The following is a 72,089-nucleotide window of genomic DNA, read 5'->3' on the forward strand; positions in this document are numbered from 1 at the left end:
ATCCTCCCTAACTTTTATGATTTTTAAGTTTTAATAAACCCCTTTTTTGTTACTTCCCCTACTTTCGTCTTCCGTCGCCCATTTATTTCAACTATATATATATATATATATATAGATACTCATTGAACGATGCGACAGCACCAGAGGACACGTGTTTCGCCGTGTTTGCGGCTCGTCGGCCCTGGGTAGCTGCGCATCGTTCGGGATTGGCAAACCAGGGGTCACTCAGCGAGCGATATACACCTGGGAGGGTGACTGAGCACTCATCAATGCCACAGTGCAAGCCAGTGAATTATAAAGAGGAGGAAAAAGCCATTAAAAAAATTAGTAAATGATGCTAGACGTGTTTGAAATTCAAACTTACAGATTAAGATGGCTTCTATGGCTGCACGTAGAGAAACAGATACTCATTGAACGATGCGACAGCACCAGAGGACACGTGTTTCGCCGTGTTTGCGGCTCGTCGGCCCTGGGTAGCTGCGCATCGTTGGGGATTGGCAAACCAGGGGTCACTCAGCGAGCGATATACACCTGGGAGGGTGACTGAGCACTCATCAATGCCACAGTGCAAGCCAGTGAATTATAAAGAGGAGGAAAAAGCCATTAAAAAAATTAGTAAATGATGCTAGACGTGTTTGAAATTCAAACTTACAGATTAAGATGGCTTCTATGGCTGCACGTAGAGAAACAGATACTCATTGAACGATGCGACAGCACCAGAGGACACGTGTTTCGCCGTGTTTGCGGCTCGTCGGCCCTGGGTAGCTGCGCATCGTTCGGGATTGGCAAACCAGGGGTCACTCAGCGAGCGATATACACCTGGGAGGGTGACTGAGCAGTCATCAATGCCACAGTGCAAGCCAGTGAATTATAAAGAGGAGGAAAAAGCCATTAAAAAAATTAGTAAATGATGCTAGACGTGTTTGAAATTCAAACTTACAGATTAAGATGGCTTCTATGGCTGCACGTAGAGAAACAGATACTCATTGAACGATGCGACAGCACCAGAGGACACGTGTTTCGCCGTGTTTGCGGCTCGTCGGCCCTGGGTAGCTGCGCATCGTTCGGGATTGGCAAACCAGGGGTCACTCAGCGAGCGATATACACCTGGGAGGGTGACTGAGCACTCATCAATGCCACAGTGCAAGCCAGTGAATTATAAAGAGGAGGAAAAAGCCATTAAAAAAATTAGTAAATGATGCTAGACGTGTTTGAAATTCAAACTTACAGATTAAGATGGCTTCTATGGCTGCACGTAGAGAAACAGATACTCATTGAACGATGCGACAGCACCAGAGGACACGTGTTTCGCCGTGTTTGCGGCTCGTCGGCCCTGGGTAGCTGCGCATCGTTCGGGATTGGCAAACCAGGGGTCACTCAGCGAGCGATATACACCTGGGAGGGTGACTGAGCACTCATCAATGCCACAGTGCAAGCCAGTGAATTATAAAGAGGAGGAAAAAGCCATTAAAAAAATTAGTAAATGATGCTAGACGTGTTTGAAATTCAAACTTACAGATTAAGATGGCTTCTATGGCTGCACGTAGAGAAACAGATACTCATTGAACGATGCGACAGCACCAGAGGACACGTGTTTCGCCGTGTTTGCGGCTCGTCGGCCCTGGGTAGCTGCGCATCGTTCGGGATTGGCAAACCAGGGGTCACTCAGCGAGCGATATACACCTGGGAGGGTGACTGAGCACTCATCAATGCCACAGTGCAAGCCAGTGAATTATAAAGAGGAGGAAAAAGCCATTAAAAAAATTAGTAAATGATGCTAGACGTGTTTGAAATTCAAACTTACAGATTAAGATGGCTTCTACGGCTGCACGTAGAGAAACAGAAACTCATTGAACGATGCGACAGCACCAGAGGACACGTGTTTCGCCGTGTTTGCGGCTCGTCGGCCCTGGGTAGCTGCGCATCGTTCGGGATTGGCAAACCAGGGGTCACTCAGCGAGCGATATACACCTGGGAGGGTGACTGAGCACTCATCAATGCCACAGTGCAAGCCAGTGAATTATAAAGAGGAGGAAAAAGCCAGCTAGGATGCGCAGCTACCCAGGGCCGACGAGCCGCAAACACGGCGAAACACGTGTCCTCTGGTGCTGTCGCATCGTTCAATGAGTATCTGTTTCTCTACGTGCAGCCATAGAAGCCATCTTAATCTGTAAGTTTGAATTTCAAACACGTCTAGCATCATTTACTAATTTTTTTAATGGCTTTTTCCTCCTCTTTATAATTCACTGGCTTGCACTGTGGCATTGATGAGTGCTCAGTCACCCTCCCAGGTGTATATCGCTCGCTGAGTGACCCCTGGTTTGCCAATCCCGAACGATGCGCAGCTACCCAGGGCCGACGAGCCGCAAACACGGCGAAACACGTGTCCTCTGGTGCTGTCGCATCGTTCAATGAGTATCTGTTTCTCTACGTGCAGCCATAGAAGCCATCTTAATCTGTAAGTTTGAATTTCAAACACGTCTAGCATCATTTACTAATTTTTTTAATGGCTTTTTCCTCCTCTTTATAATTCACTGGCTTGCACTGTGGCATTGATGAGTGCTCAGTCACCCTCCCATTTGTATATCGCTCGCTGAGTGACCCCTGGTTTGCCAATCCCGAACGATGCGCAGCTACCCAGGGCCGACGAGCCGCAAACATGGCGAAACACGCGTCCTCTGGTGCTGTCGCATCGTTCAATGAGTATCTGTTTCTCTACGTGCAGCCATAGAAGCCATCTTAATCTGTAAGTTTGAATTTCAAACACGTCTAGCATCATTTACTAATTTTTTTAATGGCTTTTTCCTCCTCTTTATATATATATATATATTTAAAAAAAACACTCTTTGCTCGTTCTGGAATTTTCCCCATGTAACCACTAACCTCCTTATCTTTCGCTATGCTTGCCAATTCTTGCCTGTTGTCTCGTTTCGTCCACGTGTTCGTGAACGTCCCATTTTTCTGTAACCGGTCCGTAGCCGAGATCCCTACGTACACATAATCCCCTCCACACTCTAACAAAGCAGCCATTCACTCCGGCCGTAGAAGACCGTACGGACCCTTTCTTTCCTCCGGGCTGTTGACCCACAATTCGCATGAACCTTTAAACACGTCACACCTAACCCTTTAAATACCATGCCAATGATGAGGACGGTGCCCAGAAGAAGAACAGTCCCTGTTCGAAATATCGGCGGCTTCTGTCCTGAGGCAACTCCCTTCCTATGCTATATACTGTGGTTCTTTCATTATGGTTCAGGTCCAATCAAAACATTCAAAAGAAAGCGAAAGTAAACAACAACTGGCTAATTAACTAGGTTGGTTACATGAAATATTTTTTTTTTTGCAATTACAATTAACCTTACAGGTGTTACCAGAGCTCTCTCCCCAACAAGCCCAGCAGGATCGGACGCCCCCGCCATGCGACAGTGCAGAGGACGGTTTCCAAGGACATGTGGAGAGCAGCGAGCCACACCGTGGAGGTGTAGTGACCCCAACAGAATGTAGCCCTGATAACATCCCTGTAGCAGCTAGTATGCTTCAACCTCCCGAGGCTGTGCTCCCAGACGAAAGAATTAACTGCCCTGCAACTGGCCAAGAACAGCTTGAGCATCCCTCCTGCCCCAACCGCCAACCTCCAGTGACTATGTGCCCAGACGCAGAAAGCTGCTCCCCTGTAACCACCCAGCCTGAGCAGCCCTTCTGCTCCAATCTCCAGCCTCCTGTGACAGAGAGTAACTCCCCTGCGAATGGCAAAGAACAGCTTCAGCAGCTTGCCAACAATTTCAGTGGTTCAGATGTGAATGAACAGGTGCCACAGCTGCAAAACATCAAGCTCCCTCCAAAGATACGATTTCGGGGGCGTCCAAAGGGTGCAGCGTTAACAGTGATTGGGCTGCCGAAGAAGCGCAAAAGAGTGAACACAAGCTCGCCACCATTTTTGCCATTCACGGACCTCCCTACTTCACATAAGGAAAAGAAAATCCTTAGCTGTTTTGTTGGGGATGACGTCGCCACTGAAGCTCTCGAAAATGAATGTTTAATTGGTATGTGGCCTGTGGCACCTCCGGTACACTTCACTGATGTTCTCAGATATTGCTATCCTTGGCTGATATGAATACTCATGTGCAAAACTTCCTCTTCCTACAGATGAAGACAAGGTTGAAACCATTCCATCAAGGGTCTCCAATTTAATCCTCGATGCTGCAGTCAACATGGCGATGGTCAAGAAATATTTTACGGATGACGGTTGGGCAGCAGTAATTGCAACATTACACATGAAGCAAAAGACAGTGAAATGGAAGTGCGCAGACTGCAAAGACCCGTTGGATGATGGACCTTCTATGGTATGTGAACACTGCCTGCTGTGGTATCACCAGAAATGTTCATCAGTGAGAAAGTCCCAGCTGAAGTCAGTAGAACCATGGTTTTCTATAAAATGCCAGAAGCAATGATTGAAACCCATAAACAATTTTAAAAAATGAAAACTGACAGAAACAATGATTGCCGTATGCTCGCATCACGTAGGCGTCGGCAGGTGCAATTCAACCCTCAGGGGTTACCGTAGGTTGCCGAAATCAGGGGCAGATATAGGGGGGGAGGGCGGTGGATGTCCTGACACTCCAACGGCCCAATCCCGGGATGCGTCTGGCACTTGTCCATATCGGACCCCCCTTTCCAGAAAAGTCCGGATCCGCCCCTGGCCGAAATCACAATAAAACACCAGGTGCTTGCGTCTCATATTTATTGATTTCGCTTTATGTGTTAGTTTGTTGGCATGTAGCATTCCATTCCACCTGTGCAAAGCTCCGGCGTCAGTGTGGTGCAGAGGAGTAGAAAACAGGACCCTACGTGTACCAGTCTCCTGCTTTCTACTCGACCATACCAATCTGCCACCGTAGTCTCGTGCGGCTGGGAGATTACGGCGACTGCGCGGACCAGTAACTGATACAGTCATACTGTGTCCTAAGTTGTACCTGCGGTGGTCGGAAAAAGAACAAAAAAATGAATGAAAAGGAAAAGAAAAATTTTCAGGAGATCGAGCTCAGTTCCTGTTTGTTACGAAACGAGCGCTGTAATCACAACACTAGCGAAGGGAACGTTCCATGGCGTGATTTTGTACGTTTTTGGGGCACTTTTCTTCGTACTAATTTGCTTGATTGTTAACAGAAGCATGTCCGACGTCTCAATCAGTGGTACGTTTTCGCGCGCCGCTGTCTGTCCATCCGACGTACGTAGCATAAATACTGGATTCGTACGCCCGTCCGACGTACGGGACACAGAATCTGGATTCGTACGTCCGTCCGACGTAAACGGCACAGAATCTCGATTCGTCCGTCCGTCTGACGTACGGGGCACAGAATGTGGATCCGTACGTCCATCCGACGTACTGCTAGACACAGCGAAATTAATTACTCTGTCATCAAATTTTTCAAAATTGCAAACTACAATCCTCGTCATTTCTATAGCCAGGATTTCGGCTGAAAACGTGAACTTGGCAGGCATCACAATCGGTTTGGCCCAACTGACATTGACATCAGTCGGCCATCAAAATCAAGCCACGAGGGTCTATCTGGATCTATCCCTCTGTCTGAGCTATTCTGATAAGTTCAGCGAACTTGTTCGCCTTGAATCTCCTAGCCTGTTATTCTCTTTATGGCCAGCTCCGTACACGCAATAACTGTAGCGCGAAACAGCCGTCCACGTGTCCGTCTTTCGGGGCGGAGGCGTTATTTTTGAGTGTTCATGTGGTCGGAGATTGCGGGCCGGCCCATCCTGCAGTTTGCGATACAAACTGTAATGCCTTTGCGTTCTTACCTTGGCGTGTTGGGCGCTTTTGAGGTCACTCTAAGTTCATACCTTCGTCATACTCAGGTACCCTTCGGCCCGACTCTACCACAAGCTTGTGGACGCTCTGCTGTCAAAGTAGGAACACCTGCGGGATCCCTTGGGAACTGGCATGGTATGTCTTAATTATATTGGGTGCTGCGCTTCATGTCCTGAATTCTAACAGGAGAGGTACTCGCCGGAGGGTGATGGCTCTCGGCAATTACCGTCTGGAAACTCTCGGCAACATTTAGGGATGCCTTGGGCATTTTTCAATTGCGACTGATTGTCTATTCATCAGTCGAACTTTTTCCAAAGTACGTAGCCATGGCAAGCGCGAGCTTTGTTTCCGGCCACCAAACGAGTGTGTGTGGTTGGGGGGTGGGGCATGCGAGCAGCAAATTGCCGAATCGTTCGCGGCTATTTCTGTTGCAATACTCTGCATAGACCTTGTTCTGCGTGCGGTAATCAGCGCAAAACTCGCTGTTTCTTGTGTGCTTCGTGCTTTGTTTATGAAATTACCCTAGTAGCTACATAGTACCGAAATTAATTAGGTACAAAAAGAACATTTTGCATCTGCAGTGAATCTTTGTTATTGTGACCCTCGTGTATGACCGGCATCCCTGGGAACCGTTTCTCTTTCATGTAAATTTACTAATCTACTCTGTTAATTACATTTCACTTATCTGACTATGGCTAAGAATTTTTGCCATGAAGTCTGTTCATTTTAACCAAGACCGTTATTTTTGACGTTGGCAATCTTCATAGTGGTCTACATATCTCCCTCTGCCCCAGTGTGCAGCACATAATGTGTGCTACATGCATAAAATGGCATCACATTGTTCCCAGCATCGTCTATAAATCACAAGTAGTGTAATCGTACTACTATTTTTTTCATACATGTTGAGGAAATGTACTGAGCATGCACAGCGATCCAACACTTGTCATAAGTGGCTGCATCCCATTGCAGAACGACTTTAATTTCTTGAATTGTTCTCTGTAAACTGCCAAGTGGACCCTCCTTTTTCTTTGCATAATCAGATAGTACTTCGCAGCTTTGCCCACATTCAGCAAAAGGTATGCTCCACAGGGCGCTCCAAGTAGCTATAATTAATTAGCAAAAATCGACGAAAATCGCACCTTGGCCACTCGCTTTCTCCACCGCAAAAAGTTGGCCAACAGAGCAGTGAGGAAGGGAGGGCGATAAGCTCACGCTATGCTCCTGTCGTCGAATCATCATTTGATAGCCATTTAATGCGTCGCCCTCTCACAACACCGAGCGGACATGTAACCTTGCTGTCCTCCTTTCGAAGGCACTTTGGCGGCTGATATTTTGAACTGAAGAAGGTGGTGGCCAGAGAGCAATCATCAATTCATCGCTTTTTGCTAGTTTCTCCTATTTTGAGTCTGCTGTGGAGCACACTTTTTGTTGGATGTGGACAAACTCGTGAAGCGCCTTCTGCTTGCACAAAGGAAGAGCGATTCACTAGACAATTTATAGAGATCAGATCAAGAAATTAAATTTCCAACAATTGAAAATTCATCCAAGTGGCATCTCAAACGACGGCAAAAGTTGTCCAGACTCAAGCACGTTTGGCCTTGTCACTCACCGACAAACAGTTCCCTTGTCATAATTTTTGATATGCTATGTGAAACACCCTGTATAATGATGCGCAGCAGTGGAAAAGAGAACGGTTTCTTTGAACATGAGAGAACTGATGTTCTGAGGCTGGAACAACATAGAAGGGACAAATACATACAAAGCCTTTCCCTTCTCATCAGTCTTTCTCATCTTTCATCTTTCACGGTTTCTTTATTTCACCTGTCCATGACCATCCGTTAGTGATTCTGCGCATCGTTGTGCGTGTTCGCACCGAGGTTTCCTGCTTTGCTTTGAGATGCTGTGTTGCTCGAAGTTGTATTTGCCACCTTGGTTTCCATTGCAGTGGAGACAAACAGCACCAACAACAGAGTGGATTATTTAATTAAAGTTCAAAAAGGCGGAGCTGCTTGTGGCGCTGGGGGCCGCATGAAACTGTCTCAGGGGGCCATATCCGTCTTGTGCAATCATCTTCAGGAATGGGGTACCCATATTAGCTACGGTTCACTGCACTAACTTTCGAAGGTGTTTAGTCGTATACAACAATTAATTGCAGTTACTTGATCACCCATAGTCAATTAATGCACCATCAGGCTAGGGCCTGCTGTATTCGTATACATGGTTATGAAACTGTTGCACACTTGAGAGATTCTTCCAGGAATCTTGGAAAGAGGCGCTGAGACGAAAATACAAAAACGAGCGACGGAAGATGAATGCACCTCCACCTGCTGTCGTTGGAATTCGACAAAAACATACAGCAAAAGAAAGGCCTGCAGCATCTGCTGTGGACTCGAGCCATGCAAAAGTCATCCGCCTCCATGTATGCTTTTTAAATTTTTTCTTGACAGATGATCGTTCATCTCATTATTTCCATTTCAGGATGCCGGGCATCTCCTACATCAACGATGAAAGTCACTGAAAAGGTTAGCCAGCTGTAGGGATCGAACCCACATCTACTGGATTGCCGGTCCAGGGCTCTACCAATTGAGCTAAGCTAACACGCCTCTCCAGCGACTTTCGGGGTGCGTCATCTGAAGGGACGACAAACCAGCCACTCACTCTCACTCACCCTCCTTTCACTCTTACATTTTTGCTCACTCATACACACATTCATACGACGGAAATCGACGCAAGCGGCACCTGTTGAACAAGAGATAAACTGATGTTCTGAGGCTGGAACAACACAGAAGGGACAGATACAAACAAAGCCTCAAATTGCCTAAGAAATCAACGATGAAAGTCACTGAAAAGGTTAGCCAGCTGTAGGGATCGAACCCACATCTACTGGATTGCCGGTCCAGGGCTCTACCAATTGAGCTAAGCTAACACGCCTCTCCAGCGACTTTCGGGGTGCGTCATCTGAAGGGACGACAAACCAGCCACTCACTCTCACTCACCCTCCTTTCACTCTTACATTTTTGCTCACTCATACACACATTCATACGACGGAAATCGACGCAAGCGGCACCTGTTGAACAAGAGATAAACTGATGTTCTGAGGCTGGAACAACACAGAAGGGACAGATACAAACAAAGCCTCAAATTGCCTAAGAAATCAACGATGAAAGTCACTGAAAAGGTTAGCCAGCTGTAGGGATCGAACCCACATCTACTGGATTGCCGGTCCAGGGCTCTACCAATTGAGCTAAGCTAACACGCCTCTCCAGCGACTTTCGGGGTGCGTCATCTGAAGGGACGACAAACCAGCCACTCACTCTCACTCACCCTCCTTTCACTCTTACATTTTTGCTCACTCATACACACATTCATACGACGGAAATCGACGCAAGCGGCACCTGTTGAACAAGAGATAAACTGATGTTCTGAGGCTGGAACAACACAGAAGGGACAGATACAAACAAAGCCTCAAATTGCCTATCCCATATCAATTGTATCCCATATCAAATTGTATCTGTCCCTTCTGTGTTGTTCCAGCCTCAGAACATCAGTTTATCTCTTGTTCAACAGGTGCCGCTTGCGTCGATTTCCGTCGTATGAATGTGTGTATGAGTGAGCAAAAATGTAAGAGTGAAAGGAGGGTGAGTGAGAGTGAGTGGCTGGTTTGTCGTCCCTTCAGATGACGCACCCCGAAAGTCGCTGGAGAGGCGTGTTAGCTTAGCTCAATTGGTAGAGCCCTGGACCGGCAATCCAGTAGATGTGGGTTCGATCCCTACAGCTGGCTAACCTTTTCAGTGACTTTCATCGTTGATTTCTTAGGCAATTTGAGGCTTTGTTTGTATCTGTCCCTTCTGTGTTGTTCCAGCCTCAGAACATCAGTTTATCTCTTGTTCAACAGGTGCCGCTTGCGTCGATTTCCGTCGTATGAATGTGTGTATGAGTGAGCAAAAATGTAAGAGTGAAAGGAGGGTGAGTGAGAGTGAGTGGCTGGTTTGTCGTCCCTTCAGATGACGCACCCCGAAAGTCGCTGGAGAGGCGTGTTAGCTTAGCTCAATTGGTAGAGCCCTGGACCGGCAATCCAGTAGATGTGGGTTCGATCCCTACAGCTGGCTAACCTTTTCAGTGACTTTCATCGTTGATTTCTTAGGCAATTTGAGGCTTTGTTTGTATCTGTCCCTTCTGTGTTGTTCCAGCCTCAGAACATCAGTTTATCTCTTGTTCAACAGGTGCCGCTTGCGTCGATTTCCGTCGTATGAATGTGTGTATGAGTGAGCAAAAATGTAAGAGTGAAAGGAGGGTGAGTGAGAGTGAGTGGCTGGTTTGTCGTCCCTTCAGATGACGCACCCCGAAAGTCGCTGGAGAGGCGTGTTAGCTTAGCTCAATTGGTAGAGCCCTGGACCGGCAATCCAGTAGATGTGGGTTCGATCCCTACAGCTGGCTAACCTTTTCAGTGACTTTCATCGTTGATTTCTTAGGCAATTTGAGGCTTTGTTTGTATCTGTCCCTTCTGTGTTGTTCCAGCCTCAGAACATCAGTTTATCTCTTGATCTCCTACATGATGGTGAGACGGACGACAGCTTGGCAGAGCACGACTTGTGGCTCCGGGATGTTGTCTGTCCAGCAGACACAACTGTGTACCGTGACAGACTTACTGTGACTGCAAAGGCTCGACATGACCACATAGACTATCAGTGTTGTGGAGTCCCTTAGGATTTATCCTTTTCTGAAGGATGAGACAGCAGTGAGTGATTTCTAGTTCACTGTTAAGTCTGATGAAGGCCGAGGGTATAGAAGACTCAAAGCGTGTCTTGTACTTATTCTTCAATTCCGCAGCTGCTGCTCGAGTTTGAAATTCTGTATCAAAGAGAGGTGGTGTCACACCTTGAAAGAGGCCTGTCCAGGGTACTGGATGTTTTTCGTGAGAAGGGAACGGAAGAGGAGGTTATTGTGGCCACGGAAGTGCTCGGTAAGAATCGTTTCTCCATTATGATTGTTTTAATGTGCATTTACTTGGAAGCAATATGTCGAATTTACTGTTTTCCAGAGGACACATGGCTCTGTGCGTTGCAACTCGTTGCAGCACGATGTGGAGAGAAGCTGGAGAGCTTTGTAATCGATGATGTGGGTAGAAGTGAAACATATGATCAGACCAGACCTTTCAAACATTTCACTGTATTTCTAGGATCAAGGTCTTCCGCTTGGCCCCATCGTTCAAGTACGAGGTGGAGTTCCTCATCTTCTTGTGGACAAAGAGCTGGTCTGCAAGTCCAGCACGACCCTCCACAGCATTGCGTTATTCTTTGCAGCATACTGGATCTTCAACATCAGGTACAGCGGCAAGGCAAAGGGCACACTTACATTCTTGGAGCGAGCCCTTCTGGGCTTCAAAGAAACAAAGCCGAAGGCGAGGTGTTTGGACCTTCTTAACTTCTTCGAGTTTTATTCCAAATAAAAGTCGTGTTTTCAGTGAACTCCTCTGGTTGTCGTGCGCTCTGTTTTTACTCTATACTTACACACAATAGTTCTGCAAAGACCACTCGTATACAATTGCAGGGCTCATTCAATTTGCTATGGCTACACCTTTTGCCAGGTTTAGCAATAATACCTGCTGAGGCACCCTCTTTGGGGACTAATAATCATCCCTTGGGGTTCGATATAATACCTAGGGACTGCAATAATTACACCCTCACTAGGGTCTAACTTTTATCTCGTGAGGGCTAAATATAATACCAGGAGGTTGCACAAATTGCACCCTCTATGAGGTCTACCATTTAGCCCTTGGGGGCTAAATATAATACCTGGAGGTAGCACAAATTGCACCCTCTATGGGGTCTAACATTTACCCCTTGAAGGCTAAATTTGGTACCTAGATAGGGCGGAAATTATACCCCAGCCAAGGCTTAAGATCTATCCATAGAGGGGTAAATATAATGCCTACATAGCAAACGTCGTACCCTGGGCAAGGTCTAACATTTATCCCTTGAGGGCTAAATGTAATACCTACAAAGGGGGATTCTCGCCAGGAAATTTTATCCCTATTTATACCCACGTCGTGGTATAAGTTTTATCCCTTTTAAGGTATGCGCCCTGGGACAAGCCATTTATACCTTATAAGGTATAATTTCTTCTAACAGTGTACCCCATTCCAAAAAGGTTCATATGGAAGGATGACGAGGGAAGGAAATCCCTACAGTTCGTGAAGGAGGCCGGTTGCCCTCAGAAAGGAAAGAAAAGCGTCAAGTGCACGGCACTGATGTCAAGGGTTACTCCATGGGCCGAGAACTTTGCAGATATTGAATGGCCTCTGATCCAGCATTACAAGTTGACATTTAAAGGCCCGTCGCTCGCGTACGTACTGGCTGCAGTCTTCGATAATGTGTCGAATTGTTGCCGGGACACCACAAGTTGTACACAGCGCCGTGTTGCTGTGGCCCAGCCTATACCGGAGTGGGGGGGGGGGGCGAAATCCACCATTAAGAATAAACGTTTAAGAATGAAACATTCACGAATAATACGCTTAAAAAATACACGGTTAAAAATATATCTCCTAAAATAAACCGCTTAATATCCCCGCTTAGAGATCACCGTTTAATAATCCACCATTAAAAATAAACTGTTTCAAGATCCCCTCACCATCTATCACGGAGGTGGACTGATTGCAATTTACGCCGGGTTAGATCATGTTATGTTAGGTTAGTTTAGTTTGGTTTCAGTTAGTTTGGGATAGTTTAGGCTAGTTTGGTCCTGTGATGTTAGTTTAAGCCCCTTGCTTGCAGTTCACCTTGATTTGGGCCATACCACATGACCCTAGCAACTGTAGGGTGGATTTGTAGGATTCTGAAACGATTTATTTTTAACGATATATTCTTAATCGTGGATTCCTTAGCGTTTTTATTTAAAGGGGGATATTTCGGCGATTATTTTTGTGCGTTGATTTTTAAGCGTATATTCTGGGAGATATATTTTTAACAGTGGGTACTTACGCGTTTATTTTTGGAAGATTATTTATAATGGTTTCAAACGGGATACACCCCCGGAGTGCAGGGGTGAATGCGACGCTAAGTCGTAAACGACGCACGAGAGAGGTAAAGAGGCGAGGGAAACCGCCTGGCATTTCAAATAATAGAGTTGGGTCAACAGTAACAGCCATAGCTATTTTGCTATTTCAGCAAAAATGCGGGTATCTGAGCACTTAACACAGAGGGTAGAAATTCCGTTCCACATGAGACGAATCTGCAGTAATTTGTTGCATTTTAGGTAATAGTGTTTAAATTTCATGCGCGCTGTGAAGTTGTGAACAAACAAGGGAAGGGATGTGCCTGCTCATTAAAGCGAACTGCGAATCGGTATCGCAAAACGTTTTTTTTTTGTGTGTGTGCGTGCTAAATTTAGTAATTCTTGCCCTGCTTTATTACATGATAGGACGCGTCATGTAGCAAGCAGAAATGTTATGTGCGAAAAACTGGTTAAGCTACGTTTTTAAAGCAAAATCAGAAAGAGAAAACGGCCTTCAACACGGTGATTGTGGCGAGGGCTGCGTTGAGCTACATTTGTTATACGTAGACTCTCTTCAAGCACTGTGCTTGTTCTTGTGGAATCGCTTCTACGCTTCTACCGCGAATTCAGATAGTAGAAATGAAGGGTTGTGTTTGTTAGTAGTTATTGTTGTCGTTAGCGTGTGCATTTGTTATGCTTGTCATTATGCACTTAGCTATTCGAGAGGGCTTTCGTGCTACTTTAACGGCAGCAAAGCAGAATTTTTTAATTTTTCGATGGCTCGCACAAAGTAATGAGCTCTTGGAAATAACGAAACAAAGAAAAAAAATGCTCTGATATTGCAGTTATTATTTCCTACATATAGCGTTTAACATGGTGAGAGCGAGTGTTTTTACCATTTCTTATTTTTAAAAAATACGTCGTGGAGCAGATGATTATCATTGCGATAAATCTTTATTCCGGTACCTGCAGGATATATTCAGAAAGGTTTCGAGCTTGTTAGGTGAACCCAAGGGGAGCAGAGGGGTCGCAAAGGCCGCTGCGCTGTCTAGTATTGAAACATGCAGTCAATGATGTGGGAATTATATATATATATATATATATATATATATATATATATATTTATTTATTTATTTATTCGTGAGCCACTCACGGATCTAGGGAAAGATGGCATGCTTATTAATGAATACAAGCTGATTTGCTTTAAAAATGGTTTAGAGCTGCAGCGTGTAGCGTATGCTGAAATTCTGTTCCCATTTTCCTGTTACACTGTATATTATTCCTTCAAATTATATTGGGGCAAGCGAATAGAAGTAAAAGGAAAGAATCATAATTCCGTGTAGCCCATCTGTATTATGGTGTTCATGTTGTTGAAAATAGTAATAATAATAGGGAGATGGTATTAGAGTTGCTGCATATGAGCATGATGGCACCGTTTCTTTCTTTTTTTCTGTACGGATAGCCATAGCCAACGCGCATTCCTGGCCTGCTTTCACTCGTTTTGTTTTCTTTCTTTTTTCTCTCTCTCTCGTACGCGTCGGTCGGAACGGTGAATCCTATTACATCCGAACCGAAGCTCTATTGTTTCGTGGCTGCATACATAGTATATATGGGCAGTGTTTTGCGATGAATAATTATTGACTTAGAAAATAATATGGGTTTCTGTGACTGTGAAGACTCGCGACGCTCATTGTGTGTAATGAAAAATGTGAGTCTGTATGTGTGTCTGTGTGCGTGCCTCGCCCCACCACACCACACCACACCGCCCTATCTCATCGTCATCATTTATTGTAGTTGTTGTGTGCGGACGTATTTTATGCGGGGACCCCGCTTGGCACGTAAGTTCTTTGTGTATGGCTCTTCCTGTGAGTCGAGTGAAGAAGTTATGTACGATTGCGCGAAATATTAGTTTAAAAAATAAAGTTTATCGCGCGCGTTTTTTAATAGAGTTTTGTGGAAATGCATTGCTTGTTTTGGGCGCGCTAATTTACCAGGATTCGTACCGGTTTTATGAGCCTTGCAGGCTGTTATCGCAGCGAGGGCCGTATTAAAACTACATTTGTTAGTCTTTCATAAAGCGGTGTGCTTTGTTCTTATCGAATCGCTCATGCCATTAGCGTAGAAATGAATGGGTGTGTTTGTTAGTTAACCGTCAGTTATTGTTGTAGGTACTTGATAGATTGCGAGTTTCTCGTGCTTGTAGCTGTGTTCAAGCTTAGTTTTATCGGTAAAATTCAGAGTATGTCGTATTATGCTGCTTAATAATTTTCTGAGAGGAGAAATGTGTGTGCCTGTTAGTTGTTGTTTGTTAGCGTGTATCTTTCATGCTTCACGATTATTGTGTATGCCCTTTGCTCGATAAAGCATGACATGCATTATAACTGTTATGTTGATGAAGGTGAGTTAAGTTTTGCGGTCATAGCTATTACAATTCCAGCAGCAATACGGGTATCTGGGCGCTTAACGCAGAGGGTAGAAATTATCGTCGCCGTGAATCGAATCTGGATTTCACTGCAATTTGTTGGAAGTACGATTATTGGATTTTCATAGCCAATGTGAACAAAAAACGGACGGTTGTGTGCCTGCTCATGGAAGCATATTTCGAAATGGAATGGTGAAAATGACTTTCATATGCCAAAGTTACTAGTTCTTGCCATGCTTCATTGCATGACAGGACGCGGAGGTCGCAGGAAGGAATGAGAAGTAAGAAAAACTTGGAGCGCTTAATTGCTGGTTAACCGTGTTTTAAAAGCAAAATCAGAAAGAGAAGTCGTTTCGTGTGAATCGTCCCGCCTCCCACCTGGCTATTGTGGCGAGGGCTGTGTTGAGCTACATTTGTTAGGCTTTCTTCAAACGGGTGCTTGCTCTTGGAATCGCTCACGCATTTAGTGCGAATTCAGACAGCAGAAACGAATGGGTGTGTTTGTTAATTGCTGTTTTTAGGTTGTTGTTTGTCAGTGTTAGCTTTTGTCCGGCTTGTAGCTCTGTTCAAGTTTAGCTTTCCTGGTAAAACTCAGGGTGCGTACTATTACGCGGTTCAATAATTTATTTTCGGACAGTACAAACGGGAGTGTGTGTTTGTGTATGTGTTCAGTCATGGTTGCCAGTAGGCACTTTGCTTCATAAGGCATTACACGCATTATGACTTATGTGTTGATGATGGTGCTTAATTTTGCAGTCGTGGCGCAGAAAATCGGGTATCTGGGCGTTCAATGCAAATTTCCGTTTCTGTGAGACGAATCTGCTGCAATTTGTTGCATTTCAAGTAATAGTATTTAAAGTTCATAGCGAACGTGAACAAAAAAGGGAGGGTTGTGTGTCTGCTCACGGAAGCAAGCTGCAAAACGGAACGGTGAAAATGCATTTCATATGCTAAATTTATTTATTCTTGCCCTGCGTCACTGCATGACACATCATGCAGCAAGCAGAAATGGGGGTTGAGGAAAGCTTTATGGATAATAATAATAATAGTAAGTGGGGTTTACGTCGCGAGACAACTGAGATCGCGCTTTGTGGATAGTGCGCTACTTTTAAAGAGCAAAATCAGAAAGAAAATATTATTTTCGCGCATTCAGTAAGCCTATTGATGACTTTGAGTGGTCCAGGCTCGCTTATTGTTTTGTCATCTTCAATAGGGGCAGTCATTTTAGACAGAAGCAACAGCGTCCATGAAGAGAGCGATGATTAGTTTTTTGAATTGTTGTACAAAAAATGTCGATATGGTTCTTAATGATTCAAAGTAGAAAAAGCGCTTTTTGATATGTTTATTTAGTCATTCAGTAAGCCTTCGAGGAAATAGCGCTTAATTGCAAGACTGAGTTTTTTTTTTCCTCTGCCTTTGCGCATGGATGGTGTTTCTCTTTATGAGTGAATATAATTTATGACTGTTAAAAATTAGAGTAATTTCATATGATCTTCAATAACAGGAGCAAGGGCATTTTTTTGTAATAGTAGTAGTAGTATTTGTAATCTTTAATGTAAGAATGAAAATCCGTAATAGCGCGGTAAAGAAAATAATATGGCGATGTAAATTCAATTAATACCAGGGAGTATGAAGCAATCCTGTCTGGCGCGCATTCTTCAGTCCTGATAGCAAGAGCGAACTTTGAAACGTTGACCGTTGGGACGGAGGTTGGGTGCTCACAGGAGCAGCCTCAGACAATGGGAGGAAATGATAACGTCAAACAGTGCGGTGTCTGGTAGACTAGTGCTTCATTCTCGCAGGGGAAGCTAGGGCAGCGGTTGTGGTGTAGGTGCGTACCGTCTGGATTTTGCTTTAATGCAAGATTTCCATGAACAATGACGTCATAATTGATTAATGTATTTAATGAATAACAGTGGGGGATTTGCGAAGCTCTCTTGTCTAGACGACCTTTGGAACGGATGACGTCACGACCAATGACAGTGCAGAACTCCTGATGTCCTGGCGGAGAAACCAACGGAAGCTTCATTGCTTCGGGTGGATCTCTGAGTGGTGGTCATGCTGTTGGTGCTCTCCTCGCCACGGATTTCGTGACGATCAACTTTAGGACGAAGACTGTTTTTGGCTGAGTGATGTGTGTGGAAATACTTCGGTGCCGGTGAGTTGTCGTTTTCATACCTCTTTTGTTGTCGCGTTTACCTAACCCCTAACTGCGATGGCTTGACAGCGTGTATTGGAGTAGTGTATGTTTGGCCATTTACCTTGTTGCGATTAGCAGAAAGTCTTCCCCTTGTTGTTGGTATTCTTGTCCGTGCATGCCCAAACACGTCCGCAATTCCCTCGTTGCGATTGTCGTTGGTGCATGCCCGCACATGTTCGCGATGGTGAAAATCTTGTGTGTGCTTGTTTTCGCCCGTGTTTTCCCCTCGTTAGCACTTTTTTGATTTGTTTTTCTGCATTCCACGGAAGTCCCCATGATGACAGCTGTGCTGCCACCTGACGTGATGCTTTCCGACCTGCCTGGTGTGTCGCTTTGCAAATGGCGGCGCCCACGGGCTGATGCTGTTACCGATCCCGGGCTGACACATTAATGAATTGAATATGTATAATAATGACTTGAATTATTAAATGAGTTTAGAAAGTGTATTTATGCGTATGTGCGCTTCTTTTCATTTGTCTCATTATAAAAAATACAACTTAACGATAATTTGATATTTTCCTCCTCTCTCTCTCTCTCGTTGGTATGAATAGTAAGTGAATTTATTAATTGAAAATTATATTCTACGCTCTATTATCGCATTCTTATGCGTGTATGAGCGATTTTAAGTGAAAAAATCGAAAATAAAAAAGAAATAAAAATTGGGTGGGGTGGAAATTGTAAAATTGGGGGTGGCAGGGGGGTGAGAGACGAAGAAGTTGTATTATTCCTTTACTACATTTGTGTCCTCACATGTTGTTTATATGTATTGTCACCTACTCGAAGTATCAAACTACAAGTTCCTACAAAACTTCCAAACTTTTTTACTTTCTCAGTGGTGTAATTTCCGCACTGCACCAGCACACATCTGTTCAAAGGGGGAAATATATTGTCCACCTGTGTTATGTGTGGTCGGTTTGTCATTTCTTTCTTATTATTACTGTTGTTGATGCTGCCACACCCGGTGGACAATATGTCTCCCCTCCCGGAGCTGCCTCTTCCTGCGCTTTAAGGAAATTGTGCAAGACGATGGAAGCCTGGACCAAGAGCTCGACATTCTCCACCTTGAGATTCAGAGGTCTTCTGAATATGCGCCATCGGATCCCAAAGGCGTTTTCTACGCACCGTCTGCAATATTCAAATGTATTACCACACCGCTGTACTTTATGTTGGGTTACTACAACTACCTACACAAACATTGCGGATCGAGTATGTTTGGTGTGGCATAAAACACCTTCCTTAGCCATCATCAGTAGACTTATATGCATTGTCCTTTCCCGGTTCAGTGAATGAATTCACCTGCACTAGTTTTATAGAAATGCCCATTTGCAGTGCACTACATGTAAGGCTTTTGCTGGTCACAGTGACTTACTTTTCGTATCCAGACATGGATAGTGTACTACAAATGTGCATATCTATAAGATACCTACATATGCAGAGCATCTTCATGTAGTCACGGAAATATACGAATTGTTATACCTGGCATGTGAGGGCCTTGTGTTGTACACTCCCTTGGTGTCACCTAAGTCTGTGCCTGGGAATGGTCGCATGAAATATGAACGCAACTGGAAGGCCTCGTCGCCCACAAACACATAGGGGCTTCCAGGGATGATCCAGGATGCCTCCTTGGTGGTGGGAGTCCCAGGCCACCAGCTTCAAGGAGTGTGCACGTCTTGAATATACCTCCATCGGACTGAGAGCCATAAGCTCCAATGTCAACAAACAGGAACCTGTAGCTGGCATCAGCTACGGCCATCAGTACGATGGAGTGTGACCCCTATAAGGAAAAATGTTCTGTATGGTTTGATCCTAACTTACAGAAGACAATGAGAGAATATTACTCCACCTTATAGTTATAAAACACGGATCCTCCATGCTTTGGGGCTTCGATCACGATGTGCTTCCCATCAACAGCACCGACGCAGTTTGGGAATGCCCACCTCTCCTCAAAATTATGGGCGAACTGTGCCCACACCTCTGGTGTAGGGTTCTGTAACATACCAAATATTGGCTTGAATATAACACCACCTACATGTTGACAATGGCAACGTGAAAGTCAGTCCTTCAGTACAGAAAGATGAACAGCAAACTCCTACACTTCTGTCTGACTATGTTCGTAAGTAGGGATTGCATTATGTGGTAATTACGCGACATGAATGTATCAGATCTGATACCCGACAGGTGAACCGCATGTGCGTCAAGACGATGCTAAACATATACTATGGTAGCTACTCCATAATTTTCCAACACTGCAAGACTGCCATTCAAAACTATATTGTCACCATCTTATAGCTACACTGTTCACGAAAAAAATTGTAGAACGAGGTAGTGAACAGAAGGCAATATAGCTTTGAATGGCTCCACAAAGTTTGAGTACATATGCATTTACTACAAACAGCATGCAAGTATGATTTGTAACTTACAGGCAGGTAGACGGGCATTAGTTCCTCCCACAAGGCCGCGCATGTTTCATAAACAATCCTCTTGAATGTTGTGAATCCTATGCGGAAGCTGTATGCTACACTACTGAGATGGCTTCCAGATGCAAGATACCTGAAATTCCAAAGTTAAATTCATACTGATTGGTGGGCAGTAGAGTTAGCAAATGAGCACTCTGTTAAACCAGCCTATGAACAATTAATCACAGTCAATTTTTTTTCAAACCATGAAAGAAAGAAAGCATGAAAGCCGCTTTTGAGTAAACAGGACAAAACTTACCTCAGAGTGACGGCCAATCGATGTGCTGGTTCCAGAGCTGGACGGCCATGGGGATGCTTCTGCAGCCTGTGTCTGATGAGGCTCAACAAATAGTCAAACTGCTCAGGAGATACACGGACATATCTCCTGAATGCGGCAGTGTCGTGAATCCTCATCTTAGACATCTGCAAAGTTGAATAATAGTAGCACTTTCGTTGAAACGGTTCGATGGAGCTTTAATATGACGCAAAGACGATTGAAAATGCTGGGACTCTTAATGAGAATGTAAATATGCATGAATATGATGCAACAAAAATAGAAGATGTAACTTCAGAACCCATAAGTTCAAGATGATATGGATGGTACCTTACCGGGGTGTGAAAGTCGCCATCTGTCTCCCGTGCCCGCCACAGCACACTGACCCACTGTGAACGCTTTTTCGTATATTCGCGTTTCACACGAAAGTAGAGGGTCAGGAGTGCTGATGCGGCTCTGAGCAAGTTGTCGCTGTTTCGTCGCTGAAGGAGTAGTCTGTGGTTGTAGCGTGGCATTCTTTCGAAGATGAACTTTCGTTGGAAGCGTGCAAATCCAGACTGACAAAAACGGTGATCGCCTCGAAAAGTTGACCCGTTTTAGAAAGGGAAAGCGAAAAACTTCCCCATTTCGGGAAAAACTGAACACCGGGCTGGCCTAATTTCCTACTTTCCCGATACTTTTCAACCCTGACCTTGGGCCACCACAATGTATCACTTTTACTCTCGTAGGATGGGCAGGAGCAGGATTGTTGAAAGAACGGGGCCTTGAGTGAAATTCCTGACGCAACGATCTCTATTTCATCAGTGGCATGAATTACATACAATGTAGGGCTGCAGGACAGTCAGCTGTACCAAGCGCGTTTGAGAACGTGGCATGTAAGAAAAAATACCTGAGATGTCTGTACGGCGTATCGATGTACACGTATAAGCATATTTGGTTCCACAATCCGACGTTCACAATCATACCACCGCACTGAGTCATATCCTTGATCTGTACACATCAACAAACGATCAACACACGAGCACGGCATAGTTATTTCGAAGTTCACGAGAGTCTTCCTCTTGTTCGAGTCCACAATGCAATAAGGACTTCGGAGAGTAGATGCTGTGTACAGGTTCCACGCCATGATTCTGCAAATATACACCCGCGTTGCCGTGACAGACACGCTGCCGCTAAAGTTATGGGACGCCTCAAGCTACTGCTGCTGCTGCCGCAGAGCGCCACGGCGCTAGTGGCGCGGTGGCTCTCTGGCGCTGCAGCTCAAACAAAAGCTATGGGGCCCGGCCCGAACACGTAAACTGTGTGGAGGAGGCAGAAAAAAAGGTCGCAGAAGCGCCGGCACCCACAGTTGCTGAGGGGACTCTAAATGAAGAAAGGTAGAAGCAGCAGCAGACAGAAGCAAAAGCAGGAACTCAGTGTTGAAGGACGCGTAGTACGAAAGCTGATAGCGGCAAACAAGCGCGTTCAGGAACTGTTTAGCGTTGATTGCAGTTCCAAAGACGACGAGGGTACTCTAACGCAGTGAGAGCTGTGATGAAAGCGGAGGAAATGAAAGCACGGATCGTGCGGAAAGGGTAGCTGCGTCTGAGAACTTATCAGACACAAAAGCTGGGGGTGATACAGAGGAGAATCGGGAAAAAGCAGGAGAGCCTGAAAGGCCTACTGAGGCCACAGGGTAGAGGCGCATAACGCGTTCAGCGAAGAAAAAAGCATCAGGCAGGAGGAGGAACTGAATTAAGGCCATGCGTAAAATACTGGGGGACTGCAACGGAGGCGCACAGATGTGAACCACTCCTCATAAAATGGATTTTAAAATTCTTAGAACAAACATATTCACTCGACATTTCATGCGACAATTACAACATACGACATTAGATAATTTAGGAAAACAGAAGCAAAGGCGGAAGTGATTAATTTTGCAAAGCCTTTAGGTGCATCAGTCATATTTTTGCAGGAAACTCACCTCACCAAGAGTTGGAGATAGAACGTATTAGAGATAGAAAGAGATCTCACCTTTAGAACGTGTTGGAGCTTCGGGGAAGCTAATTCCAGAGGAGTGGGCATACTCTTGCTTACAAAAGATGAAAAATAACAAAGACGGTTAAGAGCATCAGCTGTTTACTATATACATTAAAAACAAGACTTTCGTGCAGTAGGCTGCACTTCTTCAGGTTTGAGGACCTGTTACAAGTGGTGAAGCATATATCAAAAAACCAAGTCACATGGTACAAGAAAAAAGGGTAAGGGTGAAGAGAACTACAAACGCGATACAAATATCAACAAAAATGAAAATGAAAAACAAAAACGCAATCAGTAGGAGGTGGCTCGACAAGGTCAGACAGACATACATACAGACGAGTCGGAGTTGTACGTGGAGGAAACCAGTGAACAGCACATGAATAGGCACAGCAGCCAGTTGGCACAAAAGGCTTTAGAATGCGTACGGGGAATTAGGGCTCAAGGGCGAAGGATTGAGGACACACAGCACCTTGATGGCTAAGAGCTTCCAGACTCTGGGAAAGTAACGCGGAGTTGGTGTCTTACTGATTGTGTATCATCGTGTATGATGTGAAAAATGGCAGACAAGTTATAATACAATAAATAGACTCATAGTGTAAAGGACTGTAATGGACCGCCGTACACGTTGATGCCGTGCGGCTGTAACGTTGCAAATTTCGAAATGAAAAAGGATTCTCGATTTTTGCGTTTGATGTCATTAGCGTACCCGGATTCTAAAATGGTGATAAGTATATGCGTATGCAGATCATGTCCCGGAAGATTAAAATGTAGCGATACAGGTGACTGGCGTTTATTAACAATATCTGATTTATGGCCATAAAATCTTTCACGGATGGTGTTACGTGTTTCGCCTATGTATTGTTTATTGCACAATTTGCATGTAATGAGATAGCAAACATTGAATGAGTCACAGTGAAGGGACCGCCGAATAGAGAAAACGAAACCATTAACAGTGCTACAGGTGGAGGTACATGTTGCAATAAATAAGCAAGTTTGGCAGCGGTTGCTGTTGCAAGGAGCGCAACCGGGACTCTGTTGATTATTGCGAGAGGAAGTGAGTAAGTCGCGTATTTTACGTGATCTCCGAAATGTAATAGTCGGAGCATTAGGGAAAATGTCTTTGAGATATTCATCGGCGTGGAGTATGTTTAAATGGCGTTTGAACACAGATCCTACATTACGGAGTGTGCGGTTGTAAGGTGTAATGAAAGTACATTTATTATGACTTGATGCCTTATTGGATTCACGATTTTCACTTTCCCTGTCTAGGGAGGTGGTTCTGGCTAGGGCATTGTTGATGAGATCGTCGGGATATCTACGCTCCTTGAAGTCATTGCACATGTCCTTTGCATGCTTCAAAAAATCTTGTGTATTGGAACATATGCGTTTTAAACGTGTGAGTTGTCCAAATGGAATGTTTCGCTTTTGGATATTAGGGTGATGGCCATAGGTCGGCATTTTTCGAAATATTCATTCAACATCACATCATGTCCGGCCTAGCCCACAGCCCATAACATCACATCACCATCACAGCCCATCACATCATAACCCATCACTCGACATCACCATCACAGGCCATCACATCATAACCCATCACTCAACACCACCATCACAGCTCATCACATCACAACCCATCATTCAACATCAACATCACAGCTCATCACATCATTACCCATCATTCAACATCAACATCACAGCTCATCACATCATTACCCATCATTCAACATCAACATCACAATTTATCACATCATTACCCATCATTCAACATCACAGCCCATCACATCACAGCCCATCATTCAACATCACAGCCCATCACATCATTACCCATCATTCGACATCACAGCTCATCACATCATTACTTATCATTTGGCATCATAGCCCATCATATCATAGGTCAGAATTCAACTTCAGAACTCGTTCTGAGTTCAACTTCGTTGTGTATGATGGACTTTGAATCTGAACTGCAGGGACCGGTTATGAGACTGAGGGCCTTGTATACTGTGCATGTTTGCGCTTCGGCGACGACTTGGCTTCGGGGCTTCGGTGACCGTGCGTCCCGGCTCCTGGGCAGATGTGATCTTTTGGGTGGCGGCCGTTTACAGTGATGTTCGTAAATTAAACAGGTGTTGTGTTTTTTGCTGTCGCAATGGTGGGCTGGGCTTGGCGGGGTGCCCGCCCACTTCCCGGAGCGAGCCTTGACGGGGCGGGGTGGCGATAGGGTTGTACTGAAAGCGTGAATGCAAATACCAGGTGCGTAGGGTGAGGATTGGCGAGTGGCGTGGCACCTGGTATGCCGCTGTCCTTCTAGTTTGCGGGTTGTTGCGCAACGCGCCGATCGACTGCTGATATTGTTACATTACAAAAGGTATGGCAGGTCTTGGCCTTGGCATCCGGTGGCTTTATGGTATCAAGTTTCTTGGCGCTGCACGGCTGCTCATAAAGCTGGCATATTTCCGTCTTCTGCTACGTATGTGGAAGGTGGCGGTTGTGTGGAGAGAGGCGGGGTGATGAAACTGCTCGTCGGTGCTGGGTAGTCGGTTACGCTGCATCGGGGAATGACCGGGATCCCATGATGGGAAGGAGGCATGTGCCAATAGAGGGTGCAGGGGGGTATAGTGACTTCGCCCCTGTTTTTCTGCCTGCGTTGAGATTTCCTTTTTTTCCCCCAGTCGAGAGGTTTCGACGTGCTGCTGTTTCAACTGGGACTTCTAAACTGGGCTGTTTGAATTGGGGGTGCATTGCAAATATCTAGCAGTAAAACGGCGGATTTTCAGGCAAATGCATCTTTGTTTTCTCGCTCTCTCTCTCTCTCGATATAGTGTCGTATCTCTACGATAGAAGCACGTTTGGTCATGGTTCGGAGCCGATTAGTGGATTCTATAGTGCATACAAATGAATGTTGCGTACGTTACGGCATGTACGGAAAATACTCGCACAGCGCGTATTTTGGGATACTGCCTTTCTGTGTGTGCGCGCGCGCGTGTGTGTGGATGTGTGTGCGTGCGTGTGCGTGTGTGTATGTCTTGCTGTATTTCTAGATGCACTGGTGTAAGCAGCATGGCGTCTGAGTCTGGTGGACCGTACTCTGCTTCTTCGCTTTCTGTATACAGTTAGGAAAATTACCGCGTTCGCATTTCAATCTGCACTGCCGGCCTCACTTGCTCTGTTGGTAACGTGTTCACTTGCTGAGCTCATGATCGTGGGTTTAATCCTGGCCGAGAATGGTAGCAATGTGGGAGAGATAAACATTGCTTCAGCACCGGTGTGTTAAAGATTGCTTTGGCACGTCTAAAGTACCCCGGGTGGTCGAAATTATCAGTAGCCCTACCATGCTGTACGTGCAGCATCTCTTCGCACAAATGGGCTAACTTACGATGCGCGTAAATTTACTCCCAATCATATTATTATTCAATATGCACTGTGGTACGGTGCAAAAAGCAGACGATGTCTGTGGTACATGCCTTCTTTGTTGTATACCTTCACACCAAAAACGACGAAAAACAATACTTACATTAACAATTTTTAATGCATATTTTGAGGTGCATAGTTGCATGCATACCTCTACAGAGTTTTCAGTGCATATTTATGAGCACTCCTTTTTTGATTATTGATGGGTCGCTGTTCATGTATCACTGAATCTCCCAGCTGAATGTGTGAACACGGTGGCATCCTTTTGCAACAGGTAATGGAATAGGCCTTCTCTTTTGGATTTTCGCTGCGCTGTGTGCACTGGCGAACTACCTCAAGGGCACACGTGCTGAAATAATCTTCTAAATCATTCATTGCTTTCACACGTCAAGCGTCCTGGAACAACTGGTCGCGCCACTGCACATACGTGCCCATTTTTTACTTTCTACTTTAGACATAAGTCGTAATGATTATTTTCAGATATCATAATAAGAACCTCTGAGCGCCCGCACAGTCCGCAACGTCCGTCTCCAGAAAAAGAGGTGGTAGGCGATAGCACGCTTGCCTCCCCTGGCACTTTCCCCCTCCTCCTGGAAAAAAATCCTGGGAACGCCCATGTGCAACATTCAACTGCTCACAGTCGGCTTCATCCGGCGCGAACCCTCTTGCGGCATGTTTCGTGCATCCGCAAGTTCGGCGGTACGCGGGCCTGCTTTCCCTCTGAGCTCTGCTACCAAAGGGCTTTCTCGGATTGAAGCACGGTTGGTTTGGTTTGATATCGTCTATACGACGTGGGCCGAAAACGTGAATATCATGTGAGTCACGCTCTATGCTAAACCTGGAAGAAACCCGCGCACCCATGCGCAGTTCCTTTGGGATCGTCGTAGTGATCTGTGATCCTATTCCAGAACCGGAGTGTATCAAAAACTCGACGGCGCTCGAAAGGTCAGGCCGGACAACAGTTTCGGCAGTTCGAAGTGTCTATATACCGATTCCATTGCCACGAAGTGTATAAATGTCCAGGCGTGAGAGCACACTCTACTTGAGACCGAATCGTTCTACAGGTATTTTCTTTTATGTGAGTCGTCTCTCTTGCAGTGACTTCATTGACGTGTCGTATTCAATCACCGACCATACCTGCGGACCATCACAGTCGTCACTTTGTTTCCTATTCTGTACTAATCCTGTTAGGCTGTTCCTGACAGAAAACTATTTTGACCGTCGTACTCAGAAACAAAAGACAAGTTCCGATAACGAAACCGCAAAAACAAAATTCTGTGGAATGAAACATTGGGGCTGCGTCCCGAAGCTGTTTAACATAATATACTGGGTTGTCGGCTGTACGTGTGCAGAGTACGCGCCAAAATTGTGCAACCTAGTTTCATGCCACATTCCCCTGGACAATTTTTCGTTGATGCTTGCATTCTGCCTTTGCAAAAAATTGCGAAAAAAATCTTAAGGCGGAAGCGTGGTGTGCTCTGGTTGCCCAAAACGATGTCGGACAATTGATGCTGTCATTTTGTTCACGTGACAGTGATTTTCCCCGAGTTCATACTGCACAATACCCGTCCCATTTTTCCATGTACCCGCTCATTCGCCCAGACACCAGGAATGTTTCATTGCCAGCAGTAATAAAAAGAAAAGGAAGGAGTGCCAAGAGACTGGTTTTTATAACCGATTTATAAGCCCGAACGCGCCGCTTCTTTATGCTCTGGAACCAATCTCCACAACGCACCTGCTCTGAAGCGATGCAATCCAAACAACGCGAGAACGCCAAGGTCAACCCTCATTTTCTGTCCCTTACGAACGACATCCAAGTGCAGCACCACAAAGTCCCCAACTCTAAATACAACGCTGAACGGCAAGCTCTTCCCCTCCCACATATGACACATCAGATATAACAGCCCACCGCTCTTAAGAGGACATATCACATACGTCTCAACTCAAAAATGAACTTTTTTCTGCGATAGATGGCGCCACAAGTCGGAGGAGTGAGGAGGGCCCTCACTCCTCCGACTTTGTAAGAAGTCCATCGCGTCTCTGATTGGAGGACACGACAAGCCCACGGGACAGGCGGAGACCTATGAGCTGGGTTGTGTTTCCTTTATTTTTAGATTTTCTCCTTTCCCCGATTTGCTTTTGCGCGGTGGATTTCGTTGTCTCGCGTTTGCTGTTTACGTTTTACTGGCATTTCTCGAACATGCCGTGTGACTGTCGCGTACCGCCGTTACCACCTCGCTTTCTCGTGGATGAAGATTGCTCTGATCGGTAGCAGCGGGCTAAAGCTTTTCACCCGATACGCAGAGACTGTCCGTGGAGGTGTCTATTCGTGATATAGTAATCGTAGTTTTCAGTTTTCGTGGTGTCACAGGATCACGTGTCCCTGAGAGTATCGGGGGACTCCAGTTGAGCTGAATAGCGATTTTTGTCAGAGGCAGCAGTATCCAGAAAGGACGCGGGGTTGTCGACGGTCATATGACACTGCAACATCCCGTTGCAAAACATCCCTGCTTTTCTTGCCAGTGACACTTACGCTGTTGAACCATGACGTTCGTTGCTGTCGATTGGTGTCGTGAAAGCGCTCCCATTATTTCATAGTAGAACTCAAGGCCGGTGCGCTCGCACAGGACTGCTAGCAAATTTCGATAGGGTTTCGCACTCCCCTTTAGAGCATTGCGCGGGCCTTGTCGGGCCGGGCTTTACGTTTTTCGCACGTGCCCGTGCCAGGTTCGGATTCGACAACACATGGTGCGGCATGTACGTCAACAGACTTCATGAGACTCGACAGCTGAATGTTTGTGTCGGGTCTCGGTTCTTCTTCTACATAGGGGTTAGGAGATGTCAGCCAGATGGCTACGGCTTGCTACTCAAAATTCCACACACATGCACTCACACACGTTGGGGCCCACAGGCGTGGTGGGCGCGTTTGAACAGCAGAAGGAGCGTCCTTCAACAAAGCCAGAGAGGAGCAACCGCGTACACACGACACCGCTCTCTCCGTGAAGCAGAGTGAGACGCTGATCAAGAGGAAAGCCGAAGTGCGGAGTTTTCAGGCGTAGTGCAGGCAGGGTTCTGCACGACACGCTCTATCCTGCGGTGCGGATCCCGGTTTGGAGTTTCCCGCGGGTAGCGGGTCGGTTGCGGGTGATATTATTGACACCCGCGCGGGTAGCGAGACTGTTGCGGGCAGCGTTTTTGGCACAAGCACTGCTGGCGGGTCGGCCACGAACAAGCAACGGCTACAGCAACAACAACGAAGAGAAAAGATCATACCAAATAATAAGTAAACAAAGGCGCCGCAGCCCCTGCTGGTCGGGTCCGGTTGGGTGTGGATTTCATTTTCTGGTAGAGCGCGGGTGGCGGGTCTTGTCAGAGGATTTAGGGGTCGGGTATGGATTTCACCCTCAAATAATGGGTTGCACGTCATACGGTCCAAGTGCCCATTTCGTCGAACTACCAAGTGTCCGTCTGGCTTACGCGAACATTTGGGAAAACAAAATGCGTGATAGCGCTTTTCTATAGAAACGGCTGTCTTGTCCCCCGTCCCGAGTTTCTTCAGCTATCAAACAAACCAAACAGTGCACGTATGCACAGGTCATGCGCATTTTGGCACTGTAGTTGCCTCTTGAGAAGGGGTAGAGCACTGCATGGGCCGGATTTTTAGGCCCGTGCCCTGCCCATACACCAATATTTCTATACTGAGGCCCTATCCAAACCCACCTCTGCTCTAAGTGTTCCCCAGGCTCGCAGCGGGCCCGATGGCTAGTCCCATTTGTCCATTCCAATTTTCTTTCTGTGTTCTCGGGAAGGATAGCTCCATAACATACCCGAAAATCGTGCCAAAATTTTGGCGGCGATTTTGAGTAAATGGCCGCCGGATTTGGCCAATTTCGTGATACAGTGTGCGTGCAGACGGCAGGTATCGATTTGTTACTTCCTTCACTGTATTGTTGTTACTTTTTTATGGGGTTTAATGCTAGCCGGGCCTTCCTCAACCACGATAAAAATTTCATAATTCCAAGATAAAGCAACCTGTCTTCCAGTCTGTTCAGGCTGACGTGTTGAATTGTTTGTCTGAATATTCGATATTTCGGACGCGACTGTTTATCATAGTGTAGTTTGCATCAATTGCGGACTATCCGATTCAAAAATAAAAGAAAGTGTTTATTTCCGCGGCAATCGAACTATGATTTCATTTTCACCGTCAGAGATCGCAGGCGAATTTCCATCCTTTCCGCGGTGCATATACAGTTCATAAAAGGAAGCTTTTGACCGCTCGATAAATAATTTGTTGTTTTTAGTGTTTAAACATATGATCGTCCCACTACAGCGAAGGATTCTTAGGAATACATGCAGAATGCTCATGACAAATAAATCCGGGTTTGGGTAGCGTGCCGCGAAATCTTGTGGCAAACGTCCCCACCCTCACGGTCATCCCACTATATTTGGTTTTGCTGGTCCATAAGGCCCTAAACCAATGTGCAAAGCACCACAAACGCATTTGATTTTATTTATATTTTTGCATGCGATGGGTTTGTTGTGTGGGCCCCGTCACATAACATCCGCGTCTGCACGAGCGGGCTGCCAAAGGCTTGGTGGTCGCGTCGACCTCAGCGAGCAGACGACCAGACAGCTGTGGAGAGGAGGACTACGCAACGGCGCCAACTGCGTCTCGCGCACGCCACAGAGGCACGCATGGTTCTCCCTTGCAGCTTCTTCGGAGATCAACTGACTTTGCAGTTCGCCGCACAACGCATTGTGATCCCAGAGAAACGTAAACGATGAAAGGCGCGTTGGTTGGCAGTAGCCAGCTGAAGTTTATGACGCGCGACAGGCTGTTCGTAGACTCTGACGTGGAAATCGTCACTTTTAGCTATCCCGGAGCTACAGCGGCCCGTCTGAGAGAAAAAATCCATCGACTGCACCTAGCAGTAGACTGGATCGTCATGTATATCGGTGGCAACGATATCCAGGATGGGAAGAGTGCCGCAGCTGTTTTGCGGGAAGTCTCAGTAAGTACAGATTGCAACGATTTCAATCTCTGTGCTGCTAAAACCCATTTCCTCTGACACGCCAGGGAAGATTCATTTCCATGAATGGTCTTCTTTCACAGGATACCGTTGAGGTGGCGAAAGGCTACGCGGAGCATATATTCCTGTATAAGCTGATGCCACAGACAAGGCGGCCTGAACTTTCTGGCACAATTCAGGGATATAACGCGATGCTGCGCACGATTCCAGCTGTCCGTGCCGGTGACGCTACGGTGTTGAGCATTGACGTGAGTAGTCGCTTCTCGAACGCTAACTCTGGAACTTCCTGGTGGTCATGGCAGGTATTTTATAATGCTCGTTAATTTTGGAAAAACAGTGCGACAAAAAGTAACTGGGGCTACCTTTGTGGTGCTTGAATTACAAACAGTTGATGGTCTTGATGCGGTACCTGTTTGTAATTCAAGTATCACAAAGCTAGTTTCCAGTTGCTTTTTATCGCGCAATTTTTCCGAAAATAAAATGCGTACGAAGTACTGGCACATGCCTACCAGGAATTCCGGTTTATTTGTATTGCTGTCTTTGTGAAGTGCTGTTTGCAAAAACATTCCGTATATATGTTCAAATATCTTTTCCAGCACAAGGTCTTTACCAGGAACAAGGAGGTGAAAGAGGGGATGCTTTCACGGGATGGCTATCACATTTCGACGGGACGGGGGTTATCGTGCCTAGCAGGCATCCTCCGCACAGCCCTCGTGAAACGCTACGGACCATGGCTGAAAGCACCGGGTCCGCGTCGTGGCATCGTACTCAAGCCAATGGAGTCGTGTGAAGAGTGTCGTGCTAAGGGACACCCCACGAGTGCATGCAGGCCTGTGCGCTCACCGTGGTGAACGCTCACCATTTTAGCCGCCATGTCATGACGACACAGAACGATGTTACCACTGTTACCTGCTGTATTATAACAACCACGTCATCTGATCCCCAATCCTATGCTCACTTCTGTCAGCAGCAGCAACGTAGTCAAAGCTTTTTCTAACCTGTTCCTCCTGCCATCGCATACTTTGTCCCATGATTAGTGTACAAATGGCCCACATCATACACAAGACCTGCCCGATAAAATTTTGTAAACAACTATCATCATTCCGATGGAAATTTTGTAATGGCTTCATGCCGTCTGCCAGCTTCCGGCTGGGCTGTCTGCTCGTTACCCTAGGCACCCTGAGACCAGTAGTTTCCTTAGAAGTTGGTCCAGGGCACATATGCCCCCCTCCCCGTGATATTTCCTGGAGCAGAAACTCTAAACACAGCGAGGTGGTGCATGATAATGCGTGTGAAATTTGAAATTGAAAGACTACTGCATTGCTTGCCACTATGAGTGCGAGTCACTGATGCCCACTGTAGCCTGAATGAGATGGCTGGGTATTTTCCTACGGGTGCAACTCGTGCAATATATTTTGGTTAATAAAATATATTATGCTTCATAGCAAGCTTTTCAAGAGAAAAAATGTATTTCTCCTCAAATTCGTATTGTGGTCCGTACAGATGTGTTTGCAGTGTTCCCCCGGTCTCAAGTTTTTCTTCAGATGAAATCTGGTCAAGGTGACCAATAGCCATTGTTAGTAACCACTGGTTCACAGATTACTGCAAGCAGAAAATCCTAGACAGCCAGCACCCGAAAGATTAAAAAGAAATCAGTAGCACGTGTTCACTATTGGTAGATTGGAGATATTTTATTGAAGAACGCAGCATGTATACATCGTCACGTTTTCTGCATTACTTATGCGTATCAGCTCATGCTTGTAGCCTCAGAATGTTCATTCGTGGATACAGTATCCAACAGCACATTTCATCATTGGCGATGTGGCATACACACATAATGAAGTACCATACAGTCCGCTGCATGTAGGCGCACTTTGACATGAAGGTCTCGCACATACGGCATCAACATATAGCATCCTGGTGGACAGAGCCAGGTTCATAATATGGGAATAGTAAAAACTTGGAACGTGTTACTCAGCAACGAGTTTCCTTTTTGAGCAATGAAGTAGCAACTGATAGTTGCTTTTGCCATGCTTGTCAGTTGGCAGCTAAAGCCTCAGAGTGTGTGTTTATGGAAAAAAAAATGTCCAACAGGGCACCATTCATCATTGGCCACATAATGCTGAACCAGGTACAACACTGGCAAGGGCAGGTGCTTCATAATCAGGGAGAGAGTAGGAAATTTTCAAATGACAGGTAAAGACAGTAACACTTAGGAAGTTTGACCTTTGGGCGTCTGGCCATCATATTTGCAGTAGTACTGGATACCTGAATCTGAAAATACAATTTTCATATGTTGAAATGACACCCAAGTAAAGGCAAGATGGCAAGAGGACGTAACGCAGAGCGACATGTTGGGATGTTGCTCGTGCTCAACAATGCGGGGAACTGGCGACAGTTGGGAGACAGCTCTGCACAATGATACTTACCGACCTTGTCAAAATATCAAAATGGATTCATACTCAGGATGTCGACATCTGAACAGGCTGGTGGAGCTTCAAAAGTGCTAGGAATACCATTCATGTTTCTTTCCACAATTTTCATACACTCAAGCAAAGGTAGAATACCGTGATGGCCTCACACATATAGCATCAACGTGTGGACGTGTTTCAACCATGCCTGGGAAGAACGACGGTTTGGGGACAGCTTTGCTATATCTTCATAAACTCAAGCCAAGGCAGAATACCATGATGGCCTCACACATGTAGCATCAACGTGTGGACGTGTTTCAACCATGCCTGGGAAGAACAACGGTTTGGGGACAGCTTTGCTATATCTTCATACACTCAAGCCAAGGTAGAATACCATGATGGCCTGACACATATAGCATCAACGTGTGGACGTGTTTGAACAATGCCGGGGAAGACGGTTCTACGGTTGGGAGATTGTGCACCATTCTCATACTTAGATCCTCACGTGCTGATGGCTGGATTCAGATTTCACACTCTTACGCCATGTTTAAAATATGACAAGCATCGCACGACTAGTCTGTGGATTTATACATAGAAATATATTAATATAAATATTTAGGAAAATTGAAAAATATGCACAGATATGCACAGTAAAAATGGAAAAAGGTAACTTAAATATGAAACACAAACGTGAAGATATGCAGCCTGAGCCAAAGTCGAAGACATGTATATGGAAAAACATTCAGTAAATTATGAAGCAAAATGGATGAATATGCATTAAAACACTTGGCAAAGGTGGAGCCGCACAAACTAAATGACACGTAAATCCACAGTCTAGCCATAATTACAGAACAGCGGCAGGTGAGTTATCTTTACCAGTCTTCCGTCTCTTTCTGGATGAATCGCCCTGATTGGAAGTTGTTTTGGCGGCATCACAGAGCGAGGCAACCTGATGGTCACTCTTCTTGTTATCTCTGAGCTGCAGCCCACGGGACTGACGAGGGTCAACCAACTCCGGTAGAAGGCTATGCGAGTAGAACAGTTGAAGGTGGCCAATCATTTTGCTCCAGAAGCCATCATTTCTCTCGATCTTCTGGACAAAAATTTCCTCGCCAGAATATACCACAAAAAGACAAAACTGACGTCGAGTGATGTGGAGCTGTCCCTGCACCTGATAGTGGTAGTCATGGTTTTCCTTCAACGAAATATTACCAGAGTTATCAATAGTGCAAAAGGTGATTTTTTTTGCCCGCACTCCCTCCACAGGGGTAAGGGGCCGAGCCGAATAAGGGCACTTCACTTCCACGACAGTGTCATCACCGACAAGCCCATCAGGTGTTGCAGCAAGGTATGCAAACTCCTGATCAACAACAAGGCCGCATGGTGAAACAGTCACCCCTAACTCATCCTGCAGCTTAGCAATTGCAATGGGCTCAGTGTCGCGACCATATCGGAGAGCCTCAGTGTCAAAATGACCATAGAGCAAGGAACGAACAGTACTTGCACTGCTCGTTGCATCTCGCATCTTGCATACCTTGCCAAAATTAGAAGCGGTGAGTCGCTTTCGCCTCTCCTGCATCCACAAAGTTCTCCCTTCTTGACCTCGAGTATCAGCCTCGAGCTGCTCTGCATCTGGTTGGGAGAGCACAAGGGAATCCTTGTACGCCGCAGCAGCTTCAACATAGTCATCGTGGTTCATGTCTGGAGCATCCACTATGGAACCATAGTGGTTGTCGCTGGAAGCACGCTTGCAAGGCGCACCTTCAAGTGAACGCTTACAGCGAGCAGCCCCAGAACTCCGATGCCTTATGCAAGCAGCACGAACAGCTGCTTTACGCTTCAGCATAATTTTTGCATACTTCCCAGGGCTGGTGTTGTACACTGCCTTATGTAGAGCACGATGGTACTGCTTAGAGTTGAAAGACACGACAGCTCCTGAAGCCCGCATTCCGAATGATCCCCTCTGGGAAAAGTTTATTCTTTTACCGCCAGAAAACTTTGCAACGAGAGAATTGAAATGTTCTGCAGCATTATTGTTAACGTCAAGGATCAAGCTGCTACCATTGTTTGCCAAACGACTCATCGCTACAAGGATTTCATTGAAAAGTCCGCATTTCCTGAGCTCTGGGACGTGATTGACTTCCCCTTCTTTTGGACCACTGCAAAAGTAACCCGCACATTTTGCGTGGTCGCCGAACACATGGAGTGGCCCATTACGGATATCAGCCACCAGGTTCCGAATCTGATCTTGTTTGCTGAACTCGGCCTGCTCTTTGCGATAGTGAATAGCCCTAGCAACTCCAACTCTTAGTCGAACAGCATTATCCAGAAGTAGCTTCTTCAACGATGGGGGAATGGGGGTTGTTCTCTTTGCCAAAGCAACATCTCGAAGACGACTTACATAGTTTCGAAGAAGGTGGTTGCGACATTCTACCTTCTGAACTACCTGATGCTGGTACGGTGCAGCTTCAAGAATTGACTTGTATGTGCTCGAATCACCGTCAGCGATCAACTGCAAGTACTTTACCCCGTGCAGCTCAATGCTGCGCCTGAAGCCTTCAACGACGATATCCTTCTCCATACTGGTAGAGCTGCTGTCCCAGTTCTTGAAGCACAGATGCTTTTTTGGGCTCGACCCTGCCTTGGAACTTGCGCACAGTGTACAAAATTTGTTCCGGACGCCTAGGAACAGTACTTTCTTTGTGCGGTACCCAACAATTACAGCCTGCAAAAACGAAAAAATGTCAGGATTGTATTCCACAAAACTCTACCCCCAATGACAATGTTTCGAGGAATTATGCATTTGTACGCGTATCATACGAATTAATGCCACAGGATGTATACCACTCTAGAAAGTGTGTTTACCAAAAGACAGCAGTGCCACTAATAGCACCAGAGGGGTCAACTTTTTCCTCCAAATAAATGCTCATAGTGTTCTTTCCACAAATGGTGGGCACAGACTTCCTGTATATCCCGTCTGCCAAGCGGTGTGCAAGATAAATCCTCCTTTTTCGGGCACCTTTATTAAGTGTAGATAAAAAATTTTACTTACCAAGCCAGAAAGAGCGTCGTACTTGTTCTTGTATGAACGTTTGCACCAAGCACCATCGGCAACGACCGTAATTATAGGAAAACCGTCAGCATCGACGTCCCCAGCCTCCCTAGCTAACCGAGCTTCCTCAATGCCTGCTTTTCTTATTTCTTCCCAAGCTGTTTCGTCGATTCCTTTAGCAACAATATCCTGATACTTACTGTACGTGCTACCAGCCATGCCGGGTATGTCCAGAGCACCTAGGAGCTCGCGAAGGCCTGAGAAACCAGAACCTATAGACACGATACCGTTCACTGCTGAGGAATTGACGTCCATGCGTTGTTGAACAAGTTGATCAACTGGTGCCTCTGTTGTGACTACATCTTTCCTCAGACACATCCTGCACTTCAAACTGAAAGAGCTACACAGACCTCGCCGATGTTCTGATACAATTTCCATGTCAGCCAGGCCGCAACCAAACGGACTATGTACCGACAAACTTTGCAAAGACGAGAAGAAGTGATCAATCTCCACTATACGCCGACCATTCACACTGCTTGTGCGCTGACTCTGTGTCTGGTGAACATTGCCAGTATCGAAAGATGAAGATCGACTGGGTGTAACAGCGGCAGTGATTGGAACGGGACTTGCTCTGGAACCGGCAAGCTCGTCACAACCTGAACTGCAGGGGACTACATTATCTACCTCAGCTGAATCAGCAAATGACGAATTTGAAGGACGAATTTCGCTTGTGCTCGAAGCGGAACAAGCATTCCGACCGGCATCAGTTACAGTTTGAGGAACAACACTACCACCAAAGGTTGAGCCTACAAGGGTATCTGCGCGATGTGGAGTCGTCGAAGTGCAACGATCACTGGGAACAGCACGGCTGGAGCATCCTGCATTACCAAAATCTCTCAAATCCGCAGGCTCCGTCACATGCCTGCCTCTACCACGTAAATTCGCAAAGTCCTTCTTCTTACGTTTCCGTTGTCCGTAGACGTGACTTCGAGCCATAATGGGTAAATACTATGAACACGCAGAAAACACACAAGGACAGAGAGCAAATGAACAGGACAAGAAAGTGAAAAAAACGCGTAACTTAGCCACGAATTGGTCACTTCAGGACGAACCGCCGAAACCACGGACGCCGATCAGCTGCTGCGCAATACGCGGATGGTTACGAGCGGACTACGTTCGGGCGCTGCGAGCGGACGGCGCCACCTTCCGGAATCAGTGGTAAACGCCTTGGATGCATGCCTGTACTCACTTTTAATTCTTTTTCGGAAAAACAGAATGCTAAAAACACACAAAAAACGCGTCATTTGAATCCTGAAACATGTCCCCGGTTAACCTCAGAAGCGGATTGTTTTTATTTGCTTTCATTTATTTATTTGGATTTTTTGAAGCTGTAGCGACAAAATTCATTTCTTTTTCTTTTTTACAAAAAAATTACAACGCTAGAGCGATATTTCAGTTCCCAGAGTTAAGATGTCTTGACGTCACCTTTCCGATGAAAGTTTCCGCATTCCGATCTGTCTCGTAGTTCAGCCACAAAACCTATGCAAAGTTCACATAGAAAACAGAGGGGTTCCCACCTTCAGGGGTCCGTAAAAAAAAATTACAACGCTAGAGCGATATTTCAGTTCCCAGAGTTAAGAGATCTTGACGTCACCTTTCCAATGAAGGTTTCCGCAATACGATCTGTCTCGTAGTTCAGCCACAAAACCTATGCAAAGTTCACATAGAAAACAGGGGGTGGTATGTCCTCTTAATGCTGGAGCTATCCCCACAACACCACACCTGCTTTGAGTCGACGCAAAACTAAGAGCGCGAGCGCGCCAAGGTCAGCCGACCTCTCCTGCTCTTTGTTATTCATCCAAGTGCAGCTCCGCCCAAACGACCGAGACCCCGAAACAAAGGCTGAACATAACGGTGAACTGCATACTCCTCCTCCCTCCCACCCACCAGCAGCAAGGTCACACATACAACTGAAACCTCCCCGCCACTTCCGTTAAGCTCAGATTGTCACAGGGCACGAAAACAGGTACGCTGAAAATGGGGTACCATATTCATGTCTAGTCATGCATACTTGCAATGCTTGCTTTGATGGGCAGTTGTATGCACCCATCCAACCGCCCACGACTAATGTCAAGCCTACACCCTAAACCGCAGATTTCAACTTGAAAAACCCATCGCAGGGTCTTCAATATCTCACCTTCGCACATAAGTCAACATCAAACTCTGCATCAAATCATATCCCTTCACTCAACATTACTGTCACCATCACATCATTGCTCATAATTCAACATAAAATTCAAAATCACATCACATCATTGCCCATCATTCAACATCAAACTCAACATCACATCACATCATTGCCCATCATTCAACATCAAACTCAACATCACATCACATCATTGAATCATTCAACATCAAACTCAACATCACATCACATCATTGCCCATCATTCAACATCAAACTCAACATCACATAACATCATTGCCCATCATTCAACTTCACTCAACATCGCATAACATCATTGCCCATCACTCAACATCACATCATTCTAAGTGATGTGATGGTGAATGATGTCGGTGATGGACATCATGAGTGAATTCGCCGACCTATGGTGATGATGGCTGTTGAAATGAAGGTACTGCCGTTTGTCAGTCGGCTTCTTATAGAGATCTGTGACGAGTTTACCCGACTCGAGAGAAACAGTGACGTCTAGAAAGTTGATTGAAGTACGAGAGTAGTTGCACGTGAATTTGATGGAATTGTGTCGTGAGTTAAAATGATCAAAAAATGAGAGTAGAGAGGTTTCGTCAGCTGTCCAGATGTCAAAAATATCATCAATGTATCGCAGGAATACTAATGGTGTCACTGGAAAAGACTCTAAGGCTCTTTGTTAAAAAAGGCCCATGAAGAGGTTTGCGTAATTGGGTGAAACACGGGAACCCATCGCTGCGCCCTGAACTTGGACATAATGTTTGTCGTTAAAAACAAAGTTGTTGTACTGCAAGACTAACTCAAGAAGACAGATAATGGTTTTAGTTTGAAGAAGATCAGACGGAAAGGAGGAAAGAAAAAGCTCTACAGCGTTGACACCTTCATCATGGGGAATATTTGTATATAATGACGTCACATCCATAGTTACCAGTATAGCGTTGTTGAGGTTAGGAGAAATGTTATTAATGGAATTTATTTGGGCAAGGAAGTCGTTAGTGTCCTTTACATAAGAGGGAAGTTGTGGAGGAATATGCTTGATGCAGTGATCTAAGACGAGGGATATTTTCTCAGTCGGTGTATTAACACCCGAAATTATAGGCCTGCCAGGGTGGTTAATTTTGTGCATCTTAATAAGGAGATAAAAAGAACCAGGCGTGGTGTTCTTTGGCTTAATAAAGTCTGCTATATTGCGCGGGAGAGAGTTGTCTTTGGTAAGTTCTAAGATCTTCTTGTTGATTATTTGGCAGAATAATGACGTCGGGTCGCCATCAAGAGGTCTGTAAAAAGTCTCATCATCAAGGTGTTTGTTTGCCTCATCTATGTAGGCCGATGCATTCATAAAGACTATTCCGCCACCTTTGTCAGCAGGTCTAATAATGATATCTTTACGTCTCTTAAGATTCATTAAAGCCGTCCTTTCTGCTTTAGATAAGTTAAAATTATTAGCGTTGTTATCAATGACAGTTAGGCATTTAATATCGTTATAAACCGCTTTAATGTAATTGTCAATCATGGGGCTTGTTTTCGACGGGTCTGGTGTCCAGCTTGAGGGTTTCTTAAATGGTGTTTTCTCTGTATGTTCACTGCCGTGGAAAAACGTCTGCAGGTGCATTCTACGACCTAAGCTCAGAAGGTCATTTAGGATTTCGAAATTGTCAGTGCTGGGAGGGGTGGGCACAAAGGTGAGACCTTTGGATAACACATTTACTTCTGCTTTGTTTAATGGTACGTTAGCGAGATTGAATACCACGTTGTTTGTGGCTGAACTGGGATATGTATGAGGTGTCAAAGCATCGCAAATATCAAGATCCTCAATCGGAGTGAGTTGAATGCCGTCGCGTTTCGCCTTCTTGGACTTAGTGCGTTGCAGGACGGAAAGTTTACGGACACAAAAAGAGCGCAGCTCATCCAGCTCATCCGGCGATAGTACACGGCTAAGTTGTCGAAGTTGATTGTCTGTGTCCTTAATGACATGTGAGGCTTCATTCTGTGAGATTCTGATGAGGCTTATGGAAGCATGGGTCAAGATATTGGACCAACTTTTGGAATTACGGGGAGATTGAAATTTAAATGAGGAACATGCACTCAGCAGCAAACCTTTAGGAACAACGTGTTGTCTAATGCAATCGGTATAAAAATACGAGTGGGAAACAAACCTTGCTTTCTTATCTAACAATTTTCGTAAACAGCTGATGCTCTTAACCGTCTTTGTTATTTTTGATTCTGCATCGCCGGAAACTTGCACATTGTTTTTTCTTCACGTTCTACGATGTCACCTACTTTGTCAAGTTCCACCGGAGCGGAGCATCTCCCCCACATCGCATTAGTGGGTAACTCTTTAATCAAACTCGTCCCCAAATTTCTCAGCGACAAGCAACTCACGATCAAGTCTGTTCCTGGTGGTAAAATCCTGGACTTCATAAGTGTGGTGAATACTCTGCCTCAAGATGTTGACGTTATCTTTTTCCAAGTCGGATCCATCGACGTCGGTGAGACTTCCATTTTTCACTGTGTGGAACATTTTGACACCCTTTTGTCACACATCCGTTCCTCCCGACCACACGTTTTTGTGGTGATGTCAAGCATCCCCCCTCGCCTCCCGTCATTCTACCTGTCGTGTGACCAGTCCCGTTTTCTCTATGAGACTAACCGCAACATCAACTTCATGAACCAACATTTTTGGTACTTGTCAATCGTCAACGACGACATCGGCTACATCCGACACAACCGCCTATATCAGTCTCCATGGGATTTTCTGGCGTTAGACGGTCACCACCTCAACCTCCGCGGGGCCAAAGTTCTTTCATCACACTACCGCAACTGCATCAAGCGTTTCTTCTCTTCCGCCGTTTGCTCACCCCTGGAGCCCAACAATACGTTTCATCTGAACCTCCAAGATTTTCCTCCGATTGACCTTCTTTCGCCGAGCCCGCAACCTCAAGCCCAACATGCCACAACTCCCGTCTCATACACAGCCCCGTTGAGCCCTGTTGTGCCACTTGCAGGCCCGAGCAAGTCGGATTCTAGCCATCATCTTCTGTCTGTGCCTCCACATGCCACCCAGTGCGCACCACGTGACCTTAAATGTGACTCTACCTGCAACGCCTCTTCCGATGGTAATTACGTTCTTGTGCAGCCCTCAACTTCTTCGCCCCCAGTGCCCAATGTGCGTGAATGTCCTCGTTTGGATACTGTGCACCCCACTGTAAGTGCCACCCCTGTCTCCAGCTCGCCAGTTCGCCCGGTGTCCAACGACGGCCTTCCGAAGCCTACGTCCCCTTCGTCTTCGAGAGGGGCCACTTTCAAGAAACCAGGATTCCGCACTTCACGGTACAACACACGAAGCTCAAGTTCACGTTGACTCATCTCGGACAATTCAAAGTCCCCTTCTTTCCTGAAGGCTCGAAAATTGTTAGATAAGAAAGCAAGGTTTGTTTCCCACTCGTATTTTTATACCGATTGCATTAGACAACACGTTGTTCCTAAAGGTTTGCTGCTGAGTGCATGTTCCTCATTTAAATTTCAATCTCCCCGTAATTCCAAAAGTTGGTCCAATATCTTGACCCATGCTTCCATAAGCCTCATCAGAATCTCACAGAATGAAGCCTCACATGTCATTAAGGACACAGACAATCAACTTCGACAACTTAGCCGTGTACTATCGCCGGATGAGCTGGATGAGCTGCGCTCTTTTTGTGTCCGTAAACTTTCCGTCCTGCAACGCACTAAGTCCAAGAAGGCGAAACGCGACGGCATTCAACTCACTCCGATTGAGGATCTTGATATTTGCGATGCTTTGACACCTCATACATATCCCAGTTCAGCCACAAACAACGTGGTATTCAATCTCGCTAACGTACCATTAAACAAAGCAGAAGTAAATGTGTTATCCAAAGGTCTCACCTTTGTGCCCACCCCTCCCAGCACTGACAATTTCGAAATCCTAAATGACCTTCTGAGCTTAGGTCGTAGAATACACCTGCAGACGTTTTTCCACGGCAGTGAACATACAGAGATAACACCATTTAAGAAACCCTCAAGCTGGACACCAGACCCGTCGAAAACAAGCCCCATGATTGACAATTACATTAAAGCGGTTTATAACGATATTAAATGCCTAACTGTCATTGATAACAACGCTAATAATTTTAACTTATCTAAAGCAGAAAGGACGGCCTTAATGAATCTTAAGAGACGTAAAGATATCATTATTAGACCTGCTGACAAAGGTGGCGGAATAGTCGTTATGAATGCATCGGCCTACATAGATGAGACAAACAAACACCTTAATGATGAGACTTTTTACAGACCTCTTGATGGCGACCCGACGTCATTATTCTGCCAAATAATCAACAAGAAGATCTTAGAACTTACCAAAGACAACTCTCTCCCGCGCAATATAGCAGACTTTATTAAGCCAAAGAACACCACGCCTGGTTCTTTTTATCTCCTTATTAAGATGCACAAAATTAACCACCCTGGCAGGCCTATAATTTCGGGTGTTAATACACCGAGTGAGAAAATATCCCTCGTCTTAGATCACTGCATCAAGCATATTCCTCCACAACTTCCCTCTTATGTAAAGGACACTAACGACTTCCTTCCCCAAATAAATTCCATTAATAACAGTTCTCCTAACCTCAACAACGCTATACTGGTAACTATGGATGTGACGTCATTATATACAAATATTCCCCATGATGAAGGTGTCAACGCTGTAGAGCTTTTTCTTTCCTCCTTTCCGTCTGATCTTCTTCAAACTAAAACCATTATCTGTCTTCTTGAGTTAGTCTTGCAGTACAACAACTTTGTTTTTAACGACAAACATTATGTCCAAGTTCAGGGCGCAGCGATGGGTTCCCGTGTTTCACCCAATTACGCAAACCTCTTCATGGGCCTTTTTGAACAAAGAGCCTCAGAGTCTTTTCCAGTGACACCATTAGTATTCCTGCGATACATTGATGATATTTTTGCCATCTGGACAGCTGACGAAACCTCTCTACTCACATTTTTTGATCATTTTAACTCACGACACAATTCCATCAAATTCACGTGCAACTACTCTCGTACTTCAATCAACTTTCTAGACGTCACTGTTTCTCTCGAGTCGGGTAAACTCGTCACAGATCTCTATAAGAAGCCGACATGACAAACGGCAGTACCTTCATTTCAACAGCCATCACCCTAATATCCAAAAGCGAAGCATTCCATTTGGACAACTCACACGTTTAAAACGCATATGTTCCAATACACAAGATTTTTTGAAGCATGCAAAGGACATGTGCAATGACTTCAAGGAGCGTAGATATCCCGACGATCTCATCAACAATGCCCTAGCCAGAACCACCTCCCTAGACAGGGAAAGTGAAAATCGTGAATCCAATAAGGCATCAAGTCATAATAAATGTACTTTCATTACACCTTACAACCGCACACTCCGTAATGTAGGATCTGTGTTCAAACGCCATTTAAACATACTCCACGCCGATGAATATCTCAAAGACATTTTCCCTAATGCTCCGACTATTACATTTCGGAGATCACGTAACATACGCGACTTACTCACTTCCTCTCGCAATAATCAACAGAGTCCCGGTTGCGCTCCTTGCAACAGCAACCGCTGCCAAACTTGCTTATTTATTGCAACATGTACCTCCACCTGTAGCACTGTTAATGGTTTCGTTTTCTCTATTCGGCAGTCCCTTCACTGTAACTCATTCAATGTTTGCTATCTCATTACATGCAAATTGTGCAATAAACAATACATAGGGGAAACACGTAACACCATCCGTGAAAGATTTTATGGCCATAAATCAGATATTGTTAATAAACGCCAGTCACCTGTATCGCTACATTTTAATCTTCAGGGACATGATCTGCATACGCATATACTTATCACCATTTTAGAATCCGGGTACGCTAATGACATCAAACGCAAAAATCGAGAATCCTTTTTCATTTCGAAATTTGCAACGTTACAGCCGCACGGCATCAACGTGTACGGCGGTCCATTACAGTCCTTTACACTATGAGTCTATTTATTGTATTATAACTTGTCTGCCATTTTTCACATCATACACGATGATACACAATCAGTAAGACACCAACTCCTCGTTACTTTCCCAGAGTCTGGAAGCTCTTAGCCATCAAGGTGCTGTGGGTCCTCAATCCTTCGCCCTTGAGCCCTAATTCCCCGTACGCATTCTAAAGCCTTTTGTGCCAACTGGCTGCTGTGCCTATTCATGTGCTGTTCACTGGTTTCCTCCACGTACAACTCCGACTCGTCTGTATGTATGTCTGTCTGACCTTGTCGAGCCACCTCCTACTGATTGCGTTTTTGTTTTTCATTTTCATTTTTGTTGATATTTGTATCGCGTTTGTAGTTCTGTTCACCCTTACCCTTTTCCCTTGTACCATGTGACTTGGTTTTTTGATATATGCTTCACCACTTGTAACAGGTCCTCAAACCTGAAGAAGTGCAGCCTACTGCACGAAAGTCTTGTTTTTAATGTATATAGTAAACAGCTGATGCTCTTAACCGTCTTTGTTATTTTTGATTCTGCATCGCCGGAAACTTGCACATTGTTTTTTCTTCACGTTTTACAAAAGATGCAAAGATATGGAGCAGACAGAAAAGGGACAGGGATACTATGGGCAGAGTAATAAGTATGAAAGTGGATGTTGGGAAATGCAAGTGGGCACTAATAAATGGTTACGGACCAAATAAGCCAAAGGAAGCATTAGAATTTTACAAAGACCTGGGAGGAGGTCTTTGGAGGAACCTTTGTGGGAGGAGCCTACGCATTAGTATTCGGGGAGATTTTAATTGTGCAATTGAGAAAGAGAAAGACACGCCTAGTAAGCAACACAACAATATGAAGTGGGCTAACGAACTTGAAGGCAATAAACCTCTACCCGAGAAACGCTATCATGACGTCGGTAGACAGACTGAAACCGAATAAATATAAAAATGGGAGGGCTGTGTTCCACGAATGGACATTTGTTCACTGCCTACAATTGATAGAAACGGAGGACCGAATGTGGCGTACCTTTCAGGGACCATCGTAATCCCAAGATCGTAGCTTTCGGGCACGACCTTGTTTGTCTCTAGCTTCCATCGTAGCTCAACTCTACCAAACTGGTGGCGCTGCCGAACACTATGGCGTCATTTGTTTACAAAGAGGGAGATGTCTATTGACTTAAAAGATAAATGAAACGAAAAAAGAACAACTAACAGACGCTGGGTTTACATGGATGCGAGATTACTGCGGGAAACCGCATCGACTGCTTTCATGTGCTCCCATGGGAAGTCAAACAAATTACAGGAGTAAAGTTGGTAGACACCATTGGTCGGACAGGTCATATGGGTGTCCTTTTAAATTTAGGAGTAAACAGAGAAACTGGTGATGGGATCAGGACATGGAGGATGAACGCATTACTGCGAAAGGATGAAGAAATTAATACAAACATGGAGGACATCTTACGCAGGGCAGTAATGAGAGTGGAACTGCGGCAGTGCTGAATGCACAGGGTCTCACTTTAAGCACACAAAATGACATCATGAAGGAGGTGTTTCAGTTCTGCAGAACCATCTATGAGAGCCCAATAACAATGGAATCGGACGCTGACTACCCGGTACAATCCGTTAGAACAGATGGGTGATTCCATCTCAACTTAGGCAGGGTGGTCCAGACACCATCACCGATTTCCGTTGAAAAGATATATATTGTACTGCAACATGCATGTACACAGGAGCAATAAATATTTTGGCTCTATGTGCTGTGGTCCGCCAGAAAAAAAAGAGAAAAAAATCCGAAAGAAATTGACTGGGCTGCGGAGCTTTCCGAAGGAGCGATTTTGATATTTTATTCCTCTCCAGCGGACGGTCCCAAACTATAGATTTTTTTGCGCGATATGTCAGGTACAACGGCTTTCATCCTGCATAAACAGCACAGGTCAATTCGGTTTTGATCTTCAATTAAAAATCGCCGAAGTTGTCACAAAGTTCAGATTTTGGCCGTGTTCCTGTTTAGGCTGTACTGTCCCTATGCACGCCATCGAGATATATGAAGTACCGGCGTGTAGATCGAAGCGTGCTCTTTAAATTCATATCAAATTTGCATGTCTGTACTTTGTCCCCTTTCGACGACACGGCGTAGAGTACTGCTATGCTCTCAAAATTTTGATTTTTTGGACTCTCGTGTCTCAAAAACGGGGTGTGAGGAGCACACGAGATACATCCCGTCCGGGAGAAGCACGGAAGAGAGCTAACAGGATTATTGGCGTCTGCTATTTCCGACGTCTCGGGTCTTGAGTGACAGAGCTCAGGATGCTGACCTACAGCAAATGGCGTGCTAGCAATATACTTTGAGCCTTTCTGGCTCATTTTTCCCGAAGTCGAATTTCAATGCTGTTCACGTGAAGTTCTGCGACGTTCTGAGTCGGTGACTTCTGTTTCCGACATGGACACCAACTAGAGTAAGGATCGCGTGTACTGTGCCGAATACCCGGTGCAATGGTAGCCATCATAAGCAAAACAATCGAGGGACCCTTTTGTTATTAGAATCATACTAGAGAATCATCTCCAGAAACATACCGGCCCTCAAAGAAGAAAAAATGGGTGGCAGTGCGAGCGGCCGTTGGAATCCAGCCTTGCCGCATGTGGACTAAAAAAGTGGAAGGAGATGGACGCGTGCTCTATAAATTGACGTCAAATTTGCATGTCTGTACATCCCCCCGCCCTCGTCAAGGCGGTGTAGAGTAGAGCTATGCTCCCAAAAATGGCATTGTTTTGACTCTCGTTTTTCAAAAACTCCACCTCCGATCTTCTTCATATTTGGTACTGACATAGCCCAGGCTATGACCTACATGTTTCTGCGAAACGGAAGGTTCCCTTTCAGCAGGAGGTTCCCTTTAGCACGCAACCAATTGGGAATGCCGGACAGCTTGATGTCTTGAACTGTGACACCATCAAGTTATAACAATCGCGTGCAGTAAAAGAGAACTATACACGTTTTAAGCACTGTGTCGTCAAGAAGTGGTTTATTTGAATACAATATCTTCCAGAAAAATTACAATACAGATCACGTAACTTCTGAGGTATAACCTGGCTGGACGTCGCCAGTAGTAAAAGGGCGGTGAGAAACAACATAGGGTCCAAACTACGGCACCCCTGCCCCTGAGCTCTGCGCGTATTTTTCGCCGCGCGGCGCGTGTGCGGAAGGTTGTCCGCATGCTTATCGGCGGGGGGAAGGCTGCGTGCGCGCTTACCCTCTCACATTTTTCAGCCTGGGCCAACTTCTTTCGTCAATTTTCAGCCTGAGCCGACTTGAATCGCTAATTTTTTCCAGCTACAACAGGTGTGCAGTAGACTGTTTGCATGCAAGTATAGACATGCAAAGGATAGCCATACACAAAAGTACAAGTGAAAATATATTTATTAAAGTCATCAGGAATTATGTTATGACTCCGTGTGAAGAAGAAAAACTTAGCCAAAAAATCTGATGCAATAGCATTGAAGGGGTATCACAGATCAAACGCAATATTTTTTTATTAGTGATAATCACGCAAGTCTTCAATTAAGCAGAAGGAGTAGCACATTTCAATCAAAGAAGATATTTTTAATCAATACTATTACAATCAAAATTAAAAGTTTTATTATAAAAAGTCTAACATGACCACCTTAGCGGAGTTTTAATTACAAAGAAGATATTTTTAATCAATATGAATACAATCAAAATTAAAAGTTTTATTATAAAGTATTATTATACGTGACCACCATAGTGGAGCTTTAATTGCAGAGAACATGGAAGACCATGGGACACGAACACAAGAGGAAATAAAATCTATACACTACAGTTAACCAAAGAAGATATTCCTAATCAAAACAACATAGTAATCTATCATTTTAAATATAATGAAATCATCCTCGTGACTTAATCTAGTCGAACCCAATACAATTTTCATTCTGAGAGACACTACAAACCTTACTTTGTTTTATGAATCCAACACAAAAAATATATTAAAAATGTATAAAAAATTATTAAAAATATATTAAACTTCACCGCATAGCACGCTCCTAGCCAACAACCGGCTCTAATAATATCTGCCCTGATTTGTTGAAGACGGGAAACGTACACCTGTTTTGTGACAGTTACGAACATTTTCGAGCGCAATAGGAAATAAGTTGATTATTCCAACATTACACAATTAACCACTTTCTTATTAAGCAAAACAGCATGGACGTAAAGAAATAACGAGAAACAAAACGATCAACAGCTAATAGAGAACCAAAACCCATCACGTAAACAAGAGGTACACAAAGGATTAATAATTGAAAAACAATCTATAAAAAACAAGAAACATGCACGCAATTAACACTGAATAGCAGAGAAACACTCTAAATGGCGCATCTGCCAACATGTAAACAACAGACACATGCAGGAGAATAATTGAAAAATAATCTATCAAAACGATAAACATGCACGGATGAATAGCAGAAAAGCATTTTGATGCACATGATGAATTTAATACAACACAGAGCTGACGCTGAATAGCAGAGAAACACTCTAAACGGGGCATCTGCCAACGTGTAAACAACAGACAAGAAAATATTATTGAAACAAGATCAACAGCTAATAGAGAGTAACATGCAAACAACAGACACATGCAGGAAAAAGAATCTATCAAAACGAGAAACATGCACGGAGCTAGCATTGAGTAGCAGAGAAACACTCTGAACGGCACACCATCTTAACGTAAACAATAGCTCACACACGCAAGGAAATAATGAGAAACACGATCAACAGCTAATAGAGAACCCGAGTAATCTAGCATTCAGAAAATCAGAAGAAAAAATGAAACTCATCAGAAAATAGACATGTTAAGAATGAACTTCACCACACAGCACGCTCCTAGCCAACAACAGGATCTAATGGTATCTGCCCTGATTTGTTGAAGACGGGTGCCGATAGATGTATGGAAGACCACGGAACACGAATGACAAGAACACAAGAGGAAATAAAATCTATACCACTACAAAGATATTCTTAATCAATATGATGACAATCCAATTACAAATTGTATTATAAAAAGTCTAATATTCCTATACGTGAGAACCATCATTGCAATAGCGTGAATATCTGTCATAACATTTCGAGCGCAATAGGGAATCTCAGTTTCATATTCCAACATTTAATTAATCAATTTCTTATTAAGTGAACACCATAGACGTAAGGAAATAACGAGAAGCAACACAATCAACAGCTACAATTGATAGAGAGCCAAACCTGCGCACCATCCAACACATAGAGAAATAATAGCTAATCAATCTATCAAAAGGCGAAATAGCACAGACTTAACGCTGAAGAACACAGGAACACGCGACGACACGTAAACAACAACTGAGGAAAATAATCTATCATTGAACCATCATAAAATCGACCAATATACAATTTTCATTCTAGCAAACACTATGAACCTTGATAGAGGTATCCAAGACGTAGAAAATATGCACTGTTTTCACTCTTTTCCTCAAAGCCGGGAGACTTTATGTCGCTATCTATGTGTCCATAGCACTGCGCATGCTTTATCACTCAGAGGGCTAGGGGCTATATTACTTCGTCCAGCAAACGGGGTGCTCTAGAGGTCAGATAAGAGAGTTCAAAGGCGACATATTTTATTGTGCAGCGCAAATAGATGTCGATATCATTCGCGGGGGGTCACTACCTTTTCGCATCCTTTCCCTGAAACGGAAATCTTTCGTCAAAGTGGTTGACAAGTCGACTAAGTTTGTAGAGATGCGATATTGTTATTGAACATGTAGAGAAAGAAATTATTAATTGGTAGCAACGATACTCAATCAAAAAACGAGAAACAAATTTAATTACATCAATTTTTGTAATACCTTGCAACAGAAATTTCTAATGAACCACACAGAAATATCAAATGTGAAATGCAACTCAGAATTATGAGGCATTCCCATCTTAGAGGTACTTACTTATGTCAATCGAGTGAACAATTGAAACAAATACAAGACAATAATTATTTCAGGCAGTAAGTTCACAATTCATAGAGTATCAGTCGAGTGAATACTTGAAACATGGTCAAAACAATAATTCTCACGACAGGTGGAGATTATAGCATTCTAAACCAGATAATAAAATTTTAATCAATAAAATAAACATAGATATGCTTTTAATTAAGTGTAGATGTGCACTTGAAAACACAAGAGACAATTGCTCTACATTGAAAAGATGGACAGATTTTGTACTCGATACCATAAGTCATGGGAAGGTGTGATAAAAAACTGCTTCGAAAAGGAGGAGCCACGAAACGATTCCATTATCGCTGCATTTCAATACGTCCCAGACATGGTCGTATTCGGAGATATGGTACAAACTACAGAACTGAAGGTGCAAGAATTTATATGCCGAATCTACAATACTTATGAAAATATCTGCACATCAACGTTGGAAGGGCCACTGGGATTGATGGCGGAGTTTTTGAGGCTTGCTAACGAGGAATTGAAATACACTAGACCAGATGTAATTGTAATCATTGCAATGGGCATTGCATTCATCAAGAAAGCAGTTTTTGCGGTTTGCTAACGAAGAATTGAAATACCCCTATTGAAAAATACTTCAGAAAATCTTACAAAAGAGATCTCTCAGACCGCTGAAGGAATTTCTATGAGGTTATGAGACTAAATCTTATCAAATTTCTCTCAGAGTTCCTTACAGGGATCCTGTAGGATTCCAGACAGGCTTTCCTACAGGATTTCTTACAGGCAGTGGCAATGCAACTTTCTTACAGGGTTTCTTACCGGGTGGCCTGTGAGGCTTTCTCACAGGATTTCTTACAGGCCTTGAGGCCGGCAAGAAAGCCTGTGAAAAAGGGTAATGAGCCACCCTGCAAGAAAGCTGCACTGCCACATAAAAACTGAAGGATCGCAGAGTTACTTGCTGAGAAGTACTGAGAGTAAGTCGCATGCCGTCACTGTAAGGAATGTTGCAGAACATTTGTGGCCCAGCCAATAAATTTAGAAAGACGTTACCCAACGCATTGTACACGTACTTGAAATGTCCAATGCGACGACCAAAAAATGTATTCATGTGATTATGCCATGTTTATGTTTTGCACCTTGGGAACGTGTAGGCTTTCTTGCGTAAAAGCACCATCCAACTTTGTCGAGACGAGAATGGGTTACGACCACGAACTCGGATCCAATGCGTTAATTCCCGCTGTATGCCGCTTCTTACGAGTTTAACCTAGAAGAAACAGCATTTCAAAAAACACGGTTACAACAACATGTGTGTGCGTGAGAGATAGGCATAGAAATATCTAGCATACCGTTTGCCCAAAGCACAGCTGCTATAACCATCTCACTGCATTCTACCTTCCGATCCACAGCATACCTGCGAACAGGGGTAAAGGGGCATAAAGAATGGGAATGCATAGCACGGACGATTATATACCACATGCACACGTGCCATATACCTCAAAAGCGACGAAAATCCTGAATGCCAGGCGATATTTGCTTGAGATGCGTAGCTGCGTCCATGCGCTTCCTCGTTTCAAAGCACACTAACTAACTTGCTGGCAGTTGGAATAAACGCCTTCACTAATGTACGATGGAATGTCATAACAGGTTATATAATTAATAGTTTCAATAGGAACGACAAAGCGGAGCAACCATGGCACTTCAACCTAAGAGGGTTATTCACAAACATACGAAATCGCACGAACTACTTTCCAACACGGACGACATATCACTCTCTGCGGCGTCAGTTCTAGCTTCATGTTCATCTGACAGAGAAATATCCTTCAAAATTTCCTTAATACTGAAGAGAAGTTCGTGAGAAAGTCAGTCCTGTATGAATCACGCTGTTTTCTCATAGAAATCACAAGGCCAGACCCTGAATTATTCCACAGGGTATTTCCTCATTTGGTGTGCCTGTGAGGATATGTATACGAATCTGCATCCTCTGTAGAAAATTATGAGAGACGAAGACGCTTCTGTAAGAAATTCTGAGAGAATGCTATGTTTCTATGAGATATTCTGAAGTATTTTTCAATAGGGACACTAGACCAGATGTAATTGTAATCATTGCAATGGGCATTGCATTCATCAAGAAAGCAGTCGGATCAAATTATCATATACAAGCGGTCTATATCGCACGATTCATTACGGATTTGTTGAAATTACACATACCTGAGATGGAAAGTACATAAAATCTTATCACGTGATACGTTCCACTACCACGGCAACGCAATTATTTTCTTCTACCAGTCTCTGCAACGATGTCGAATCAACAGAAGTTCAATATTGTTGTGCAAGGTCTGATGTATTATCACATGTTGAACCTCAACAAACATATCAATTGCGGTGGACCACCCGACGATTTTCATCTAATACTCTCTTGTACGCCATTCAAGAATCTTCATACAAAGAAAGGAAACATCAATAAGAGACTGTGCAAGTTCATCGCGACAAAGCGCAAGTTGTTGAAGCAATGCAAACACGGCGAAAACATAGCGCCTGCGTTAATCAACGCTGGATTCAAGCGCCCAATAATCAGAATAAACTATTTAATGTCTTCGGAATTCATGAATCAAGACAACAAATGAAAACTTCAGTTTGAAATAAAACTGTAATTTATCGAAATAAACAAGTGGATAACTGAAACAATAAATGTAATCTTTGTCATCATTATAATGAATTTTTCGCATCACAATGAAAAACACCTTACATTTAGCATGGCTAGACTGAGAACAGTGATCGCTAAGGAAACGAATATTCCACAATTTGTGTAAGAATTCTCATATGGAATGAGACCTGACCACCAAATAGGTTTTACACCCGAAGGATAGAATTGCCCGAGAAGGATCGGTCATTGAAATTTAGAGACATGATACATCAGTCTATGATTACAAAAAGGATCACTAATCTCATGTGAAAACCTATCATATTTCTCAATCAGTTGCACTAGCCCAGACATAGTAAAAGAATAAGAAAAGGCGTCTTTGACAAGCAACTCGATTGGAGTACGGAACAAATAAATAAATATTTTAGTCAGCACAGTTGTCCGTTTGTATGACTGGATAGGAAAAATGAGCCGTCCAAGATAGGGCAAACGGGAAATTAGGCAAGATAACTGATTGCGGCGGGATAAGTCAAAGCGTTCGCGACACAGTGTTATCGACTATTACAATCGCATTCGGGTTCAGTGCCTGGGAGATAATACGAAGCCTTCACGAAAAGAGTATCTATTATCAGATGCCACAATGCAAACGAAAGATTTTACGAGCATGACGCGCAGGCCAAGTCTACATTTCTAATCACGTAGTCTTCGTAACACACGGCACACAAACGTATATGAAATAATTTCCAAGTGGTAATGAGATTTTGGGAGAAGCGGATCACACAACCGCCATCGGAAGTGCTTAACCAATATACAATGAAGATGAGCGTTATGCATAAACACAATGGAAGATATGTTATATTAATAATAATAACCAGATAAGCGCAGGTCACACATAAACATAGATCCAATTCACAAAATATACTCGAGATTTCCCATAACCATACAGAAAAACTATCACATTATTTTAGTGTCATAGTATCCGGGCACTACAAATGGAAAGGCCATACTTTAATTTTATCAGTCTTTAGCTCATAACGTTGTAAAACGCAAATTCCACACTAAAGATCATCTTGAAAGTCAAAACTGCACGCTATTTCTTGCATTTTTCTAAAGATATAGATTAAAAACTTGTGCATATACTCACACATACTATACAAGATACTTGATTGTGGATAAATTGCTAAAATTTATCGATTCGCATTCAGGAGAAGTGGTGACTACCCCACATCAGTAAGAGTTTAATTGCAATTTGAACTGGTGTTGCGATTTATGATCAGGGTTGCAGAAAGTGTACAATTTCACAATATGCAAGCTTTAGCTCGCTCACTTTGACGACCACTCTTTCACGATGTCAGAGAAGTTAATCGAATGGATTGATATTTTCTATATACACTATAACAAAATGTGAATTCTTTATGTTGTGGATATTAACAGTTACGAATATTTTCCGAAAGAAATTTACTTAAAAATCGAAGAAAGGGCACAACAATACAGTGTATTGAACTTCTGTTGATTCGACATCGTTGCAGAGCTTGGTAGCACAAAATAACTGTGTTGCCGTGGTAGTGGAACATATCACGTGATAATATTTTATGCACTTCCCATCTCAGATATGTGTAATTTCAACAAATCCGTAATGAATCGTGCGATATAGACCGCTTGTATATGATAATTTGATCCGACTGCTTTCTTGATGAATGCAATGCCCATTGCAATGATTACAATTACATCTGGTCTAGTGTATTTCAATTCCTCGTTAGCAAGCCTCAAAAACTCCGCCATCAATCCCAGTGGCCCTTCCGACGTTGATGTGCAGACATTTTTATAAGTATTGTAGATTCGGCATATAAATTCTTGCACCTTCAGTTCTGTAGTTTGTACCATATCTCCGAATACGACCATGTCTAGGACGTATTGAAATGCAGCGATAATGGAGTTTCGCGGCTCCTCCTTTTCGAAACAGTTTTTTATCACATCTTCCCATGACTTATGGTATCGAGTACAAAATCTGTCCATCTTTTCAATGTAGAGCAATTGTCTCTTCTGTTTTCAAGTGCACATCTACACATAATTAAAAGCATATCTATGTTTATTTTATTGATTAAAATTTTATTATCTGGGTTAGAATGCTATAATCTCCACATGTCGTGAGAATTATTGTTTTGACTCTGTTTCAAGTATTCACTCGACTGATACTCTATGAATTGTGAACTTACTGCCTGAAATAATTATTGTCGTGTATTTGTTTCAATTGTTCACTCGATTGACATAAGTAAGTACCTCTAAGATGGGAATGCCTCATAATTCTGAGCTGCATTTCACATTTGATATTTCTATGTGGTTCATTAGAAATTTCTGTTGCAAGGTATTACAAAAATTGATGTAATTAAATTTGTTTCTCGTTTTTTGATTGAGTATCGTTGCTACCAAATTATAATTTGGACTTTCTTTACATGTTCAATAACAATATCGCATTTCTACAAACTTAGTCGACTTGTCAACCACAGTGACGAAAGATTTCCGTTTCAGGGAAAGGATGCGAAAAGGTAGTGACCCCCCGCGAGTGATATCGACATCTATTTGCGCTGCACAATAAAATATATCGCCTTTGAACTCTCTTATCTGACCTCTAGAGCGCCCCGTTTGCTGGACGAAGTAATATAGCCCCTAACCCTTTGAGTGATAAAGCATGCGCAGTGCTATGGACACATAGATAGAGACATAAAGTCTCCCGGCTTTGAGGAAAAGAGTGAAAACAGTGCATATTTTCTACGTCTTGGATATCTCCATCAAGGTTCGTAGTGTTTGTTAGAATGAAAATTGTATATGGTTCTGTTTTATGAGGTTCGTTGGGCAGGTTCAATGATATATTATTTTCCTCAGTTGTTGTTTACGTGTCGCCGCGTGTTCCTCTGTTCTTCAGCGTTAAGTCTGTGCTATTTCGCCTTTTGATAGATTGATTAGCTATTATTTCTCTATGTGTTGGATGGTGCGCAGGTTTGGCTCTCTATTAATTGTAACTGTTGATTGTGTTGTTTCTCGTTATTTCCTTACGTCTATGGTGTTCACTTAATAAGAAATGAATTAATTAAATGTTGGAATATGAAACTGAGATTCCCTATTGCGCTCGAAATGTTATGACAGATATTCACGCTATTGCAATGATAGTTCTCACGTATAGGAATATTAGACTTTTTATAATACAATTTGTAATTTGATTGTCATCATATTGATTAAGAATATCTTCTTTGTAGTTGTATAGATTTTATTTCCTCTTGTGTTCTTGTCGTTCGTGTTCCGTGGTCTTCCATACATCTATCGGCACCCGTCTTCAACAAATCAGGGCAGATACCATTAGATCCTGTTGTTGGCTAGGAGCGTGCTATGTGGTGAAGTTCATTTTTAACATGTCTATTTTCTGATGAGTTTCATTTTTTCTTCTGATTTTCTGAATGCTAGATTACTCTGGTTCTCTATTAGCTGTTGATCGTGTTTCTCATTATTTCCTTGCGTGTGTGAGCTATTGTTTACGTTAAGATGGTGTGCCGTTCAAAGTGTTTCTATGCTATTCAATGCTAGCTCCTTGCATGTTTCTCGTTTTGATAGATTCTTTTTCCTGCATGTGTCTGTTGTTTACTTGTTGGATTTTGGCTCTCTATTAGCTGTTGATCTTGTTTCAATAATATTTTCTTGTCTGTTGTTTACACGATGGCAGATGCACCGTTTAGAGTGTTTCTCTGCTATTCAGCGTCAGCTCTGTGTTGTATTAAATTCATCATGTGCATCAAAATGCTTTTCTGCTATTCATCCGTGCATGTTTATCGTTTTGATAGATTATTTTTCAATTATTCTCCTGCATGTGTCTGTTGTTTACATGTTGGCAGATGCGCCATTTAGAGTGTTTCTCTGCTATTCAGTGTTAATTGCGTGCATGTTTCTTGTTCTTGATGGATTGTTTTTCAATTATTAATCCTTTGTGTACCTCTTGTTTACGTGATGGGTTTTGGTTCTCTATTAGCTGTTGATCGTTTTGTTTCTCGTTATTTCTTTACGTCCATGCTGTTTTACTTAATAAGAAATTGGTTAATTGTGTAATGTTGGAATAATCAACTTAGATTCCCTATTGCGCTCGAAAATGTTCGTAACTGTCACAAAACAGGTGTACGCCTCCCGTCTTCAACAAATCAGGGCAGACATTATTAGAGCTCCTTGTTGGCTAGGAGCGTGCTATGCGGTGAAGTTTAATATATTTTTAATAATTTCTTTATACATTTTTTAATATATTTTCTGTGTTGGATTCATAAAACAAAGTAAGGTTTGTAGTGTCTCTCAGAATGAAAATTGTATTGGGTTCGTCTAGATTAAGTCACGAGGATGATTTTATGATATTTAAAATGATAGATTACTATGTTGTTTTGATTAGGTATATCTTCTTTGGTTAAATGTAGTGTTATAGATTTTATTTCCTCTTGTGTTCGTGTCCCATGGTCTTCCAGGTTCTCTGCAATTAAAGCTCCACTATGGTGGTCACGTATAATAATACTTTATAATAAAACTTTTAATTTTGATTGTAATCGTATTGATTAAAAATACATTCTTTGTAATTAAAACTCCGCTAAGGTGGTCATGTTAGACTTTTTATAATAAAACTTCTAATTTTGATTGTAATAGTATTGATTAAAAATATCTCCTTTGATTAAAATGTGATACTCCTTCTGCTTAATTGAAGACTTGCGTGATTATCACTAATAAAAAATATTGTATTTGATCTGTGATACCCCTTCAATGCTATTGCATCAGATTGTTTGGCTAAGTTTTTCACCTTCACACGGAGTCATAACATAATTCCTGATGACTCTCACCGCCCCTTTACTACTGCCGCCGTTAATGTTCCTTCTCTGCTCTAGCTGTTCTACTCGGAAACTCTGGACATTTTGACAGTGACGCGTCAATCTCCTTCCACTTTTTCCGTCCGCATGTGGTAAGACTGGATTCCGACGGCAGCCTGCACTGTCTTCCATTCTCCCTTTTTTTGAGGCCCGGTATGTTTGTAGGGAGTTTGCTTGTAAAAACAAAATCGTAGTCCTCTCGATTTTTTTGGCTGAGTTTGGCTACCATAGCACCGCATAGTCGGCAGAGTACACGTGATCCGTACTGTACATAATGTTTATGTCGGAAACACACGACACGACTCAGAACGTCGCTGAACTTCACGTGCACGGTGCTGAGATTAGAATGTGGCAAAAACGAGTCAGAAAGACTCAAAGTATATTGCTAGCACACGATTTGCTGTAGGTCTGCATCCTGAGCTCTGTCATTCAAGACCAGAGATGTCGGAAATAACAGACGCCAATAAGCATGTCAAGTTTCTGGCGTGGTTCTCCCGAACGAGATATACATCGTGTGCTCCGCACACCATGTTTGTTGCGCGCTATTCCGAGTTGTGCTGAGAGGGAACCTTCCATTTTGCGTACACAGCCTGGGCTATATAACTACAAAATATGAAGGAAATCGGAGGTGAGGTTTTTGAGAAACGAGAGTAAAAAAAAACAGTTTTCGAAAGCATAGCTGTACTCTACAGCGTCTCGCCGATAGGAGGCAAGGTACAGACATGCAAATTTGATATCAATTTAAAGAGCACGCTTCGACCTACACGCCGGTACTTCATATATCTCGATGGCGTGCATAGAAGGAGTACAGACAAATATGACTAAAATCTGAACTTTGGGGCAACTTTGGCGATTTTTCATTGATGATCAAAACAGAATTGACCCGTGCTGTTTACGCAGGTTGAAAGCCGTTGTACCTGACATATTGCGCAAAAAAAATCTATAGTTCGGGATTGTCCACTGGCAAGGAATAAAATGTCAAATTCGCTCCGTCAGAAAGCTCCGCAGCCCAGTCAATTTCTTTCGGATTTCTTTTTTTCTTTTTTTTCTGGCGTACCACAACACATACGTCCAAAATATTTATTGTTCCTCTGTGCGTGCGTGTTGCGGTACAACATATGTGTTTTCATGGTGATGGTTTTCATGGAAATCGGTGATGGTGTCCGGACCACCCTGCCTGAGTTGAGATGGAATCACCCAGATACAATAAGCGCTAAAACAGCAGGAAAAACTGTTAAAGCCACGAAAAATGGCAAGGCACCCAGAACGGACGGCATCCCCGCAGAATTATGTAAAAATATTGGCACATAATCGTTCCATCTTTGGTACAAGCATTAAATGGGGCACTGAGGAGTGATTGCCTGCCACGCTCTTTGTTAGAAGATCATGTCAGCCTCATATGTAGAGATGCGTGCAGGAAAGAGGACCTAGCGTCACTTGTTAAATTTGGATGATCACTCTGTTAAATTTGGATGATAAGATTCTTGCAAAAGTAATAGCACAAAGGCTTTCGGCTAAGATGTCGCACATAGTCGCACCAGAACAAATGGATTCAGTGCAAGGGAGAAGCATCATGCACCATTTATGGAAAACAAGGGATGCCATTGGGTGGTCGCATGGCCGTGGTGTCCAGAGGCTATCAGCAAATTTTGACTTCGAAAAGGCGTTCCATAAAATTATGCATTCTTATCTGTTTGAAGCATTGGAAGAAAAACAGGTTGAAGCGGACACCATAAGGGCGGCCAAAAACGTGTACAAAGAAGCGTCAAGGGTAATAACAGTAAATGGGCAATTGTGCGGACATTTTAAAATAGAGGAAGGGGTGAGACAGGGCTGCCCCTTGTCTCCCTATCTTTTTGTTATGGCTTTCGATGAGCTGATGAGGAAATTAACTTCCAGCGCGGAGATAAAGGTCTTCCCAATTCCTGGAGGAGAAGGAAAGAAAATTGTTTTTGCATACGCAGACGATGTAACAATTGTAGTCCCTGACGAAGAGTCAATAGAGAACGAGAACGCAGTGGAAATATTCAAAGAATACGATGAAAATAGCGGAGCTAACCTGAATTTAACAAAGGGCAACCTAATCTATCTGGAGGGGGAGGGGGGGCTGAAACCAGTAAAGACAAACGGTATGACAGTTGTACAAACAACCAAAGTTCTGGGTATCCACTATAGCTATACAGGTGTTACAATAAGCAATTTGTCATAAATAGCACAAAAGTTAAAATAAAATTGAGGAACGCGAAGGAGCGTTTCTGCCACTAGCACCAAATGTACACATGGCCAATTCACTGATGTTCCCAACTGTGTGGTATTTCGCAGCGGTTACACCACATGTTAAGGAGGTAAGTAAGGAGCTAGAGCCACTCATATTCAAATGCATATCGGGAGGAGTAACAGAACTGGCAAGCAGAAGCGTCAAGAAAACAAAAAGAGAAGGGGGATGGGCGATTCCTGACGTTAATAAGATGGCACCGTCATTATTAGTAAACAATTTTAGTAAACTGATAGTAACAGAGGGGATAGCAAAAAAGTTTATAGAATTATGGTTCGGTTTTAATGTAAGATTAATCAATGGAAATACAGGGACGCTCACGAGATGAAGATAAGAAATCCTACCATGGCGATTCCAAAAAATTTAAGCAACAATATTGGAACTTAAACGAACGATCACGAACGAAACAAAAATTGAAGAAATAAAGACAAGGGAAATATACGAGATAATTCAGGCAGGTAACGAGGAGGGAAGGAACAGAGACAAGCCACCGGATGTGTGGTTGAGATTGACCAGGTGGTGACTGGATTCAAAGAGGAAATCAGTAATGTGAAAAGCAACTTGGGGAGTCTTGACAGTCAAACAAAGGCTGTACAGGCTTGGCATGGCAGGCAATACAGGCTGCCCGGCCAGTGGCGAATCGGAAACAAGGGAACACGCGCTTCTAGAGTGTAAGCTCCCAAGGTACTTGTTGCATAGGTTCAAAAATAAATTTTACGTAGAGGATCTAACAATAGACGACGCGTTATGCATAACAGTGCCAAAAGTCCGGAAAAAAAGATAGAAATTTCTACGTACTTGCAGCAGCCGAAATTATATATTAAATCTGACATCACAGATGTAAAGCGCTTTATAGGGAACAAAGAAATAATTGCGAGGCATATTCAAAAAAAGCTACGGTTTTGCGTAAAACTGCATTTAGAAAAAGAAAAAACAAGGTTAGTAGAGAAGGAGTACCTGAGAATTTGGGAAAGCAATAAAATACACAATCGCAGAGAAAACATATATTTTAGCATATGAGGCAGGAATGCGAACGGGCCGAAACTGTCAGAGAAATGAACAATTACTGGTAGCGTTGAAGACAGGTAAGGAGGTGAGTACTTCATCACCTTCTTTCCAGACTAGCCATAGGTTCAAGGCGGAAGATACAAGTGATGGCATCGTGCACAAGAGAAAGTGTATGGTGCGGTATCATTCCAGCCGAAAGCAACAATACCTGTTGGCAACCACAGGGTGTTTGACGTCCGTATAAAATAGGTGTTTTATTGCGTCTTAGGGCATTAATGTCCGATTTTAAATGGTAGGATGGGTCGGGTTCCTTGTAGCGACTCATGCAGACAGACCTGAATACAAGAAGACGTGCATTGTGTGATACAGCGGTCAGCGAGCTGATCGCGCACACGCGCGTCCTCAGGTGCAACCTCTTCGTATAAACAGCACTTTCCAGTGCTACTATGATCATCCTTGTGAACAACTGTATGCAGTGAAGTGAAGTGCCGTCAGTGCAGTGAAGAGCCCTGGTTCTATGCTGTCATGTAGCCGAAGTTGGGAAACTCCTCATCAAATCGACATGGAGGGATCCCTACTTCGCAGAAAAGCCGTCGCTACAACTCTGACAATGTAAGCATTGTTTCCACTACTCTGTGGAATCACGATAGTATGGAGTCCAGAAATGAACATGACGATGACACCACCCGGTTTATAACGGCGATTCATAAGAAATCGAGGAAAACGGGTATCCCCATCATCCTCACGCCGGTGAACACACCGGACACCTTCCTAGCTGTAAACTGTAGCTGAAGCTACACTTCTGTAGCTTCACAAGTGCTCTTTGCCACACAAGAGCGAATCCGCAACCACAGAACAGCAAACTCTGATAGCCTAACAGTGACTGTGGGTTATCTGCCAGCTGCAAAAGCCCTTCGGAATATGACCTGTTTGGCAAACATAGATATCGCGACGCGTATACCTAAGTCGTACGCGCGGAACGTCGGTAAAATCTCGGGCATCCGCACTCCATATTCGCTGAGAGATCGACCTATAGGGAATGACAATGTCACCATTCTACTGTGGATAACACGTGGGCCGATATTCGGAGTTGATGGTTCTTTTCCGTAATTCTTGTCTATATTCACTGCCGCGTTGGTACCATACTGTTCGGTTCCCCAATGCTCCACTTACTGCAGTGAACGCGAAATAAACGTGTAAAAACAGATGACGCGTCCACACTGTGGTAGTTCTCCGTTCTCCGCAGAGCGCCGACACCGTTCGATCTCGGATCGAATAGTGATGAGCAGTTGCTTGAATTTCTGAGACCTGTAGGCACCGTAGAAGTAAGCAGGCAACGAGCCTACCAGAGGGATGATAACGGTGATTATCACCCTCGCCCCTCACATAGCGTCATCGTGACCTTTAAATCAGACATCCACATGCCAGAGGAAGTGACTTTGAGGTTCAATAAGTACCCATACCATAGTCGCAGAGTTTTTCACTCCCACGCAGTTTTTCAAGTGCCAGAAGTTCGGACATCTGACAAAACAGCGGCGTGGGACAACTCATTGCAAGGTTAGTGCGGGTCCACACTCGTAGAAGGATTGTCACTCGCGCAACGCAGAAAACTGTGGGGACCAGAGCCTGCTACTTACGACCGCTGCCTGCGTCGTGTAGCTGCTATTGCCGCTGTCAAAACAAAATGTTGTGACGAAAAGCCACTCAAGTCTGGGCCCATAGACCCCACAGTGGTGAAGCCTCCCCCTATCCGTAAGAGAACTGGCGTTGCCTTCCCGCCACTTCGGCAGCGACCCCCAAAGGCGTAGCCTCTTCCACAAATGCATGAGACAGGAAGCCCTCTCAGAGCGCTCAAGGTGACCCTCCAAAGCCTCCTCCCAAGGAGCCCCTTCCTCCCCCACCAACCTCGAGCTCTCCTGAAGGTGCGCAACTAGTCCTACAAATAATTCCTTTTGTCTTCATGACGCTCAAGGCAATCATTGCTGCTATTCCGACTGCTCGTAACAGAGGTACAGGAAGCGCAGGCCCTGGAGCTCCAACTTTTGCAAATGCTCACCTCCAACTACCACCATGGCAGCACATGATGGTCTAGTAGACGTCTAAATGACGTCTAAACACAGAGAAAAGGAATGTCTATAGAATGTCTAGGCCCTAGACCAAATGTCAATTATCCGCACACAAGACATCAAATATCACGTCTAACGTCTAACGTTACGCCACCTAGCCATCTAGCCTTAGACATCCAACACCTATGTACCTAGCCGAGATTTAGTCACGTTTTTGACCAGATGTCTGCAAGTTAGTCAGACACCTAACCATGTATTATACATGAAGTCTGCGGCTAGACCAATTTTATTCCTTCATTCACGCGACAGGTCTAGGGTTATACATTTCCTGTACTTTACTTTAGCCATCGTTTGGCGTACTTTAGACCATGACGTCCTCGTATGCATTCATGCAGAAATGTGCTCGACTTCACAGCAAACATCAATCTCAGCATGAACATTTATTCACAGTAAACCACACACGAAGTTTACGGTACAAACCTCAGTTTAAAACTGCATTGCGTTTGCTGCCAAACAGGCGTCTTGTGTTTTGACTGGTGAGTGTTGAATTGGTAGCAGGGTGTTGAACGCCACCTCATTCCTTTCTTCCAATGAGTGATTGTTGGTGCTGCAGGGCTGCCTCCAATGACTCACTGTGGCTAGAAAATAGAACAAACCATGCCAGAAAGCATTATATAGCCTGTTAGGTCTAACTAGTTTGTTTAGTGACAATGCACACTCTTTCACGGGATGCTTGTCTGGCCACATAAGAGCAAAAACGGTACCAACTCTGATCTGATAGATCCATAAAGAAAAGATGCTGCACATACATAAACCAAAGGACTGTTACAGCCATGCAACACGAATTGCAGCGACAGCTGAAAATCTCAGTTTGTGCGTGACTACCTGATGTGGACGATGCCGGGATCTCAGGGAAACGAGGCTCTAACAACTGTCGCTGTGAAAGAAATCTGTATATGGGGTAATTACTTTTATCCTTTAGAGAACTTTTAGTTAAAAAAAAAAGAACAGCAGCCTGGATGCCGTTTTTGCAAAGAAGTACGCAACTACCTGGTGTTGCGTAAGGCCTATGATTTATGGATAAATTCTCTGATTAGGGATTTCAGGAGTAAGAGACTCATCTCGTTCCAATTCACGTTTAACAAAACCCGAAACCTACACTTGCGTTAAAATACCCACCCCTAAAACCGCATCGACCACGGAGGCAAGAAGCCCAGCGTTGATATCTGAGCGCCATGCGATTTGGGGTAAGGGAGACGATTGGAGTAGGTGCCGACCAGCTGGCAAATAAACCGCTTTCCAGTCCAGATAAGCCTCTGTTGTCGTATGTGATGCACGCTTTTTCGATTTTGGCTCATTTGCATACCGAATTCAGCGATGAATATTTTACAACACGGGCTCCTGATTTTCAGGAGACTAAATGGCTTTCAACGAGGGTTGTTTCCAGTTCTACTACCTTGCTTTCGTCCAAAATTACCTAATTAAATAGTTAATTAATGGATTTGAGATAATTAGTCATCTTGGTAGTTACATACTCTCACTCCCTTCCTGAGGATCTCAGACTGACTGCAATGGCTGAAGCAGGGTAGTTGGTAATATTCCATGATGAGAAACTGCATACTGCTGGTCTCGTCTCTCGCTAGTGTTTGTCATTATCAGTGATGGAAGTGCCTCGAAGCGTTCTGGCGAGTTTTGGCGGAACTTCACAATCCACCATCACAGGGCCCCGGGTATGTATGGTTACTAATTTACAATGGGGAACGAGCGCTCTCCACGCTAATTTCCGTTTCGTTGTGTCTTGCAAAATTTTCAATTCAACATGAGATCGAGGACCCATAAGCATAACCTGCTTTCGAGGAGTCTTTGCACAGTGGGGGTGAACTGCATGTCCGCACACAAAATGTGTTTCGTCGCCCAAGAAGCAAACAATCTTCAAAGGTAGCAAGTTAAGCAGCTTCCGGGTTGCCGTGCCTCAAACACATCCGTTTGTGTCTCCTGCGATTAAAGACACATTTTTCAATGTATCATCTTTCGTGTATCATCCTCGTCAACTTGAAGGCCTAAGTGTTCTTCGACCTGCTGGGCACTGGTGCTGGTGGGAGTGTACTCATCTGTGTATTCAACCTGGGTTTCTTCATGCTCGCTGTCAGGGACACAGAGAAGCAGCTTCAGGGTTCCCGTGCCTCCATACACATCCGCTTCTGTCTCTTGCGATTAAGGACACACTTTTCAATGCATTGTCTTTTGTCTACCATCCTGGTCAACTTCAGGGCCATAGCGTTCTTCAACCTGTAGGGCACTGCTGCTGGTGGGTGTGTAGTCATCTGTATATTCAATCTGGGTTTCTTCATGCTCGCTGTCAGTGACACTGAGAAGCAGCTTCTGGGTTCCCGTGCCTCCAAACACATCCGTTTGTGTCTGCTGCCATTAAGGACACATTTTTCAATGTATTGTCTTTTGTCTACCATCCTGATCAACTTCATGTCCACAGCGTTCTTCAACCTGCTGGTGGGAGTGTAGTCATCTGTATATTCAACCTGGGTTTCTTCATGCTCGCTGTCAGTGACACAAAGAAGCAGCTTCAGCGTCCCCGTGCCTCCAAACATACCCGTTTGTGTCTGCCGCCATTAAGGACACGTTTTTCAAAGTACCGTATTTTGCCTACTAACCTGGTCACCTTGAGGACCACGTTCGTCTTGAACCTGCTGGGCAATGGTGCTGGTAGGAGTGTAGTCATCTGTGTATTCAACCTCGGTTGCTTCATGCTCGCTGTCAGTGACACAGAGAACCAGCTTCAGGGTTCCCGTGCCTCCAAACACATCCGCTTCTGTCTCCTGCGATTACGGACACATTTTTCAATGCATTGTCTTTTGTCTAGCATCCTGGTCAACTTCAGGGCCATAGTGTTCTTCAACCTGATGGGCACAGAGGCTGGTAGGGGTGTAGTCATCTGTGTATTCAAACTCGGTTTCTTCATGCTCGCTGTCACTGACACAGAGAAGCAGCTTCAGGGTCCCCGTGCCTCCAAACATACCCGTTTGTGTCTGCTGCCATTAAGGACACATTTTTCAAAGTACCGTCTTTTGTCTACTAACCTGGTCACCTTGAGGGCCACGTTGTTCTTGAACCTGCTGGGCAATGGTGCTGGTAGGAGACTCATCTGTGTATTCAACCTCGGTTGCTTCATGCTCGCTGTCAGTGACACAGAGAACCAGCTTCAGGGTTCCCGTGCCTCCAAATACATCCGCTTCTGTCTCCTGCGATTAAGGACATATTTTTCAATGTATTGTCTTTGTCTAATAACTTGGTCAACTTGAGGCCACAGTGTTCTTACCTGCTGGGCACTGGTGCTGGTAGGGGTGTAGTCATCTGTGTATTCAACCTCGGTTTCTTCATTGCCGCTGTCAGTGACACAGAGAAGCAGAGAAGCAGTTTGGGTTCCCGTGCCTCCAAAGACATCCGTTTGTATCTGCTGCCATTAAGGACACATTTTTCAAAGTACCGTCTTTTGTCTACTAACCTTGTCACTTGAGGGCCACGGTGTTCTTGAACCTGCTGGGCCCTACTGCTTGTAGAGGTGTAGTCATCTGTGTATTCAACCTCGGTTTCTTCATGCTCGCTGTCAGTGACACAGAGAAGCAGTTTCAGGGTTCCCGTGCCTCCAAAGACATCCGTTTGTATCTGCTGCCATTAAGGACTTATTTTTCAATGTATCGTCTTTTGTCTATCATCCTTGTCGACTTCAGTGCCACAGCGTTCTTCAACCTGCTGGGCACTGCTGCTGGTGGGAGTGTAGTCATCTGTATATTCAACCTGGGTTTCTTCATGCTCGCTGTTAGTGACACAGAGAAGCAGCTTCAGGGCTCCCGTGCCTCCAAACACATCCGCTTCTGTCTCCTGCGATTAAGGACACATTTTTCAATGTATTGTCTTTTGTCAAATAACCTGGTCAACTTGAGGGCCACGGTGTTCTTACCTGCTGGGTACTGGTGCTGGTAGGGGTGTACTCATCTGTGTATTCAACCTCGGTTTCTTCATGCTCGCTGTCAGTGACACAGAGAAGCAGTTTCAGGGTTCCGGTGCCCCCAAAGACATCCGTTTCTATCTGCTGCCATTAATGACTTATTTTTCAATGTCACGTCTTTTGTCTATCATCCTGGTCAACTTCAGTGCCACAGTGTTCTTCAACCTGCTGGGCACTGCTGCTGGTGGGAGTGTAGTCATCTGTATATTCAACCTGGGTTTCTTCATGCTCGCTGTTAGTGACACAGAGAAGCAGCTTCGGGGTTCCCGTGCCTCCAAACACACCCGTTTGTGTCTGCTGCCATTAAGGACACATTTTTCAAAGTACCGTCTGTTGTCTACTAACCTTGTCACTTGAGGGCCACGGTGTTCTTGAACCTGCTGGGCCCTAGCGCTTGTAGAGGTGTAGTCATCTGTGTATTGAACCTCGGTTTCTTCATGCTCGCTGTCAGTGACACAGAGAAGCAGTTTCAGGGTTCTTGTGCCTCCAAAGACATCCGTTTGTATTTGCTGCCATTAAAGCTCAGCTACGCTGATTTTCGAGTGTTACAGAATGGAATGGTACTCACACGATGTGTTCATAAGGGAACACTGATTATGTATGCAAAATAGTTATCCCAAACTCCTCGCGGTTTTCCGAAAAAGTGAATTTTTAGTTTCACTGACATCCCGTCTTGTGGCACGCAAACCCTGTGTCGACGACACATTCGTGGTCTGCCCGCGCTCCGGCTTGGCATGACTTTTGGCTTGGTTTCTTCCGCCAAGCCGGCCAGTTTCTTCTCCCGAGCCGTCTGCTGCGCAGATTCACATTGGGGAAGTGATAAACAGTTCGCTATTAGGGAGCCAGTATATTTCTGGACCCATCAGGAACGTGAGTTTTGCTTCCTTCGACTGCAAAGCATTTGCTAGGCCAGTACAGACTTGTTGGTGTGATTCGCGTTCTGTGCTGCGTGCCGAGAATGCGTGAGCGTTTTGCTCCCGTCTGCAAGAACACTTCAGCATGCAGTTCCAATGTTTCAAACCACAATTTTCCGAAAGCCGAAAGAGAAATCTATTGACTGCAACAATCGGTTACAACTCCGACTGGGTGCCACATTCGAAAGCAGCGATTTGATCTGTTCATCTGGCTCATACGAATGTTACGGAAGCAATACGCAACTTGTTTCACAAGAAGCCGAAGATGTCTCGTCCGGGATGCTGTGCCAACCTTATCTGCAGCAGGACTAGGCGGCAGATCAAGGTAAGACGCCTAATGTTAGACAAGTCAGTCATGCGGTGCAAATTGCATCACGTAGAAGAGAAAAATACGCTATCTGTCAGTTACTGCTTCATCCTTTGGAGATTACGCCCCAGCGGGTGTATTCTCAGTACAGATTTGGAATTGCCTTATTTGTTAAATGATTTCGCAGGCATTCCGGCACCACCGAAAAGCTTGCACTCCACGTCTCAACTATCGCCGTCTGGGTTTCAAGCTGAAGGCTGTCACCAGTGCCAACCAGACGCCCCTTCAAAATTCATCTGTTTTTGTTGACGAAAAAGTGACATCTGGTACTGAGACATTTCATTTTCTGATTAATCAAGTGCATTCCATCACGTGTGCTCGACTTCTTGTGTTCGTATACCCTTGCTGTTGCTCGCTAGCTTAGACAAACCATGCCTGAGGTGCCAGCGCTTTCAGAGTACATTTAAGCAGTATCATCGTATCATATGCACGGCAGCACATCTTGAGTATTTTGAGTAAGGTATAAATTCAATGTTGGCTCAGCTGTTGTATTTTGGTCACAAATAAGGTGTTCTTCCAGAGCGCTCAAGGGCAGTTCAAGCAGTTTCATGTGTGCAACAGCACATACTTTTTCTCAGTTTTGACTAAGGTAAATCGAAATCTTCCAGTTGATGTCTTTCAGTCATAAATTATGTTTTTCGAGACATTCAAACAGCATCATGTGTGCAACAGTACATACTTTTTCTCACGTGAGGTAAGGTAAATCAGTCCGCCGTGGTGTTCTGGCAGTGCAGCAGAAGCTTGTGTTGCATTCAAGTGGTATCATGTATAGAAAAACTTGTTTTATGCCTTTCTGTAGCTGCGGTACTAATAATGTGAGTACAGAGACATTCCTGCAGAACATATCGGAGCATCTTGTGTGCTATTGTTGGTATCATCTGCAGCAGTATATTGATAATGTTAATTATTCAATGACTTCAGCTAACGTTTACATTCTTACTTCCAGGTAAACCTGTCACGCAGGTGCCCTACCCCTTGGTATGCATAGTTCAAGATTGTACCGAAAGAATCCACCTGGAGCATTATTCTTCAATTGGCAGTGGCATTACTATCACAACACACCACATACTGCATGTCTATGGTGCGTGTACAATGCATCAAACCTATTCTCAGGTACAGTCCAGCTGGTACGCAATTACAACATGAAACAACTGACACAGAGACCGTAAAGTCATGCCTTTTCCTCCGCGCCTCGGGTTTCATGTTATTATCCTCACATGCAGATCAATTCGCCTTGCTGTGCAGCATGAGAAAAAGCATATATTGTATGTGGTCACATGACACGGAACATAAATACAGTGAAACCTTCCTATGTTGGACACCCGCGGTGCAGCCGAAGCGTCTCCTACTTGTAGAAGTGTCCGCGTTACAGAATATGACGGCAACAAAAAATGGAAGAGATCACAGCTGTGAGAAATGTCCCCCTTCTTCAATTTAAGGTCCTTAGTGGTACCTGGTGGTGGTGCCTGGTAGTGGTACCTCTACCCACTCTTCACTGATAATTATTACTGATTTTAGTATATTCAATTCCGTTCAGATTCTACTCAATGGCATTACCTCTGGAGCTTTTCGAGCAGCAAGGACTTGTCTCTGAAGCGTCAGCCACTTCTCATAGCTTTGGTGCAGTGCTCGTTCAAAGGCTCTAGACAAACTGAAGACAAGTGCTTACATAAAGAATTACAATGTAGACTGACAGCACTTGTTTTTGGACTCTAAAAACTAAAGCAACAAAATGCTGAGACCAGTATAGGGGAAAAAAGGGGAAAAAGTCAAGGCCACTGGCTCATTTTGGGTCTTTTTGGTGCAAAGATGGGCCGATATTGAGGTAATTTGGTCAGGGTTTTGTCCGACTTTGCAGGGAAAACCCTATCCTACTTCCAAGATAGGGAGGTGTCCGACATAGAGAATTTCGTCCCCATGTAGTTTCAATGGGAGCCTGCCCGTGCAATGAAATCATGGGGAGTTGTCCGAGGTAGGGAGGTGTCCGAGGTAGGGAGGTGTCCGACGTTGGAGGTTTTACTGTACTATAGCGCATTCTACATCATGTAATCTAACAGTTGTTCACGTTTGGATATTTTAACCATGAAATTTACCCTGCATGCACCATACCATGTCCAAACACGAGCAACTGCTAGACAGCAGCATGTACTGTTGCCGTATAGCACTTATGGCTTGCGTCCTATGATCGGAAACAGTGGTATCTTTTTCTGCTACAATCGGTAAACTACAGTAAAGATTTAGAAATGCTGTGTCATACCATAAAGCACTATGGGAAATGGCAGTTTGAAAAACTGGAGAAGGCTGTCATTGGAATAGGGGACATTAATTTTTTGCAGTATGTGCTGTACCACGTAATGCACTGCAGGCCCACCACAGTATGGTAACGCTCTGAATACTGATTTGCTCAAAAAAGGAACGTGTGCGTTTCTTGTACTAACTTCCCCTTATGCAAAGTAAAAGAAAAATGTTTTCAGCCAATGGGGAGGGAGCGGACATCATTCTGGAGTCTCGTTGACCTACAGTGCGTCGTGTGTGAAGGTCATTTTGAAGAGTGTAGGTTGTACAAGACTGTTCCCACATTCTTGGCAGTGTTGACTAATAACCATAATAAAGTAGAGGGTACATTTGTTGCTTCATATATTTGTGTCATGGCAAAGTATGTAGAGATACATCTGTCTCAACATGCAGGTGCCAAAACTGCTTTTTATGCCTAAAATATGACAAATCGTTGTCGGCTCAACACCACTAATCATGTGCCGGCCTCCATGACATGTCTGTGACATTCCAAAGTGATTAACATGTACCATAGATGTGTGCAATGCTGAAGATGACTGTGTACCTTCTATGGATTCTTGTTTCAAGAAAAGTACTGTGTGATTTGTACCTTCACAATTGCACACAAAAATATGTAAAGTTTCCGGAAGGAAACATCATGAAGGTCCATAGCGAAAAACCCTGAGACGAGGGATAGGAAGGAACATACACAATGTCTCAACATAGCGTGTTTATGTCCCTTCTTGTATCTCCTCTTCAGGTCTCGCCATCATGGACACTATCACCAGCTCGCTTGCTGTTGAACTGTTCTTTCAACGATAAGGGTCACTTTAATGGACTGGATGGCAGCCAACATGTTGTCAATAAAAAGAATAATGGAAGGAGCTCAATATGATCCTTAGGCAGTGCGTGGTCATTGCTTTCTGACAAATGGTGACTTAGAATTTCAGGACAGTGCCTGCAGTGGTAGTATTGTTGTGTTCTCACCCTTGACGCCCATTGTGTGTTATCGATCACCTGTAATCTGCTAATATGCACATAGCTAAAACAAAGTATATTTGTATTTCTTTGAATACAGTTGGTACAGCACATTATTTTTTACATGTTCTTTGGAAAATATAAATAAAAAAATTCTCTACTCTGCAAGTCTCCTGTCAGCTCTACAGGGCAGCTTCGAATTTCACTAGAAGCCACGTGTGAAGCCCAGACCAAACTAGTGGTGAAGGTCCATAGATAGATACTATTATTATTATTAGATCATTGGTCAGGCTTAGGTCCTGGTTGGTAGCAACGCATTTGAATCTTATTAAAAATTGGTGCAGGAGGT

General features: G+C 44.2%; 2 protein-coding genes across 2 annotated transcripts; both read right to left on the minus strand.

Moving 5' to 3' along the window:
* Window positions 1-18,356: 18,356 nt before the first annotated feature.
* Window positions 18,357-21,295, minus strand: LOC135386686 (uncharacterized). Its single transcript, XM_064616375.1, has 9 exons — window positions 21,218-21,295; window positions 21,059-21,159; window positions 20,155-20,280; window positions 19,860-19,989; window positions 19,283-19,426; window positions 19,027-19,213; window positions 18,916-18,970; window positions 18,809-18,862; window positions 18,357-18,564 (listed from the first exon to the last, which is right to left on the minus strand). Exons 1-9 carry the CDS (start codon window positions 21,293-21,295, stop codon window positions 18,357-18,359), a joined length of 1,083 nt encoding a protein of 360 aa, XP_064472445.1.
* A 12,469-nt stretch (window positions 21,296-33,764) lies between these two features.
* Window positions 33,765-36,811, minus strand: LOC135370609 (uncharacterized). The gene is made up of 2 exons (XM_064604383.1): window positions 36,090-36,811; window positions 33,765-35,762 (listed from the first exon to the last, which is right to left on the minus strand). The coding sequence occupies exons 1-2, from the start codon at window positions 36,525-36,527 to the stop codon at window positions 33,882-33,884; spliced, it is 2,319 nt and encodes a 772-aa protein (XP_064460453.1). The 5' UTR covers window positions 36,528-36,811; the 3' UTR covers window positions 33,765-33,881.
* Window positions 36,812-72,089: the final 35,278 nt, after the last annotated feature.

The sequence above is a fragment of the Ornithodoros turicata genome, chromosome 1 (assembly GCF_037126465.1).
Source record: "Ornithodoros turicata isolate Travis chromosome 1, ASM3712646v1, whole genome shotgun sequence".
NCBI classification, from domain to species: Eukaryota; Metazoa; Arthropoda; class Arachnida; order Ixodida; family Argasidae; genus Ornithodoros; species Ornithodoros turicata.

Excerpts from the sequence above, each read along its gene's own strand:
- LOC135386686 (XM_064616375.1), bottom strand. The coding sequence starts at position 21,295 with ATGGCGTGGAACCTGTACACAGCATCTACTCTCCGAAGTCCTTATTGC. Across the intron at positions 21,160-21,217 it reads CGAACAAGAGGAAGACTCTC|ATCAAGGATATGACTCAGTG; the intron begins GTGAACTTCGAA and ends TGATGTGTACAG. Across the intron at positions 19,990-20,154 it reads CGATTGGCCGTCACTCTGAG|GTATCTTGCATCTGGAAGCC; the intron begins GTAAGTTTTGTC and ends TTGGAATTTCAG.
- LOC135370609 (XM_064604383.1), bottom strand. The coding sequence starts at position 36,527 with ATGGAAATTGTATCAGAACATCGGCGAGGTCTGTGTAGCTCTTTCAGT. Across the intron at positions 35,763-36,089 it reads ACGACGCTCTTTCTGGCTTG|GCTGTAATTGTTGGGTACCG; the intron begins GTAAGTAAAATT and ends TCGTTTTTGCAG.